Source organism: Leptosomus discolor, chromosome 5 (assembly GCF_034619465.1).
Source record: "Leptosomus discolor isolate bLepDis1 chromosome 5, bLepDis1.hap2, whole genome shotgun sequence".
In the NCBI taxonomy this organism is placed as follows: domain Eukaryota; kingdom Metazoa; phylum Chordata; class Aves; order Leptosomiformes; family Leptosomidae; genus Leptosomus; species Leptosomus discolor.
In genome coordinates, this window is record NC_141395.1 from 47,264,382 (window position 1) to 47,336,470 (window position 72,089).

Here is a 72,089-nt window from a genome sequence, read left to right on the forward strand (position 1 = left end):
GGAGCTGATGTCAACAAAAGCGCCTTTTAAAAAAAGATAAAGTCAAAACTCTTTAAAAATATGCTGGCTAGCAGAAACATTGTTAGGCTTCATCTAATTGCATTCCTCCCCTGAAAATTATAGCACTCCTCCCTAAAAAATATTAAACTTAAGCAAATACGTTCACTTCAGCTTAGAATGGGCACTGAGTGCGATGAGCTATATCCCTGTGTAATTATTAAATTGAGCAAGCCATAATTATCTCTAGTAAGATTCCCCTGGCTTCAGTAGAGATACGCTAAGTCTTTTCTGTCAGAGCAACCCTTCCACTGACACTTCATGGAGCAGCAGGAACGGGTCTCGAGGCTGGCTTGGGTTGGTCCAGAGCCCCTTTTGCTGGCACGTGGCCTCATATAGGCTCCCTGTGCTATTACTGAGCTGCCTCGCCCCGGGATGAAAAGGCTCAGCATGTTGACTTATTCTTCTTTCCCAAGAGCTTGCGGAGCTGGGGGACTGGCAGGGCCAGAGCCCTCATGGTCCTCGAGTCCAGGGGCACAGGAGATGCCCTCACACTGGCCGCTGCCTGGGGTTGATGCTAGTTGGGCGAGGGAGCAGCTCCTAGCTGGAGCAGATGTGCCTTCTCTGCTTCCCCGAGTGGAAAGTGGGAGCTGCCCTTGCCTGGGTGACCGCAGGCATGCAGAAGCTTCTCAGAGCCTCCATGAACGTCACCCTACTGTTTCAGAAAGGGATGCTATGGTTTCTTTGGTGTCAGGCTCTCTGTTCCTTGAACCAGCTTAAACATTGCACAGTGGACATGGGCAACAGCCCTGGCACCTTTCAAGCTTTGGTGCCGATGTGATGCAGGCTTAGGCCTGGGGCCCACCTCTATTTTAGGTACAGAGCCCTCTGAACCTGTCTGTCTGTCTGTGTGCAAGTGGGCTCTGAGAGGAACTCCCACGTGAGCGACCTGTGAAGACTTCATTTTGGTTTGGGCTGCTGTTATTGGAAAATTTTGTAGGGCAGCTCAAGTGAGTGAAAATTATTTGCCTAGGACGAATGTAACCACCAGTGCATTACTTCACATAATCTAAACAGAGTTTCAGGCACACTTCATCTATCATTCCCTGAAAGAGAGAGGCTGAGTTAATGCTCTCTGACAAATATTATGTTTCTCAGGCAGCCCTGGTACTGTCTTCCGTGTTTCCTGACCCACTTTGATTAGATATATAAACAGCACAAGTAAAACACAGATCGGCTTTTGTTGTTAGAAATGCAAGATAAGGGTACCATAAAGGCTCATTAACACCCCAGTGCTCTCTGTGCGAGACACCAAGCACTCAGGAGATCGGAGATTCCTTCTCAGTGCTGTAAGACGAGTCATTTGGCCAATAACTATGATTTATAACAGCGTTTTAATAGCTCCCCAGGCTCTCTGATGAAGGCAGGAGAGGGCAGGGTGTCACACCTTGGGATGGCTGCCTGCAGGGCGGGGGGAGAGAGGGGAGCGGGGCCGACGTCCAGTGGCAGGTGAGCATCACTTAGAGGGCGACCAGAGAAGGGAAGTGAGGTAGGCACACAAGGCAGAGCCACCGACGGGCTCCTGACAGCGATTTTGCTAGTGCTGGCACTCTCCGAATCTGACGTTAATATCAGGGACAGGGCTTGGAGCTGGTAACAAAGAGGGAAAGCTCCATTGCCTCCATGTTGCTTTTGCTACAAAAAGGTGTGTGACTAGCGAGCCCCTTGGTACTACAGCCTCTGTAGGGGATGACTGAGTGGGTTAAATCCGCCTTAAAAACACCCAAAGCCTCAAACGTATTTATTAATTAGCTCTAAGTGGGCCCATAGCCACATCTCTGGGCATGTGTACAAAAAAGTAATGGGAAGAAAATGAGAACACTTCTTTCCAAACACAAAAACCTCCCACATCCGTCAAACTGTGATTCCCCTAAAGTCAGTCCTCGCTGCTCTCTTTCCCAGAAAGGAGCATTACAGAGCAACTTGGAAGTCAGCAAACAACGTACAAGACACACATCTTCACTGTATTGCTCATCCAAAGGGCTCGGAGGTTAACTGAGACCTGGCAGGAAGAACAAAACAGAGTTTTCTCTATCTGGTTTCCCTGATACAATCATTCTGAAACATTGGCTGGAGGAGCAAAGACTTAAGACAGCGCTCCGGAGAGCTGGGCTTGTGCCCTATCTTCAGATCTTCACTCGTTCGTTTGAGCAGGAGAGTACAAACCGAGCAACTCTGCCTTCCCCAGGCTGCCCAGAGAGGCAAGAACAGCTCTGCCCCGTGGAGCTGGGTGGTGGTGTTTGGGTTCTCAGCTCCAGGGGTCTGAGACGCAGTCTGAGACTCATGCTGATGGACAACTTGGGAGCATCCAGATAAGTCTGCAGCTAGAGCTGGGTGGGCACGATATACCTCCCTATGACACATTGTGGGTTTTAGAAATGTATTTCACAGGACAGATTGAGACAACCCATTAAAAATCTCAGTCCAAAATACAACCATGAAGCTGATGGTTAAAAACTTTACAACTAAAACTGTGTTATATTTAATTCTGATAAGTAATTTCAATCATTATGATATTATTTTCAGTATTTGTTTTCTTTTATTTTTTTTTACAAAACCCTCAAATTTCAAAATGAAGATCAATTAAACCTAACAGTTAGTCCCTTCTGACTTCAAACACATAAAAAAATAGGATGTTTTCATGAGCTAGCAATTTTTTTGAAATGCTGATTTTCTTGTGAGTGATTTACATTTTGATGAATCAAGTGTTTTCTCATGAAAAAAATTATTTATGTAAAAAAAAAAAATCCAATAACCATGTGCTGATGTTTCTTTGCTTGTATTAAGCAGTTAAAAGCAGTGACCTCAAGAAGATGCCACAAAGTAGTGTCTACAAAGCTCTCTCAGCTTCCTGGGTGCCAAAAAAATGAAAAGCTGCATTTTTTAAAGCATGTTTTTGTTTTTTTTTTTTTTTTAAAGAAAAAAACCCCATAAGAATGGTGATTGTTATTTAAAAACATCTTTCAGGCTGCTAGGTTGTCACTTGTAATTAAGCTCACAATATGATTAACTATTTTTTGCACTAGGAGGTAAAACGCTATTCCTACAGTCTTCTCTAGCAGGCACCCAAATTACGTTTCTACTGAATATTGAGATGGGGGAGCAAGAGCATCCCAGGGTCAATGGTATTGTCTTACATGGGTTATAGAAGTGAGGGTCTTTTACTGTATTTCATGAAATCCTTATATAAAGAGAGTAATTACTTCTTTTTTAATGCAAAAAGTAGAAAAATAGCAAACAAAAAGACTGTCATTGCTAGGAAATAAAAGATAGCCATGGTTGTGAGCCATGGCAGCAGAGAAATATTCAAGTTGGTTTTAAACTGCCCCTGGAGACTGCCACACCAAAACAGTGTGGATGAGGGAGCTGGGTACGGACAGCTTGGGTTTTGCCCAGTCAGGCACCACCTCAGCAGCCAAATCTGTGGTCAGGATAAATTTCCAAAAGAGAGGGCAATTTATTAAGGGTTGCTTTCTACAGCTAGTGAAGACCCTTCAGCGTGTTACAGGAGCAGGGGTGGGAGGAGAGCTGGCAGTCCAGCCAACGCACCCCAGAATAACTTGGAGTCCACCATCAGCTGGCCGCCTACCCAACCCCGCTGCGCCTGCAGGAAGCGTGAATTGTCTTCCCTGGAGCCTGCTTTCACCTTCTGCAGGTGAACATGAAGCTCTCTGCGAGCACAGCCAGGCTCTGTGTTGGGTATCACTGCTCCGTGCAGAGAAAGAAATCAAGGTGAATCTTAGTCTGCACTGACAACTGAATTTATTTAGGAGGTATGAAGAACAGCCTACTGTTTTCTGTCCTTCTGTCCTTCTCTATTGGGACTTGCTTTCCTTTAGTCTACCCATCGTATTGCCTATGCCTGCATTGTCTTCAAGTTGCTGCCCGCACTGAGCCACACCTGGAAGCTGACTTCAAGCCCTCTGAAGTAAAAATGCATTTTTCCTTTGCTTTCAATGGTCTGTGGGACTTGCTGCCATGGTCATTATAATGCTGTTGCTTCTATGCAGCCATTAATCAGCCTAACAGCAAAATATGAGGGGGGTGTGAAGAGTCACTGGCAGCTTTGAGGGCAGCTACAACGTCCCTCCATTCCTGTGGCTGTGAGCGGTGCTACAAATGCTGCCAAATGTCAACACAGGACATTACAGAAAGGGCATCCACATGGCTCTGAAAGCCTCTCAGGAAGCATCATATGGCTTCGATTTGGGAAAGACCACACACATTACAGTACTTGTACCACCTGCTACACGTTTCTTGCCAGTCATTGTTTTGCTTTGCCTTGCCCATTCTAGTGTAGAAGGTGATGTTGAAAAATCTTCTTATTTTGATAACAAGACCACAGTAATACATACTCTTCTCCTTATAGATATCCCAAGGGTGTATTGCAGGAAAAGCACAGGCCATGGAACCAGCAAAAGCCAAAGAGTTGGTAAAAGTTCAGTTTCTACATCAGGTTAGAATTCTCCCAGCAGATTAGGGCAGCCACTTGGGCCAACACCGCTTTTGGAGGTTATTTTTGTGCTGGAATATATATATGCTGCAGCACCTGTCGTTTGGTTTTCCTGGCTGCTGCTCTGCTGAGCATACCCTGCCAATGGAGCTGGGGAAGCCTGAGGGTCTCACATACACTCTGAAATGTGGCATAATTTGCTGGAAGTTTCTCATTTCCAAAGTTTTACCAGATTGGGAACGCCACACGTGAATTAAGGTGCAACCACCTATGTGTGTCCCCAGACAGGGACCGGGATTGTCACCTGCAGTCGGTAGGCCCTTCAAGCATTTTGTAAACCCCTAGGCAATGTGAAGGGTAAATGTGGCAGGAAAGTAGGGAAGACTCACTGCAAAATTACCCCTAATAGCTAAAAAATGGGGTATCTAAAATAAACTGCCCTAAAGCTATCTTGCCCTATTTCAGTAAACCAGCAGAGCAGCAATGTACCCCCTCAGTGGGGGTGTAGGTGCATGGCTAGGCCTGGAGAGCATGGGACAGGGCTCGGAGAAGGCTGCCTGGGCTGGGTGAGGGCTAGAGACCCATCACAGCCGTGTGGCATTCAGTGCAACCGACCAAGGATTACTGCCTGCCAGGTGATATTCCCAAAGGAATCACCTGAGAGACCACCTGAGAGAAACTGAGATCTCATGGAAATCAAGAGAGGATTTATCACCAGGGCCAGAACTACCAGGAGCATCCATTTCCCTTTTTATCTGCTGTCACCTGATGCAGCACGGTTTAAACACGTACATTCGGGCACACCAGGAGTTGGGATGACACAAAAGGATTGCGGGTGCTGAATTTAAGAACGAGGAACCTTGCTTTTATTTTGCTTTAGTCTCACTGAAGTGTTTCACTATTCACGATCCTAATTAGACGCACTATAAAATAACGCAAATATCCAAGCTTAAGTGATGTTTATTTTTGTCAACCTCTCTTATTTCTCCCTAGGTAGAGGTTTTAACTATTTCTAAAGCCTAAGAGGAAAGAAATCCACAGTCCTAGAAATGTATTATTACTTAATTTCATAACTCGAGGGTAAGCTCTTCACCAATCATTTGGTCTTTATTTAAAGGCTATTTTGTAAGGAGGATTGTAGGCATTAAGAAGCAGACTTTTACATCAGAAAATATGCACGCTGGAGCCAGGATTCTATTGTTTATCTCTAGAGTCATTAATACATGTTTTATGAGTTCCTCAGGAATAATCTGTGCATTGTTGTGTTTATTCAGATAAGTGGATGGTGCTTTTATGACTCTGCTGGAAAACAAAGCAAGCTCTCTGGTGACTCACAGTCCTTGTTGTGGACTATTGGATCAATCCTTAATTCTCCCAGCACCCCTTGCCTTTCCTTTCACCAGTCAAACTTGAGAAGCTTTATAGCATCGATAGCTTTACTGTCCCAAGCCCAGAGATCACAAGTGCCCTGTAAGCTGGCTTCTCTATAGCACCTTTCACGTTGTCTCCCCTCCTTTTAAGTTCAGCCATAATTGCCTCCAGCCCCCAGGTTGCGTCAGACATGCTTTACACTTGCACTCCTCCTCCTCATCTTGCACTCACTACTCCACACTGATCTTAACCTCTCTGTCCGTGTCTATGAATTATACAGTTAAGAAAACAGTTATTTTCACAGCGCAAATTCACTTGCTCGTGCTTTCTGGAGAAACCCATCCACTGGGGGATGTCGCACCTGTGCCTTGGCCAGGAAGGGGTACTGAGGGGTGGCACCCTCTGTGCCACCCTGTGCCTGACCTCTCCCTCCGGTGACATCCGTTATACAACTGATCTCAGGAAGAGAAGACATCATGGATCCACCTCAGCTGCTGTGCAGACAGATGGGAAAGCCACAATTGGGTTTGGTATAAGGCAGGAATAGACACCAGGAGCCACCAGGGCATGGGAGGCTTCCCAACTTCAGGCCACAGCTGATGCTGGAAAGGACCAGTTCTCTACCGATCTGTCCTAATGGCCCCTGTAGCCTGAGAACACGTATCCAACTTGGGATCCTCATATCTATTCAACTACCTATTTGTGTGCAAACTACCCAGTAAACAATGTATATGTGGTAATTTTTCCTTAAATCCAGAGACCTGAAAATATTACAGATCAACTTTAATAACAGCTTTTACTTTATAAAAGTGAAAATAATTCCGTTGATTCTGTGGATGTGTTTACCTTTATAAGTGGTATTACAGCACACCATGGAGTTTGTCAGAAGCGTTTCCATTACCAAAATCACTTCTGTATGACGACGCGCATTGGCACTGTGCCAGTACCGGATTTAGATCCACATTGGACATCCAAGCTGTCGAGTCACTCTGATTTGTGGAAGAGCTGTTGCTAAGAAGTTTACCAGGCTGTGAACCTGCTATGGCTAAGTCACATAAAATAAAAGAAAACAAAACCACTTAGCAATCTGGAAATATCTCAACACCCACCATCAAACGGTCCTCCATGCCGGCAAACTATGCAGTGGCATTAGGGTCAGCTTTGAACGTGTACATGGGAAGGTTGGATATGGTTATCTGTATTTTCCACCATAATGACAGCTGCTAAATGAATGAAAGGAGCAGTCTGAGAAAAAAAAAAAATATCTCAAATTGTAAGTTAAAAGCTCAGAAAAGATTAAATCCCTGACCTGCGAGGCTGCTGTGTATAAATCTCAGAGTTGTTCAAAGAGGCTCGAGCAGCTACAACTTTAAAACTACAAATGATGACTACTTTGCTTCTGCTGTAACCATACTGCTGTTCCTCTTCACTTAAAACTATGCATTCAGGCCCAATTTATTTACTCAAAAATGTTATCACTCACTGCCACCTAGTGTTAATGATACAGACTGTCAGGAATTTAAAATGACTTTCCTGTCTTTAAGAATTAAAAAAAAAAAAAATCTACATTTTTCAAGTTTGGCCTTATCCTGAGGACCTGGACATTCCTGTTTCCACGGACAGAGGGAGCTGCAGATGCACAGTGGCTCAGAAAATCTGAACAGGTTATTAAGATGAACAGTTCAGAGGCCACAATGTAATTTCAATGACTACAGTTACCTTCAACTTTTCTTCCTCGATTCTGACTCTGCTCCCTGGTTCTCTCCCTGTTTCACTGTGTCATGCCAGAGTTGGCCCTGAAGCAGAACCCACAGCTGCTCCTCCCGCAGCCTGCAGGGCAGATACAGCATGCTTTGCAGCACATATTCCTCCTCCCCTCCTTGTCAGGAAAAAACTGGAGACACAGTTACGCTCCACTATATGCACAACGCCATTTCTTTTCACCTGGGTATGTGAGAGTGGTGGTGCACACCGGCTCTCAACAGCACCGTTAGAATGCGATCCAGAGGCAGACTTAAGGATGGGGCGCCTGGGGCACCCAGCAGTATGTCTGTAGCCACCGTCTCACAGCAGAGCGTATGTCTGTGCCCCCAGTTTGACGCTTGGATGCAGTAGCCATGTGCTCATTTTCTGCCTCGAACTATGACTTAACTAAACCATTCCAGTCACACTTCCATGTAAAATGCCTACGCAGATTCCGGGAGGCAAACCCAAAACATAACTTTGGTTTTAACAGCAAACATCTTCAGTTACAAGTGGTGTGGATTTATGCCACAGGATTCAAAGGTAAGAATAAATCTTGCTAGTGAAGAGAAACAAACTCCGAACGCTTCCTGAATCTCTGCAGAGGCCATCCACCATGAGATATTAAGCAACTGTTCACCTGAGTTAGTGTAGTAGAATAGGCAAAACCAGTGATAACCTCCTCCTTTCTCTATTTTACCAGGCAAGGATTTAAAGTCTCTAAGCTGGGATGCAGCAGTTGTGTGAGAAAGCATTTTCCCTACCAAACAGCACGTCATCCGTGGTAATGTTAAGGCACAAGCATTTCTGATTTACAGTGCATCTTCCTGTGTTTTCTGAAGGTTGGACAAGTTCTGTACAGTGTGAATTCCCTTCTGGTGGCTACCTTTTAATTCCTTTTAACAGGAATCATAATTGTGCTTTACATAAAGAATTAACGTATATTAAGTTCTTAAAGAAAATGTCTGTACTCAAAAGCAGACCGCAGACTGTTACAACCACATATAGTCATAATTAGTTTATTAGCACTGGTTTTGAAACAGATATACTCGGGCACTTAAACACAGTTTAATTCATGTTTATTTCCACATTCGATACATTACTGTATATTACATAATTCACTGAATATCCAGTAAATTAATAATGAAACCAAAGTGCAGATTAAAGTAGCAAGGTTGGTATTAGGTTATCAGGAAGGCCAAAAATCACATTAGGAGTATAAGGACAGCAAGTTGTAAATGACTAATATTTAACATGTCATTCTATCACTGCTATATGCATGCTAGTACAAATGATCCCTCCAAGCGCTGCATATAGTTATCTACAAAAGGAAACAGCCCTTCCCTTCCCCTACATTTTCATGATCTTTTTATTTCTTACCTTTCAGGCCTGATCCTGCAGTCCTTACTCAGCAAAACTTCCAATGCAATCTGTCAGGTTAGTTTCTTACTTCTTCTTTAAGCTACATAGAGCCCATTGTCTCTCTCAAAACACTTGAATACTAAATGATTAGTTTGAATTTCTAAAAATTTGGAAATTCTAAAAATATTTGTAACAGAAAATAACGTAATGAAGTGCAGGCCTAAGAGTATTAGGGCCAAATCCAGGATCAGATCTAGGCAGAAGCCTTGGGAACTGTCAGGACAGCAAGGTTGGCATCTGGTGAGTTAGGCACTTTCCTGATTAGGCAGCCACTTTGAGAATCACAGGTTTGGATGTTGTCATCTTCAGTCTCCTTAAATACTGTTTTGAGCACCTGCATCCTTTTTTCGGATCTGGCCTTTTTTTATACTTGAATACATGACGTATCACATGAACATTATGCACAGACAATAAGAGAAGTAACCCTAAAGTGAAACAAAATGGTAACACAACATGATATCATAGACATGTCTAGAAGAAGCTATTGTTCTTTTCTGTGCTTGGGTTAGACACATTTGTTTTAACAGCTTTTAACACTGTATCCCATTTACTATTCTTGTGCTCTAACTGCCTTTTCCTAAACTTGTGCTGAAATAAATCATTGCTGTCTTCATCCTCAGCCTCTGACACTATCTCCATTTTTTGGATAATCAATTTAATGAGGTCATGTTGCTTTTCCAACAGTGTCGATATATCTTTGAGCCTAAAGAAAAAAAAAGCAAAAAAAGCAAACCATCAGGCTTTGTCATTTGGTTTCAAAGGACATCTTCATAATTAAAATTACATATGCAAAACCCCGACAGTCCTCAACTTCACCCTTCTTCTAACAAAGAATATTATCTGGAGTACATTTAATTATTCAAGCTGTGGTACTTCTCCATGTTTCAGGAAGAAGGATTAAAGCTCCTGGTTCTTGAGAAAAGTAACTTACTATCCACCTAAGGTAAGAGCAACTTCACTCTTAAAATAAAAGTTTGAACAGTTCTATCAAAAGTTTTTCCCACTGACTGAAGTAGTTTGGCAAGAAAGGGTGAGATTTGCAATGGCAATCAAGCATCCACAAACATTTAGGGAACTGCCCAACTACTTTACTTTGCAGGTGAGATCCTGATGAGGCACTTCCTGATCTCTTTTAAAGTGCTATCCAAATTGCAATCCATACAAACAAAGACTTAACATCAGTTAGCATCAGGTCTACAGAACACAATAACTGTTATCTTTTAAGAACAACGAAAGAAACAGGAAATGTGTCCAGAAATTGTCTTCATAAAACTACCAAACAGGCTTTTTGAAAATCTACTTTTCAGAATGCCTAGACTTAGAAAATTATGGCATGAAATATACATTGTGACTGAAAAGGTGAAGAACAGTTTGGGGCTTCTTTAGATGTAGTTGCCTTTTTTTAAAAAATTTTTCTTTTTTTTTTTTTTTTTTTACAAAAAAGTAAACACGTTTTAAAATACGTGAAAACCACAAGAATTAGAATAGTGCAGCAATTAGCTAACACTACTACAAAGCAAAAAAAATCCCACCTCAAATCAAAAACCAAACCCATAAACACTCAGCACTGACTGCCACTAGCTTCAGTAGGAACTGAACTCTGTTTTGAACTCTGACCATAAAAACATACTGGCCACACAGTAAAACAAAGTTTTCAGCAATATTTTCAGACCAGCAAATAAAAGTTTCCGTCATGAACTGGTGACAAGTTATTCTAAAAAAAAAAAGTTCTATGTTGGTTCCTGATACATTGATGTAGTATGGATTTGAAGAAAGACTTAAATTCCATGGTTTGCCTACATCCGTAGGGTGTATTCTCACCCCTTCAACTCTTGCCGACTCCTTCATGCAAAAAAGTACTTACTCAGAATCTGTGCAGGGAGACAAAAATTTAGTAGATTAAAGACCAAGGAGAAAGGAGAAAAAAAAAAAAAAAAAAGAGAGAGAGAAAAAAAGAGCAGGGGAGAGTGAGACTGAGAAAGACTAGATCTTCCTAGCCATGCATTTACAGAAGGCTTTTCTGAAACCATCCTTACGGATTTATTGGTAAGATGAGTAAGAGAATTAAGTACAGAGAATTCCTGCCAAGGGTTTAGAAAGCAAATGACTTGTTCAAAGGAGAACCTGAACACCAATCCATTTTTGGGGAAACAATCTGAAGCAGATTTGCTGTCGGATCAGTGGAAAGTAAGTTACAGAGTGTGTGTATTTGCAAACCAATTGGAATTACATCAATTATGAGTTTAAAGTAACCCCTGAAAACCTCCATACACAAACCTCTAATTCTGAAGTGAAAATGCATTTTCCCCATTACTTCAGTTTACTTTAATGAGCAAACAAGCCTGTCCTCTTTCTCTGCCATGGGATAAAAATGTTTCTCTACCACACAAGTATTTTTAAGGTAAACAGATTACAGAACATAAAATATTGAGTTATCATAGTGAGGTGGCTTATTTAAGGACACTAGATACATTGAATTTTATTTTTTAGGTACAGCAAGAAGTCAGAACACTTTAAAATAGGAGTATATTTGTAATATTGGTTCTACTTATTTTTACAGCAATAAAATAACACAACACATACCTGTATTTCTGCTTCAGAACTTCCAGTTCTAATGTGGTATCTGTGCTCTGTGCATCTGTGGTAGAGTCCTCACACCCAAAGCAATACTGGAACACACTCTAAACAAAACATGGAACCAAACTGAAATCAGGTGTTATAGTCTGATGGTAGATTAAAAATAAGTGAATAGTAACAGTCTCCACACAGTGTTAACGTTGAAAAGAGTTTCTGTTATGAAGTTATTTTTTGTCTATTAAACATTCATTTTGCAAAATCTGTTTAATCAGAAAATTCAGTCTACCAACAACAGCTGAAATGAAAAGTAAACAAATAGAAGAAGAAATGCCAAAAGGGAGTAATTCTATTTTCTGTCTAAAAAACACTAAAAGATCACTGAGAATTCAAACACTAATTATATCTGAATAAGTTAGGCTAGGCTGCACTCAAACCGATTTATCATTTTCACTGAAGATAGTCAAGGTCTAACCATGATTCCACTGATGTCAGTTAATGATTGAGTCTTATTAATGCAATGCTCCTAGCAATCTGTGTAGAAAGTAAGTCAACCATATCACATTTTAGAAAGAATTTGCTAGTCTAGATTCACCATCTTACCATAAATCCACAGTATCTCGGCCTGTTGGGATATACAGTGATTGATTCCTGGTCCACCCTACTTAAGAACCAAAATGGCAGCTTCTTCTCCAAGTTGGTGTGAAGATTAACCTAAACATAGTTTTGCATTTAGAATAAGATATATTCTCTTAAAATAAAGACACATTATCATGTGGAAATAACCATCATGACATTATATTAAAATCGTTGTCACTGGATGTCAAGTCTCAGAGGATATCTATGCTGCAGACGATGGTATAACATCTGAACAGTCCAGCCCAGACACCAAAACCATCTAGTCATAGCAGTATTGAGTACCTTAGCGGAATTAGTTATTCCACATAGATGCACACTCTTATAACTAAAACGGTTCCAAAACTGAGTTAGCTCTTGTGTAACAGCTTGAATAGCTCCTTAGGACACCCTGGGTTGCAGTATAGCGTTACAGCTCAGAAATGTTCAAAAGACAGAATACCTGTCATAGCCATGGGTTTTAAGACCAAAATAATAATGGAAAAAAGAGTGATCTTTCTCTCTTTAATTGTGCTATATCCTTTTACTAGATTATGGCAGTACCAGTATAGATTAAGAAGCCAGTGGAACGCCTGTGAGAAAAGAAGTTTTCCTTTGAGTAGAAACCAGTATGTTATACATGAGTACCTTTTCAGGTGATGCTACCTTTCCAGTCATTCTCAAATTACTACAGAAATACTGAGCATATGTATCTAAAACAACAGAATGTTCAGTATAATGTCTGTTGCAGGCACCCATATTCCTGTCAAACAGAAGGTTACGTGCATAATAAAGATTTCATAGTACTGTCTGAAGTTGCAAGACACGATCCTTCCTGAGTATTCTGTTGGCAAAGAAATACCTAAACAGGTGAAAAGCATTAGCTGCTACAAGAACTGCCCTTATATCTCTGGTTTAGTCATTTGTATCTCTAGCAAAAGAAATATCCCTTGGGAGGAAATGTTATTCTAAATGAGAATTCCTCAAATATGCTTGAGCTAAACAAGTGCAGCACACAGTTTAAAGTTATGTGACTACCAGAAGTTATTTCTGAGCTGTTCTTGCGTATTCTGTCTGTGCACACCTCTCTTCTTTAAGCTCAGCTGCCATGCAGGCTCTGAAAATTTTCAGAAAAAGCAGAGCCAGCAGGGAACATAAGCAAAGCCACTCCCTGCATCAATTTTACGAGCGGTCAGTTCCTCTCACAATACAGACTTTGAGCAGAACGTCAGGAAAGCATGCAGACAGACAGCTGCTTCTTCTAGGAACACGTTAGTGAGAAATAATCTTTATTCTTTGACAGGTGTGTATACTTTGTGTATTTCCTCTTGTGAAAGTCAGTCTTGATATAGAGCTCACAAGGAAAAAAAGCTTTTGAAAACTGTATGCCAAATTCATCAATTCTTAAAATGGAAATTTTATAAACCTGTGCTATTGCCCCTGCCCCAGTATATGTGCTGTAAGGATTACATCTGCAAAAGCTACCTTGAAAATACTAAGATGCACATACTTTTCAAAAGCATATAGCTTACTAAACTCTTCTGATTTCAACAGAAATTTTGTAAGGTGACATTGTACCTCTTAAGGTAACTAAAATCATTTAGAAATGTAATGTTAACTTCCTTTGTCATACCTGGTATTGCACAGTATCTCATAAGTACACAGACCAGCATGAGCCTTCATTCATACTGCAATGAATTTGGTGTCCTTTTGATTTCTTCGTACCTTAACCTTCTTTCTGCTGCACTGACTATCTCGTTAAAAGGCAACTCTCCAATTTCAAACATTGCATTTACGCATTTTGAGATTCTGTTGGAATAACTCAGAACTCAAGCTGACTGTTTGAAAGTTCCTCAAAAATGCATTTGCTTATACATTTCCTTGCCAATGACTCACATGACCTACAATGAGATTCAGAATAGGGTGCCCATGTCCACCAAGTTGCTTTACAGAGACGCTAAGACGTTAGTTAGGGATGTTGATGATAAATTAGCTAATTTTCTAAATGGTCTTCTAACAATGATATTTGCTTCCTATAGTTGGTGCTTCTATGGTATGTTACTTACTTGCATGGCAATCCTTTTGAGAGCAGCGTATTTTTGTACTTCAGCTATGTCTCCAACAGCCAAACCGATCTAAAAATTCCAAGAAAGATTTCATTATCTATTTTTTCATAGTCTGTGTTTTCAATTGTATTTCTTTTTCACATTTAAATCCAAAATTACTCTGAAGTTAAATTCGTTTCACCTGAATTTGGAAACATATCCCTTTTGCACATTTTTGGAAAATCCATCTCAATAAATGTAGTAAGCTTTTTAAATGCCAGTTATTTGTCTAAAGAGTTATTTCAAAGATTTGTCAAGAATAATATCCCTTCTCTTTGATTCTTCATTACCGCTGTTATGTTAAAAAACTTGTCGACCTCTTGATTGAATAGGATCATGGCAGCAATAAATAACTTTAAAAAACTGACTTGTTTGATTTTTATCGCTTAGCTCATATAAAAACCTGATTTCCTAAAACACCCTCTGAAGTTCAATGGAACATGGCTGAAGATGTACAACATATTTTCCCCCTGTCTCACCATTACCAGGTTTTCTGATTTTTTTTTTGTTCAGGTGAGGCTCATTAGTTAGTTTTAACATTACTGTTGACTGCTGTTCTGTGTGCAATGAAGATGTCCAGCTTGTCTTTTTTTTTAAAAAAAATATTGTTAGTGCTAGGTTATGACACAGCAAGGGGTTGAACAACTAAGACTATGCCTATTCTAGGAGGCATGCATTTATCAAAGTACTTCTTAAAATCATTGTTGCCCAATTTTCTTTATCAAGACCTCACAATAATAATACATTGCAGCTCCAATTCAAATTTCATCACAGTTACTACCTAAAGAAATACAAGATAACCCTGCAAGAGTTAACTGTGAGAAAATATTCAGAACAGCAACCTGGAGGGAAAAGAAGTCCAGAGAAAGGCGACCTTTTAATGTTACTGAAAATATTGATTTTTAAACAACGAACGAACATCAGCACTAAAGCAATTCTATGTGCTAAAAACAGTGTATAAACCTGTGCTTAACCACTTTGGTATATTAATAAGTAGTTTACTTACCAGCAAGTTCATAAGAAGGATTGGAATAAGCAAGGTAAATATAATGAGAACTGTGTAACTCAGGAATGGATACGGCAATTCATTGCTTAGTAATGGATCAAGGAATGCATCATGGTAATTAATGTCTCCCAGCATCATTGCAAATGTCTTCATTACAGAAAGCAGAGGTGTGCTATATGTTTGCTGAAAAAGAATACCAAAATTAAGAAAACACCCGAACTGACGACATTTGTAAAAAACCTCTTGAGATTCTTTAGTCAAAAATAATATTTATAATGATAAAAAATTAACTATGCCATTCCACTAACCTGTGAACCCAAAAGGACAAAGAAGCTAAGTCCAAAGGCCAATATCAGGAAAAAGAAAACGACAGCAATCCGAATCAAAGTCCGCAAAATTTCCCAGAACATCACTACATAGATGCCATAGTTTTCAAATCTAAGCAATAAGAAAACAGAAGCAATATATAAAATTAAATACTGAAGTTAGAGTTCCTTACAGTTACTTATGTAAGACAATGAGTAATTCTGTTTTTCATGTGTGAAAACAGATATTTTGCCTCTCTGAGATGGTACAAATGTGTTTTACTTTCACATCCAGAAGAATAGCAGTGGTCTTATTTACAACTTTGCTAAACTACATAATCTTGTATTTTAATGCACCAGAGTAGTACTTCTCCAAGATATTATTTTTCATGGACAACTTTTACTCTCTCCTTAGCCACAGACAGTACAGTATTGTACAACTGTTGCACTCAGAACAATAACATTAGGAAATTATCCAATTTTTTGCTGCTTTTTGAATCAAATTAGCAACCAGAACAAAGGACAACTGGCACCACAATCCATCTAGCAGCCACATGCCCAACTGAAAAACGTTTTGCTTTTCATAACACTACAAAGTATGGAAAACAAGCAAAAAAAAAAAGAAACACGTTGCTCAGAAAGAGGAGTAGCATAATTTTAAGACACCTGTTTTCCAACAACAGTCTGTTATCTGGCAAGCTTCTCCCGTTCTTGGCTCACATAAAAACTAGATCTCACAATATGAGCTGTCATAAAGCAGACTAAGCTACTTTTACCCCCAAACCTGAACTTGGGAATTTATGTCCTCTGCCAGATTCAGGGACCAGATGACTGTTTTATGCTACAACAGTAGTAACTCAAAAACTCCCTCCATGAGATTTTCCCCCTGAAATATTATGTGCAAAGCTGAAAAGATCAGGGTGCAAGCAAAGCAACCCTGATTTTCTCCTATTTATTAGGCAATCATTAGGCAAAACTCTGTTGAAGTCAATGGAGCTACAAGTTGCTTTAAGAGATGGCCTGAATGAGTTAGAAAATGATGTCTAGTTTTACTGCTATACAAACAAAAATTATTCAGGCCAGGGAAGCATTTCATCTAGCAGAAGGAGGAAGGTTGGGCAATCATGAATTTACTTTTTACCATTTAGGTTCAACCCGCATTTTGCCCAGAGCACACAGCAGAGGAGAGAGGATGCGCCCATTCATCAGTCATCTAAGGTCAGACACACGTAGGATAAGGTTCGCCAGCAGAGGCAGTACCATAAAGATACTCTCTCTTTATGACATTAGCTCTGTTTACAAACCTTGTCCTTAAACATCTCAAGCACAGTAAAATGACCCTTAAATTAATCAGCAAATGCCATGTTTGTCTGTCTGCCAGACATCATGGGGGTGGTTAGTGCCTATATACAATCAGAATCAGAAGAGCATATATGCACATAGTCACCCTTATTTTCTGAACAGCTCCAAATCACCACTTTTTTGCTGATCAGCCACACCTCATCTCTGTGCAAGGCAGTCCTGCTATGCACAAACATGTTTAATTCATTAGTCTTAAGCACTACACCCACGCTATTTTTCCCTCCAGCCAACTCTTCTGTGGTCCACGACTCTTGGATACTATTGTATCAGTGACAGCATTAAGATCATTAATGGCAATAAATAGACTTAATGCAAACTAAACAAACAATTTTATCCATTATAATTCTTTTCCAGGACACTATGATGTAGAAAAGTGGGGTGTGCCACTTAATCTGTAAAATGATAAAAGAATTTACATTCTCCCATGTATTACTTATAAAATCAGACTTCCTTTTGTCTCTTGTAATTAATATCCTTTTTTTTTTTTAAGTAAAAGTCTATACAGTATAATGAAACACGTTTTTAAAGAGACATATGCAGTGGCTTTGCTTACTTAACGTTAAAATAAATCTCGTTATTTCTTTAGTTGCCAAAACACATGCTGAGAAGCTCTAAATGAAAAACATTGAAAACTACAGTTCATTAGGTTAAAAAATTCCTAATTTGGAAACCTGTACAGCTTGAAAAAAGTAAAAAATAAGGCTATCATACTTGATCATTTACGTTTTAGGATACATAAAATATCTGAAAATAGTAAAAGTATTTTATTGTAAAGCATGTAAATAACTTTTACCGTTGAAGGTAAAGCAAGAAGTTCATCCAAGACAAATATACAGCAATTGCTCCACATTCCCACTGCAAATGAGCTGGTGTATTAATAAATAAAGAAGACACAAAAATTATGCTTGTAGTATAAATTGTCCAGTCCAGCAGATTGGAGTAATCCAATAAATATTTCAATTTCTAGGATTTAAGAGAGACAGACACATGTTTACAAGTCATGCACCATTAAATGACTAAATTCAACACACTATTTAAATACTCTTCTCACCTTTAATCTTGTATAAATAGGTATTTCCCTTTTAATTAGGAAAAATCAGATTAATTTCAATTTCAAGGGTTACCCTCTCCTCTACTCTGCCCTGGTGAGGCCACATCTGGAGTGTTGTGCCCAGTTCTTGGCTCCTCGGTTCAAGAAACTACTGGAGAGATCCCAACGGAGGGCTACGAATATGATGAGGGGACTGGAGTATCTCTTATGAGGAAAGGCTGAGGAGAGACTTGGGTCTGCTTAGCCTGGAGAGGAGAAGACTGAGAGGGGACCTTATCAATGCTATGAATATCTAAAGGGCAGATGTCAAGAGGATGGGGCCAGGCTCTTACTTGGCGCCCAGTGACAGGACAAGGGCAACGGGCACAAACTGGAGCACAGGAAGTTCCACCTTAACATGAGGAAAAACTTCTTTACTCTGAGGGTGGCAGAGCACTGGAACAGGCTGCCCAGGGAGGTTGTGGAGTCTCCTTCTCTGGAGACATTCAAAACCTGCCTGGACTGAGTCTTGTGCAACATGCTCCAGTTGACCCTGCTTTAGCAGGGGGGTTGGACCAGATGATCTTCCCCTTCCAACCCCCGCTGTTCTGTGGTTCTATGATCACACAAACTGCTAAGCAAGCACGCTGTCTGATTGTTTCTCTCTGTATTTACCTGCTGAATCAGCTGAAATATTTCTTTGCAGATTCCCAGTAAACTCATAATTAAAACTAAACACATACACACCCTTGTGAAGTATGAATTCTGAAACAAAAATCAGAGCACAAAACAAATTAGAAATTAGTAAATGAATGTTTATTTCAGCTCTACCCAGTATATACACATTATATTGCCAAGTTAAGAAACTCTGTAGCTTGCTTCATACAAATTTATTACTACCTAAATACTGGTTTACTAATATTTGTTGCAAAATTCATGTCTTGTATATTGTGTTTAAGTAATTCAATCAAAGTATGAAAGGTTGAGCACTCCCATGTTAAACAGTTGCTGTGCAGCTTCCTTATTACTAGTATTCAAGTTTAGGAATTGAAATTGCAGTATCTATCTCACATTTTCAGTATGTTTTGCCACTGGATGAATATAAAGACAAATTCTGTAGTCTGTAACTTCACTGACATATTATCTGGAATGGCAATAGAAGTCTTTGGACAAATTGGAAGTCCTGGCATGCTTATGTGGCTGCTCCCTGTGATAAAGATTACCTTGCTGTGAAAAGCCTTCTATTGGCACAGGTAACAATAGGGAATTTCATCTTTAACAAGTAACTTGCAGAGCTAATTCCCCATCTGAGGGGTTCGTTAACTCATAGGCAGACCACAAATTCATGGCACTCACTTTTCAGTGGCGCTGCAATATGCATCAGCACCTGCCCCATTGCGATGTCCCTCTTCAACCTGGGTTAAGGGTACAGCACCATGTTGCATAACACTGTGCTCCCTACAGAGCTGGCCTTCCCCACTCCGTTCCCATTACTGGGTCATTACGACACTGTCTGCTCCAGTGCGTGACATTTTGTATACAGTGCTGTTGCTGTAGTCTCTCAGGCAGCACCTTCATGGCTCCTGTTCAGTGCACTGCTTCTCCACCAGCTGGCATCATTCCTTGTTGAAGGACAGCATCTCCTTCTTCCAGCTATGCTTCTTCCACTCATCTCTTACGATTCAAGGACCTGGGTCAGTCTGAATTATTCCTCTGTCTCCTGAATGCAGCTGCTGTCATTCTTCTGTCTTCCACCAGGAAGATGAGTGAGTTAGTGGGGCATGAATTCTTCCAGTTCTGTTAGTTCTTCTGGCTTCTGAATCTTTGAGAACCCTTCACGTACTGGGTTGGGCTGAGTATGTGATTCTCCAGACTTTTTCATATATCGGGATATCCTCATGAACCTTTTATATCCCTCGAGTTTATTTTATTTCATTTTTCTACTAGCATATCCTTTTTGCATTCCTATTTCAGTTTTATGTCATTTCTCTCCCAAAAGAACTGTAAAATATTTTCTTGCCTCCTTTTATTTTCCTTGCCAAAATCCTTGGGTTTAGTGATAAAATCACTTACTTGAAATGGATCATTCAAAAAGCTTGCCACACAACAAAATCTTGTCTCCATTAACACCAGTATGTCACTGTTTCAGGACTAATGACACAGGTGTCTCTTCTCAGAATATATGACTCCATATTGTGGAGACAGACCTCTGACTCTCCCGCCCTTCACACAGACACAGGAGTGTAACACTGTGTATGACTTGTACTCACAGGTTCAATAAACAGCAGAACTTGCAGTTCTTTCACTGGAAGTCTAGTACAATGTTCAGCTTAAGGACAACACAGCCTTCTTAAAAGACAGAATAGTGCTTAGTTTTAACTGCAGGAAGGAAACCCTTACAAAAAAGGACATCAACCAGTCACACCAATGTCTTTCTTTTCTAAAGCTTCATTCTCCTGTAGTGGTGGACCTGGCATGTGTAGCTTCTTCAGTTCACTATGGTGTCCTAATTATTCCAGTTCCAGCTTATGAAAAAAAAGTTTGAGCTTTGCCTCTTAACAACCTCAAAGTATCTAGGGAGGACAGGTTTATCTTGAGACATGTTTCATCCTTGCTTGCTTTCCTTATGGCCCCAACTTAAAGCACCATTTCCATCCAATGCATGTCATGAACGAGATCAATATTCCTAAATTACTAGAGTAGCCCCATACCTATCATCATTGTGACTGAGAGACAAATATTTGAAAGTCACTATGATGCAGATGTACTCTACTACCTAACCAAGTTTTTCATTTTGAGATATCATAATTCCAAATTGGGGGTATATCATTCAATCTTGGCACAACACCCTCAACACTTTTTTTTCCTTTTTTTTTTTTTCTTTTAAGTTTATAAAGAGGGATTATAGGAAATAATCAATATACTTAAAAATCTTTCACAAAGTTTTCCATCCACATATGACTGAATTCTGCTGTTACATTTGTCACTACTGTTGTACATGAGGTACCAATACACAGACTGGTAAAAATTGTTCTGCCTTAGCCTCAATAGTTCATGTGCCTAGTGAAGAAATACTGGGCTACAAGGGAAAGTAATACACAATATGGGCAAAGAAAGATGTATTTGAACACCCAAAAGCACTTTATTATTGACTACTCTTTCTATGTCGAATTTTAAATGTGCAATATCCAGTTCTTTGGTTGAAAATTAACAGGTCAGAGAAAGTTAAAGAATCCACTGTTTTCTGTCTTTTCGTAATTAAATACACATTAATCCTTTTTCTTCAACATCAAAGAAATACTTCAGGGAAGAAATTGAAGTAACTACGTACTAGATGTAAAATGTTCAGAAAAGATTAAAACTAAGAAATGGGAACTGAAAACTGTCTACAGAAGTTGTTGCTGAATGTTTAAAAATATTCTATTTAAATATTCTATTTATTATTAAAAATATTCTATACTTCAATTCTATTCCTTAAGAGCTGCTAAATCAGAAATAATTCTAGAAATTATTGAAATAATCATACCTTTTTGCTATAAAAATCCTAACCATATTGTAACTAGTAAGAAAACTCAGTACCTCGTATTCTAATGGTCTTGCTTCATAGATCTCTGTTCCATTCAAAGGTCTTCCTGGCTGTATATGAGTGACCAGAAGAGTCAGTGGGATGAGACCGAGAGAATATATGCCTAAATTCATTAGATGTGCTCGAAACCCATAGGCCATCCTTGAAAGTGAGAACGTTAAAGTTACAACACTAAAGTTACAAATTCAGAGGAGCATGCATTCAAACGTAACAGCAAATAATGTTTTCAAGATGAGGAAGTAAACATTTCTCAGAATGTCCTTTTTTGCTGAAGGTGTTCATCGAGATTTATGTGGCCATTGTGAAACACTGTTCCTTTTCTTTTTAACTCGGCAATACTGTTCTACATTCTTGCAGTAAAGCGGAAACAGAGATAGTGCTTATCTTTGCTGGAAATATCAAAGGTTCATTACTAAATGCTAAGCTACATTTTATATGGTAATCATCAGCATATTCTAAATATGATTATGAGAGGTTATATGGTTTGCTTCAGTCAACACTATAAATATGTACATCTTAGTAAACAACTCTCAGGCACAATAGTCTTCATTCTGACATGCAATATTATATTTTATGTATCTTAAAATACACCTACCATTTCATAAGCAAATATTCTTTACACACGGGATGACTGAGTAGCTCCATGCGATTGTGGCGTACCATGGCCTACAAAACAAGAAAGCGGGAGGATCAAACTTACCTCATCTAGATAAGCAAAGTGCTTACAAAACTGGCTAGGCCACCTTCTTTATTGAATACTAGCCTAATGAAAAGTAAAATGTCTGTAAGATATTGCAAAGTTCTTTTGCTTATGCACTCTGGCCCAAAGCTATTACTATCCTGCCTTCTCTGCCTACTGAGGCATTCAGCTTCTCTCCTGCTGCTCTGTCAGTCTATTTCAAGCTTTAAAAAATTGTACATATTATTGTCACTATACCTGTGAGATGACCAAGCTTTTCTAGTTGTATTTAATGAGAAAATATTTATTTATTATTAGACAGTATACCAAGTCTAATTGCCAACAAGAAGCCCCCAAAGTAATCAAATTAAGCCAGAAAGTTTGTTCTGCAAACATTTTCTGACAAAGAATGAGAGAACAGACTGGCAATGTGAAGGAAGAGCAAAATTTAGTTTAGCACAGAAAGTATTTTGCAATGAGGATATGGAAAAAAAACAGTTTTGCCAGGTTTTTCAATGCCTTACATTCCAGTGCATGGTCACTACAATGACTGAGTATGGTTTTCTTTGATGTACTACCTGCATGTACAGTATGTTCTCTTGAAACATTCATAGCTGTTTAAATGAACTAAGAATTTTTAACTAAACCTAAAAGAAATGTTATTTATTACTTAGACCAGAAGAACTTTGGCCCATACTTCATTCCAGTATACTTTAAATACACAGAGTTACAGGATTTGGAGAAGAAATATGATGAAGAAAACAGTCAAACCTCTTGATTTTGTCTAAAGCAAGACAGCATGGAATGATGTCAGAGTAAAATAAAGAACTTACATTTAAAGTGGTAAGCGGTTCATAGAAAATGTCTTCACCATCCTTCAGTTTTTTGTTAAGTGTGAGGGGACACTGAAGATATCTGAAGTTATATTCAATCTGAATAATAAACATACCCACATTTAAATGCGATCTAAGACTGAGAAAATGTACTTAATTTAAAAAAGGTTATCCTTTAGAGAAAAAAAGGCATATTGTGTCAAAGTAATTAGAACACTAATCTATACTGATTGTTAGTTACTCTGCCAGTGAACACATGCCATCAAGATACACATCTGTGACTGTAAGATGATTAAACAGCCATTTTGAATTGTAAAATAAAAAGTACACATTTCTTCTCAAAATATTACAGTTTAAAAAAGTAATTCTCTGAACTGTAATTTGTTTTAATGTTGACTTTGAAGAAAAGTTTGTATTTAAAAGTTATACAGCTTTGATAACACAATATAAGGAAAATGTATGGTAGCAGAAAATTTGCAAGTTTTTTGTTAATGACATAGACTCAACCCAATGTAAAAATTGATAAGGTGGTTTTCAATACGGTTTCTAAGGTAACATAACTGTAGAACATTCATGCCTCCTTAGCATTGTGAAAGCAACTTACTGCTTAAGATTTGGGACAAGAATTTACAAAAAAGTAACACAACGGACTCTGAATTATTGATGACAATTGTACTACTTAAGATTGGCATGCTTTTGATAAGCATAAATAGATAGTATGTCTTCTATCCCTGTCATTTTGAAGTACCCATAACCTCTGGTACATAGCTTGATTGCAAGAATTAACACAGCAAAGATAAAGTTTATAGATTGCTCAAAGTTAATGTTATACTTATTAAAATGCATAAGCATGAAGATAACAGAAACTGAACTTAAAAGCCGTTTACAGCCCAAAGGATAGCATAAGATCAGTCACCTCTGTTTTCTGCTATGATCTGCTATTCATCTACAAGTGTAATCTTATACATAAAAACTTGACATATATATTAAAGTATACATATCATGTACTTCCCAAACTTTCAAGTCAAAAATGTGTTCATTTCAGTGTCTCAGAGGCAATAAAGAGAATTAAATCAGTGGCTTTGCTGAGGAAAAAAAAAAGATCTAATAGTTGAAGATTGCTAGTATCTGACGAAGTGATTTTAAAAGTCATCCTAATACTGAGTTTTTGCCAAATATATATTAAAAGCACAGATTCAAATAGAGTCATTGGTGAATAACTAGTGAATTATTTGTAAAACAGGTTAAAATATTGGCCGATTTCAATTTACCAACTATAGAATTATAATTGCAACTACAGAAAATATTTAAGAGGTATTAGAGTTCAGTCCAGTACTAGAAGCTAAAAGCCAAGCTGATGATTTTCTAACTTATTATCCAAATAACATATTGCTAACATAGAGCCAGGCATATTGTGACATATTCCATCCTAAGACCATAAACCGTACTGTCTTCATAAATTTTTTCATCCACTTACATAGAAGTCTCGACTTGTCTTTTCCTCTGAAGACTCAATTATGCAGTTGTCCAAAACCAGCTTTGTAGATGAATAGAAAAGTGAATTAAGGTGATATAGATAACGTTCATCAGAAAGAATAAGCTTATACCTGAAGAAAATGACCTTCACTACAGCAGTCATCTAACAGAAGTGACGATTCAGATAGATTTTATGGTGTATGTGTTGAAGACATAGAACTCCAGAGTTTACATGTAGGAGTTAAATAATGAAACTGCGCAGTTTATAAGGCTACATGTTAGTTTACGAGTATAAAAGGTGAAGTGTTTATGAATATATACACACTTGCTATTTTAATAAAAAGCATTTCTGTAGTGTCATTTAACAGCTCAGAAGGTGAAAATATCTCAAATGGTTTTGAACCCAATTCTCTTCTGATTTTCAGCACTTTTACTCTCCTTTTTTATACTACTTTTATAACTCCATTGACCTCAGGAAGCTAAGAACTTTTTCTAATACTAAAGCAATTAAACTGGCCAAACTGAAACTATCACTAAAATACAATTAAATCAATTCGTGAATTCATATTGTTTCTATTTTATAATAATACGTATTAGTGAGGGCAGCATTAGAAAAACAATGATGTAATGTAACTAAGGGGTTTTGTGCAGTCATTTCTTTAATAGGTGCAGAAAACTTACTTTAAATGAATCAGGAAGATACTCAACCATTTCCAGCAAAGGACACTTATTGGCACTAGAATAGTGAGAGAATGTCACAACAGCTTCTTCCCATCTGCAAAAATGAGTTAAGATAATGCTTCTCTTTTAAATTAACTACTTTTATAGTATTTGAGTTTTATTTAAGATATTATCTTGCAAATCACAATATGTAACAAGTTTACATGCCATTAAATGGAAAATCATCTGTTTCAGGGGTAATTGAGTAACATTCCAGATGCTTCTCTAAGAACGACTCATGTTTAATTCTGTTATCAGTTAAACAGAAATGCTATGTTCAACAACTATGCTAAGACCTTCTAAAAAATACGAAACTTGAACTAAAGCTGGAATCTTGAGTTACAAGATTAGGTGAGTAATAATAACTACAGTAAAATACTGGCAGTGTTCCTGCAACACTTATTCCCAAAGTGGGGTTTCACTATATTGTATCACAAAATATTCCAAACTGCAGTTGAACTGCCACATTTTTAAATATTTGTGACGTTTAAACCAATAATTTCAAATTAAATCTCTTGAATGGTATCAGTTGTACTTACATTCTGATTAAAATTCTGTGGCATTGAGGCATTATGTGAAAGGCCAAAATGATGTAAGAAGAGGGAAGGATTACCTATTTCTAATGGCTTCTACATGTTTTTTTTTCAAACAGATCTGAATACTCAACCTAATATGGAAAACAACACGCCACATATCTGATGTCCATTACAACTATGCCAATTTTTATTTGCTCTCACTAGAACACCACATAATCTCTAGAATTTTAAAACATGTACTCAGTCTTACTTATTAAGCTACAGGTTTCCAGAACTTAACCTCAGTTAAAAAAAGCAACAAAACACAACAGAAAATACATTCAAAAAGCATTTTCTGTGTACCTTACCTTTTGTGCAAAATGACAGCAGACACTACATCTTTTCTCCTATTGTGTATTGCTTCATGGAAAAAAGAAGCTACTGCTTTGTTGAACAGAATTTTCGCACCATAGTCAAGAAGTAACCTTACTGCTTTTGCATGTCCTTCTCTTGCAGCCAGGTGCAAAGCTGTGTTCTGTGCAGAAAAGTAGCACAGCAATGCATCCATAAGAATAATTTTTAAAAAAAAAAGAAGTACATATTTCCGTTCTTTCCCACATTGAAAAGGTGGAAAATGCTATTCTCGGTTGCAAGTCCTGAATACTTTTACTAGCAACATTAAAAAGTAGAATATTGTCCCAGAGATTCTGATGGAGATTATAGACAGGTTCTTTATTCTATGTCTACAGCTATAGTACGTCTAAATCTGAAGAGGAAAATTAGCTGTAGGTAAGAAAAGCCAATTCATTAATATCTTTTAGTTTTGTAAGTAACAATCTACAAGTCATAAATAGGTAAAAATGATGGTATCTACAGACACAGAACACTTGCATTTGATAATCAGGAAGAGAAGCATCCAGTTACATCCAGATGTGCTCATACAAACAAATCTGCCAGAAAATCTGTAGGCACAGTTTCATAAACGGAACATTATTTTTCTTTGGTATTTTCATAAAAGTAAGGCAATGAAGGTTTTAGCAATCAAGTCACAATGAAACTGACTTTTGAAAGCCTTCCCAACTCACCCAGATTTTTCTGAGGGAAATTAAGAATGAACCATGGGCTTCTCATTAATTTCCAGGCAAGATTTGTTCCTAATCTAATAAGTCTAAATGTTTTCAACACCAGTTCTCAGAGAAATTAGCAACACATTCTGTGTTAGAAACTGAGTAGTTCTTTAAAAGGACCGCCCTATGTTTTCTGATGGGGAACTGTTAGGCAAGTTCATACAAGAGGTCTCCAACCCAGGAAATGGGTTCTGTCTTGACCCAACAGATACTGCATCTGTCCAAACTTCAGAGCAAGACAGGAGCTGTATCTGTTGGACATTTCTGTGCAGAACATATGAATTTCAAGCAATATGTTAATGAGCTGTAGTTGAAAGTGGGTTTTTTAAAATCTATATAAGCTCCTTAAATTTAAACTACCAATGTTTGTGCCACATCGTTAAAATATTCCTGCATTGTAAAAGGGGCAAAAGGGACATGTCCAACATACTCAGTATTTTATGTTTTCCATTAGGCTATTTGCATTTATTTTTGTCTCCCACTTGTAAGAATTGGATAACAAGTTCAGCAATCATATTAACCTAAGCAATAGACTTTAACACTGGTGAAATAGAAAGGCTTTAAATCTGCCACAGGAAATTAAATATCACACATGTAATGCACACTGGGAAACTACTAATAGCATACTACCGATGTTTGGTCTAGAAGTGACAGCAGACAAGAAACAAATAATGCTTTGTGAACACATACCCCTTCTTCATCCACTCTGTCAGTACACTTCACATTAGTATCCAAAATGATCTGCATTGTGCGAGTGTATCCTCCGAAGGCAGCATGGTGCAGGGCTGTCCAGCCTTTATAATCACTTACATGTAGCAGTATAAAATCAGTAATTATAAACGGATAACTTCTTATAAATTTAAAGTAAATGTAAATGCTTCCTCCTTTGGCTCAAACCTGTCTTTGGCATGACTACTGCGGAAATGTCCATGCCTTCTGTCAACTATTATGTGGTTATCAGTGCATCACTTGGAAGGAAAAGATTCAACTCAATAGTAGTATTCGGATCTCCCTCTCTCTTCTTCTCTGTTTCTGAATATATTTGGATTGTGCCCATTTTCTTACATGTCACTTGAAAATGACACAAATACTTGCAATATTCTGTTACTAATACTTGGCAACAGATGCAACATAGATCACGGCCATGTTACGGAATTTTGCATTTAAAGATAGTGAATATACAAAACATTATAAGCACACAAATCTATTGCTATTAATATTACTTCATCTCAATGTAACAGAAGTCATTAAGACTTTTATCACATAGAAGCTTCCAGGACATTTCTTTATAAAATGCCAGATTTAAGTCTAAATTAAGCCTAAATATACACACACTTATATGTGTACACATAGATATGCATACATACATATATATATTATCTGTGCCAGGTGTAAAAGTACAGCTAAGGACACTGGAAATAAAGGGTTTGACAGTAGTTCATTTAGCGAGTCCTCCACAGTCACAAGCAAGGAACTTTTGACAGGTCTGTTTGCTAAAAGATGTCCTCAGAACGCTTAGGCCCCTAGCTCCAAGGTCACTGCAGTGCACTTGGAAGCACAGGACAGTTAAAGCTCTAGATTGTACCTTGGAAGCAGGACTCTCAACTTTGGCAGCTTTGGATCCTGGCTTTACAGGTGAGAGCCTGGAAGCTTTTGTGGAGCTGCCAATGATCTGAGGATCTTTGGCCTGAAATCAGGGCTTGGTGTGCAAGGCAAGTTGCCTGTGAACCACCAACCCTAAGAATCCCTACTCAAGCCTGTGAGTGAAGCTGACATGATTATAATATTTCCAAAACAGTACTTTTTCCATTCCAGTTGGATTTAGAGAAACCTCAGTTTCCCCAGCTTTAGAAGCCTTGCTTTACAGCTAGCCATGATTCTATGTGTCAGGCTGAAGGAAAGCATGATAAGCTTAGTTTAAAAAATATTTTATAAACATGCTCTTATATTGTATATTTATATTTGTATATCTTAATGTATAAATATTTTACATATTATATTTATATTGTATTAACTTCCCAGTGGATGGATTTAAAGGTAGGGTGATAGATCTTCTTTGCCTTAATGAATGGAAATCTGTATACTTACCAGAGAAAAAGGGCCCCTCTCTTCAGAAGAAACTGAACTACCTTCTCATGACCATTCTGGGCTGCCAAATGAAGGGGAGTCATTCCCTTCTTATCACCTTCATTCAAAAGTCTTGTGTCTTTCATATCTCTTATAAGTCGTTGACATGTATTGATGCGTCCATAGCTTTGAAAGATAAACATAAAAATTAATGTAAAAAAAATACAGAGGGAAAAATGGCATTGATTGCATTGCCTAGACTGCACTACTAACCTGGCAGCAAAGTGTAAGGGTGACTTCTTGTCCCTGCTCTTAGAGTAGATGGAGACATTCAGGCTGAGTAAATTATTTACGGAGAGGGCCACACCTTGTCTGCATGCATAATGCAATGGAGTGCATCCTTCATTATCTTCATCCACTACAAGATTTTTAATATGTTCCATCTGTTACCCCCCAAAAAAAACCCCAAAAGCACAGAATTACATTTGTATCACTAATGCTCCACAGCTTCTAATAGCTTGTAAGAATAGCATGAATACTTCAAAGCAATATTTAAAAATAAGAAAAAAACTTTAGGAAAAGAAATTTTAACAACAATGAGCATTTAATGTCTGCTGATTCGCGGGTCACCATTTTTTCAGACATCTACTCTTCGAAGAACAGAGCAGCTCGCCACTCTGCACCCTTACTGCAATCCATCCACAATACAATACAGGAGATTCTTCTTTGCTGCCATCCAACCACAATACTCATGGCTGTCAGCAGAAGGCTTATACAGAACATAAGCCTAGTCTATAGTCTGTATTCAGAAGCAAAACTTCTGGCTGTCAAGAACAGCAGTTTACAGTGGAATTCTATTTCCCCCATTTCTCTTTCTCATCTTCATTTTCCTGTTGTTCCCCCATACCTTGTCTAACACTATCCTATGTATAGCCTTTCTTAAAGCAACTAAAAATCTCCTCCCCTGGTCTGCTCCACTCCTTTGTCTGAATTATGAGTATGATCAATAATTATGAAGTCAATGCAGACAGCTGAGAATTATCACTGTGGTTTAAAATTGATTCTCTACACCTGCTGAAAAGGGAGGTCAAATCCATTCTGCATTACTGATCAAAGTTGTTTACAGATTTCAGCAGACATTCTAAGATCAGGTATACTTGATTCACATTTAAAAAGTTGTTTCTAGAACTCTGGAGGCTAGCAAATTGAGCTTGGGCCCTAGCAATAAGAGTGCTTCAACTCAGCATAGCCAAATACAAATTCATGTTTGAAACCCTTTTTAAAACTAAATGCAAGACTTCATTACAGTCCAGTCCACAGAAGCTCCTGCAGACTATGCTGTAAGTTATTTAAGTCCTAGAGCTTGACTGAATATGAGCATGTCCCTTAGCTTTACCGCACGCAAGCTGGGAAAATAGAAGTGAAAAGTTCTATATTTTATTGCCTACCTCTTGAACTATTCAATCCCCCAACAGCAAAATAATTTATGGGATTATGTTATTCCTTTGCCTGGCAATAAGAAAACTGTATTATTGGCTTTGAAATGCTTTCATGAGAGATATGTACCTCTTCAAACCATTTTCTGTGACACCGAGCAACTTAACAAGTACCACAAACTTTTACAAGAATTCCAAAACAACGCATTAGCTGCTTTTTTGTTTATATTTTCTAGTAAGCGTAACAGAAAGACATAAATTGATGCTTACTGTACCTGTAGAAATTTCTCATTCAGATGCTGTAATCCTCCAGGCTGCAATACCGTCAAATGCAAGAAATTCCGACCAAGATGATCTTTTAATGATACATTTGCTCCTAGATAAATATGGAAATAAATACCAGCAACTTCAAAACTGCTGGCCCCTGCCACTAACTGATGGTGTTTAAGACAAAGGAACAAATGTTGAACAAATGTGTTTCTAAATCTATAAAATAACAAATCTTGTTTCGAGTGAACGATATATAATTTTACTTACAAAGAACTCCTCCACTGACACTCAGATTTAATTGTTTCCTCCTGCATGTATGCATTTTGTATTTCATTGCAGCACTAAGAATTATGTGGGGCCCTTATATTCAGAGATACTGAGAATCCACAAATCAAGAGGTAACTTAAAGACGCAGCTGATCACCTCTTCTAATCTTTTAACGTGGTAATCTTGCTACAGCTTCAAAACTTATTATAGGCCTTATTAACAAAATGAGTTATATTACTATTAACAAGAGGAAATATAGTAACAATAATCAGCTTGCACCCAAAGTGTAGCAATTGAAAGATATAGCTCAACAAGGTGACTCTGATTATGTAAAATCACAGGTAATGCTTGAAATATGGGCTTTAACATTTAAAGATTGATTGCTGGTACGCAACATGACTCTGTATAAGTGGTGTATTTATTCCACATTCTGCTTACTTTGTGAACTGCTAAGGAATGCAGGGATGGAGTGTCAGTGCCACCTCCACCTTGAGAAGCATGACACATGGCACACACATTTTTCTACAGCCTGTTGACTCTGTATTACAAAGGGTGAAATCATCACACTAATTCTTCCTTTATCACAGGTGATATCAGCATTGTGCAGTTGTTTAGCTCAGCTGCTCCCGGACTGCATGCTGAAGTGCTGAATTGAAACTAAGAGGAAAGTTAGACGCAGAGTTTTAACATGTATGAATCCTGCTCAAAGGAAGTACTATATCACATGTGTATATTCTTTTTTACCTTTTGAGAGCAGTAAATTCACAATTTTCCATGATGCACAGGAAGTGGCCAACAGAAGCGGGGATCGACCTTCTATGTCAACGCTATCAATATTAGCCCCCTGCAATAAAGAATTTCAAGTTTATCATGAGTAACGAATAAATGAATTTTTAAAATGGTATGCCCTTTATAAGCATAGCAGAATCACAGGCATTCTTAGTAACTCCAGGATAAGCAAATTAAATAAACACATTACATCTCTATCTAACACTACTATGTTTTCAAACCATCAGCCACAGCCCAGTCACCTATATATATATATATAAATATCTAGATGTCTACATAACAGTGGCTTACTTCTAGGTATACTGAACTCACAACTCATGAGCTTCTGTTAGGGTACCTTTCCATGCATTTAAATACATAAAATACATAATTCTAACTTGAAAATACTGGGATTGAAGCTCTGGAAAAATATAAAAACTGCAGTCCTTTTGAATGATGTGGTTTTATCTATCAAACAAGTACCAGAACAAGACCCTTCTGAACCTCTGCACTATATGAATGCTGTTCAAGAAGTAATGTACCCAGAGATCAGTATAGTTTGATCTGTATAGCTTGATTTATCTTCAGTTTCTATTCTTCATCATAAGCTGTATAAGCCAAGTTAATTTTGACCCCAAAGTAGCTGTATCAAAAGCAGACACATTTTTATTCTCCAAGCTCAAGGTTTTTGATATGACGTTTCGGGAAAGGACAAGGCCTGGAATGAGATATTCTGGCAAATGCCCAGTTTTGCTGTTCTGCCTATTTTTGCACAGGATGCATATTACCAGGACAGTATGGTCACTACTGTCACATTATCACTATGATCATATTAGCAAAATACTATGAGAATAAACACAGCTATCTAAAAAAAACCCCACCAGCAAGGGAATATGAAGATACAAGTAAAATGAACCAATCAGATGCATGCATATTTTATGATGTTTTAGATATAATTTTTCTAAGCATTGAATTGTAAGTCAAATTGGATAAGTACACAAAAAAATCTATTTTATTTCGGATAATATCCAAAGATCATTGAAAAAAAAAATCAATGCGAGTTTTTCCATTAACTTGAATCATCTTTCGGTCCAGTCCTAATTCGAGACAGAATTAATCATAATCATGAGAATATTTACTTTCCAGGATGGTAAAACCTGTACTGTAGTAATAAGAAACATTTAATAAATGTACAATGATTACTTTACTACAGAGAACAGGAAGCTTCCAGTGTATGTTGATGAAACGTTTGGGAGTAGCTCATGCAGGACCCTTTCCCCAGTTACCTTTCCACAAGGTCAGACAAACTCTTAAAATTGTTCTTATTAATCAAAGAAACACAGACCTTTTTTATCCAAGTGGCTCTTTCATTTCAGTGAATACAGGAGAGCAATTTCCAGTTAATAACACAATCTTTAATCACCTTCCCTCCAGCTAACATCATTGCTCAGCCTTCAGCAAAATGAATTCAGCAGCATTCATCATTATTCATCACAATAAGGAGAAACTTATACATGGCCACATATATTCACCACATTTACCATACAGCTCGATTAAGAGTCTGTAAAATGAGTTTCCAAACTCCTTTTACTTTTGCATTTATACATTCATATATATGAATTTAAAATATATTAATAAAAATAAATATTATGCAAATTTTGTAAATATCCAATAGTATTTATACCAATTTAATCTTCCATTTTTCTTTAGTGAAGACAAAGGAAGAGAAAGGGGAAAAAGGAAGTAAAAAAAAAAAGCAAGGAAATGAGTAAAATTACTGCTTTTTCTTTGCAAAGTTACTTTTTGTAACTTGCAGTTACAAAAAACTGCGAAATTACTTTGAATAAGCATGTTTCAATAAAATTAATGAAGTAAATTCAGGAAGCACCAGACACCTCAATGCTAAATTGTCCAGTACACAAGAAAGAAAAAAACACTGAAAGATGCAGGAAAGTTGCTAGGGTATCAGCTAAGTCACAGAATCACAGAACGGTGGGGGCTGGAAGTGAGCTCTGGAGATCATCTGGTCCAACCCCCTGCTAAAGAAGGGTCAACTGGAGCAGGTTGCAAAGGATCGCGTCCGGGTGGGTTTTGAATATCTCCAGGGAAGGAGACTCCACAACCTCCCTGGGCAGCCTGTTCCAGTGCTCTGCCACCCTCAGAGTAAAGAAGATTTTCCTCATGTTGAGGCGGAACTTCCTGTGCTCCAGTTTGTGCCCGTTGCCCCTTGTCCTGTCACTGGGCACCAACTAAGAGCCTGGCCCCATCCTCTTGACATCTGCCCTTTAGCTACTTATAAGCATTGATAAGGTCCCCTCTCAGTCTTCTCCTCTCCAGGCTAAGCAGACCCAGGTCCCTCCTCAGCCTTTCCTTATAAGAGAGATGCTCCAGTCCCCTCATCATACTCGTAGCCTTCTGCTGGACTCTCTCCAGTAGTTCCCTGTCCCTCTTGAACTGGGGGGCCCAGAACTGGACATAGTACCCCAGATGTGGCCTCATCAGGGCAGAGTAGAGGGGGAGGAGAACCTCCCTTGATCTGCTGGCCACACTCTTCTTAGTGCACCCCAGGATACCATTTGCCTTCTTGGCCACAAGGGCACATTGCTGGCTCATGGTTGACTTGCTGTCCACCAGCACTCCCAGGTCCTTCTCCGCAGAGCTGCTCTCCAGCAGGTCGATCCCCAACCTGTACGGGTGCATGGGGTTATTCCAGCTGCAGGACCCTACACTTGCCCTTGTTGAACCTCATCAGGTTCCTCCCCACCCAGCTCTCCAGCCTGCACAGGTCTCGCTGAATGGCAGCACAGCTTTTTGGTGTGTCAGCCACTCCTCCCAGGTTTGTGTCATCAGCAAACTTGCTGAGGGTGCACTCTGTCCCTTCATCCAGCTCACTGATGAATATACTGAATAAGACCAGACCCAGTACTGACCCCTGGGGAACACTGCTAGTTACAGGCCTCCAGCTGGACTCAGCGCCACTGATCACAACCCTCTGAGCTCTGTCCTTCAGCCAGTTCCCAACCCACCTCACTGTCCACTTGTCTCTCCCACACTTCCCAAGCTTACCTGTGATGATGTGATGGGACACAGTGTCAAAAGCCTTCCTAAAGTCAAGTTAGACAACATCCACTGCTCTCCCCTCATCTACCCAGCCAGTCATGCCATCATAGGCTATTTTGATCCATTCCCATAGACGGCAAATGAAAACTGTCCTAAAACTTCAAAACTGATATACTTTATATGGAAAGCCAAACAAACCTTAGCATAGATTTTATAAAAGAGACCAAACCAGTCAAAATACAGTTAAGGAATAAAAAAGTTTGTTCTTATCAAATGCAGTGTTAAAGATATTTTCTCTAACACTTTGAGCACACAAGCCTCCACATGCAAAAACTTGTGCCTGTATTTATCAGGTAATAACTTCTGGAGACAGGTGGTGTTGTCAGACAAGTTTAAGCAGTCATACCTCGCCATATCACATTTGAATTAAAAATAAGCACAACATCTAGTTCTGACTAAAGCCAATCCCTATAAAAAAGTTTCTGAGAAAAGTAAAACTGTAAGTGGAAGAGAATTCTTCTTACTATAATTGTCACAAAACTAAGTAAAAATCTAAACATATAAAATGGAAAAGAAGTCTGCTGATTTCTGAAAGTTTCCTCATCAGAGTGGGGCATATAATGGTTATATGAGCATTAGTTCAATTGGTACAAATGGACACCTGGAGCATAGCCAGTAGCATCCCCAGTTACATTTCTTCTCTTTCTCTCTCATAATCATTCAGTAAAGAAATATAACCGAACTACACAGAGTAAAAAATATTTGTAGATCATGCACAAACTTCAATACATGGCTATGTGATCCCAGAACAATCGTATGTACATCCTTCATGTATGTACATTCATATGTACATATGAACACATACATACTTCATATGTACATAGCAAATCCAGAAAGGATTTATTTCTGGAAAAATCAGATTAACTTCAATGCATATTTAGCATCTGTTTCAAATTTCATATCCTAATCCTAAAAGTGAGGATGATTGAACCAGTTTGTTATATTTGGTAAAAGGCGTTTATGAAACCTTTTTGAGTAAGTAAAATGGAAATAAAATTGCAAGTTTTCATCCTCTGTAACTGTGGGATACTGTTATGGAGCCATAATTACCCTTGTACTGTAACGTTATGAAACTGTATTACTGTAACTACCCTAGTACTGTTGCATTATGAAATATATATTTATATGTCTAAATAACCTATACCTGAGAAAACATGCTCCTTTATGAATTTGTCTATGCAGACCTGTAGTAATAGATAGCAATAATCTCTATAAACATGTTGCTTGATTAAATATTTACCATTGAAATCAAATACTCCGCCAGTTCATAATGATCAAACAATGCTGTCCTGTGGGGAAAAATGCAAAAATACAGTAGCATTAGAAAGGACAGTGAAATTTCAAGCCAAAGGGTAGCATTTTTCTCCATTTGCTGCATTTTCTAATATTTTCAAATAAATACATTTTTAAAATAAAGAGACAAAAAGATACCTTTATTACATAATTCATTTTAATAAATAGTTTTCAGTTTTGTCATGGAATTTTGTTTTTAAACTAAGTTCAGTTCAATTAATACATTGAAAACTTTCCGTGGGAAACAAAGGCCTCATTGATAGGTCAACAGGCATTTTACCACTGATTTTTAACAGAACCAGCCATTTCATATGTCAGATCTTTTACTGTACCACACAAGGTCAATATCAAATTCCATAAACTTCAGACTCAGTTTGTTCCAGGCGGGCCTAGAGCCTCAAATCCATTTCATTGATCTGATCTTCAAAAATAACTTGTTATATATTTTGTGTAATAATGCAAGAGTGGGGTTAAAATGGCAACGGCTAAACATGTATTCTAACAGCAGCAGGCAAGTCTACACAAAAAAATATGAAAAAATATAATATACTGATATAAGTTACAGTGACATACATTAATTTACTAAAAATATTTTAAAGCTCTCTAAACATACGAAAAATTCTCAGGTTTTATTCTACAATAAGACATTGAATTATGTATTATAGGAAAAAAATGGTCAAAGCAGGAAGCGTAGTTAATATACACTCTCTAAATGCTTTCAGATCCCTAGTCAGACCCCTATTAAATATTCTGACACAATGAGCAACACAGGACAGTTCCAAGGTTGTACTGTATCTCAAAGATAAGAGTTCCCTTAGCATTGTAAGAGGTGGTAACACTGGATGTACTATAGTCAGAACTGATTACTCAAAAGACATATTTTAAAAATCATGTCACGGTTCCAAATAAGTAGAGATGCCTCCATTATCTATAGAAGACCTCTCCAGGCATAAATACTGAATGTTTCACACACACCCAAAATAAATTCCAAGGTGACTGAAGAGAAAGCGAAGTAATTTTATAAAATATTTAGATGGAAACATGACAGTAGGAATGTGAAAGTATCAAGTCCTGCCTATGCTTCACTGATCCTTCACTTCAACAAGTTAACATTCCTATTCAGTTTATTTATATTCTGAGAGATTTGGGTGACTTTCTACCTTTCTGATGATTCTTGACAATATTTTTTCCCTGTTTCAGAGATACAGGGAGTAAAAGAGCAGCATTCTTTTTCCAAGGACAATCATTTTCATGGATATGACAGCCAGTTATCTATTAAGTAGTATGTTGGCTCTGTACAATTGTCTTTGGCATTCTGTCATCACTTTGTCTTAAATCATTTTCTGTCACAGTAGCATTTCCAAGTGTACTCAAACCTTATCTTAACTTTACAACACACTCTCCTTTTAATTTCTTCAAGTATCTTTGAATCATTCCACTTTATACAGTGTCCAGAGAACAATCATCTCCACTGCCTCTGAATTTATACCGATTATTTCATATTGTAAAACTCCTTGTAGAAAAACACTGTAAAATTATGACACTTAAATGCAATGAGACATATCTTTCTTGCAAAAATGTATAGATGGGGAAATATACTATCTTCCACAGAGCTGGTAGCCAGCCCATTTAACTAAGCGTCTTTCTGCTACAGAAGACTGAGGAAATTTCTCCATAGTCTAGTGCTCTGGCTTCAGATGGACTGTGAAAGACAAGAAGTCTAATGGATTATTATATACACAAACGCCGTCTGCAACTTTGTAGTCATAGGGAAGTGTACCAACATCTACTTATAGCTGATGAGGTATAAGATAATTTGGGGGGACATGTTTTTTTAAACTGTTTATATTATTTTCCATTCATTTTCTGGAGAACATAACCCTCTTAGACGAGGGCATTTGTTCCACAACCTCAGAAGCTGTTAACAATTCCATAAACTTGTTAACCTACCACTTTATTTGACTAAAATTTCAATACAATCTGTTAGTGACTATTCCTTGACGTGGTTCCAAAGTAACTGGAACTGTTTTGATTTTGATAGCAGCACCAGAATCTTTAACATTCTGACCAAATTATCACTCTGTACTAAAACCTTTCATACTGTACTAAAACCATCTCTCATCCCATGGAGAAGTTCCAGCCCATGTAGAAGGGTGTTCCAAAATATACTATAGAAAGTATAATTGGATGCTCAGAATAACTAAGAATATCATGGCTCACAATTTATAGTGAAGTCTGGCAGAGCAGCCTCCTACCTGTGAAGCAATGTTTCCTTATTCCCATCTACAGCATCAATAATGGATTCCTCACCAGCATAGGATGACATCATTAACTTTACAATCTCAGTTGCTCCTTGAGTGGCAGCAAAATGAAGTGCTGTGCATTTTTCATTCTGTAAATGGGAAAATAAAACAACTTGTAATATTTAAACCCCAACAACCTAATCTCCAACCTATCCTAGCCCAGGATTCATAACTCCTAAATGCTGAGACTTCTTGCAATGCAAGCAATGAAATTTTAGTCTTTAACTAAAGCAGTGGAACTCTAAAGAGATCTTAAAGACCAGAAAAGACTAAAGAGATAGTTTTAAAGGATCACTACAAAGCTTCTTGCTATTCTATGCCAAGTGCCTTAGATACAAGATAATGCCTCAACAATTTTTGGTATTTGAATTAATAAACAGACACACAGACAATCCTCTAATATGAGAGATGAAGCAAAGGAAAACTACAGGAAACCATTGGTAGACCAGTACAAATGAATAAGCAAATGAATGTGCCTATATAAAACAGAAAATGCATTATTTTAAAATGTTTTTGACTTCCTTAAATGGAATCTTTCTTAGAAGTCATTCTTGAACAAAATTTTCTTCAGGTTAAAAATAACTTGGTCTAATACATTATTAAATTATTCTAAACTAGACAATCATAAAATTATTAAGCAATAAATAAATGCTTAGAACAATATTCACCAAAACAGGATTTCATACAGCTAGATGGGACAAACTAGCTTTGATACACGCCTGAGGGTTTCGACTTTCTCCTTTTTAGAACAGGAACATTTCAGTGAATGCATTGGAATGGGCTTTTCCACAATGCCATAAGCATTCTCAAAACAATCTTACCCGTCACAAAATCAGCAGCTTTAATCACCTCATTCAAAAGCTGCATGTTCGAAGAATTGAACCAATACAAGAAGGCTAAACCATGTTTATCTTTGCTCTCACGAGTTGATTTCAGCCTTGCAAAGTATTTGATTAACAATAGATATTTTCAGAAATGTTCATTCATCACAAAGCCGGGCATAGGCCCTTGCACCAACAGTGCCACAGTAGCAGTAGTAGTATCACAACTTTGTGCTTGCTCACAAAGAAGATACTGTAAAGGCCAGGGCAGTGCTGAGGATAAACAAGGATGATGAGAAAGGGTCAGACTGAAGATCCCATTTCTGGGAAGGGATGATAGCAGTTGCAGAGTAAAGAGTCTGTGAAGGCCATACCATTCTCCAGGGTGCTCTCCCAGACTCCATCTGTTAATGACTCAAGGACTTCCAGAGCCAGAGGGGATGTTGTTGTATTCGGGACTGTTTTTTCTTCTGTGGATCTGCCCAAATGCATCTTGAATCCATGAAAACTTTTCATACTCAAAACATCCTATGTAACTTGTGTAAAGAAACCTGATATTTTGCCTGATTTGAACCAAAGTCTTGTTTTATTTTGCTGCTCCCTAGGTTTTGCATTGGAAGAGACAGTGAGCAATGATTATCTGCTCACTTTTTCCACACCACTCAGAGAGTTAGAGATACCTAGGTTTTATCAACATTATGTTTCCCTCCACTCCGAGTTTTACCTGTTTTAGATCAATTTGGGCTCCAAATTCAATGCACATTTTGATCATTTCGAGGTCCCCACTTTGAACTGCCAAATGAAGTGGACTGCACTTTCCATTATTGGTAAAATTGATGTGGGTTTTAGCAGAGTGACCCAATTCTTCACCTGAGAGATGAAAATAAATGGAATTTATTTAAGCAAGAATGTGATAACAGAAGATATAAAGGCTTTCAAAACAAGTATATTAACTGTGGAATAATATTCTGCCCCACTCAAAGCATGAACTTTTCACATCTATCATTAAACAACGGGCAGACAGTCATTTAGGAAAGCAGTTAAGCTGCTGCTGCAGTCCTGCAAAAGTTACTAGCATGAATTGCCCATAAGAATAATTGCATTAACTTCCTGTGGGTTCAGTTACAGTTGAAGTGCTTGTTTGCACAATTCTACGAGAATTAAAGCCGTAAATCGGTGACATTACTATAAATAGCTGCTTGGGAACAACATATTTACCTTTTTTTAAAAGAATTTCCATACATGTTTTTGCACCTGAAAATGCAGCTGCATGGATAGGCATACATCCCGTTTTGTTCGGTTTACAAATTTTCCCTCCATTTTCAATCTGAAAAATAATGCCTGGTTATAGCCTAATGACAGAGAAAATTATGAACATACTATTACAGATGCAGTCTCCTGAGTAGCTGTCGCCTTTTTTTGTGTTGTATATGCATTGTGAAGTTTATATACAAACGTCTTTTGTATGTTATATCCATACATCTATACATGCATGTGCTTCCCTTCGTGTTCCGATAACCTTCAAAATTAGTTCAAGTTTCTTCTGTTTGGCACTCAGATATATTTATACATGCCTTTAAAAGACTAAAGTTTCAATTCAAGTGACTTTGCATAGGTTACTAAGTCACTTGAATATTAGGTTCGTGATTAACCTTCCTCCATTGAACAAAGACAGAACACAGGAACAGAACAACACTGCATCAAGGTAAACAGAATCACATCAAACGATGATGGATTTATACCTACCAGGAGTGTCAGTGCTTCCGGATTATCCTTGTAACATGCTACAATTATAGGTGTGTTCCCTGCTTCACCTTCCAAATTAACATCTGTACTGCTATGCTGGACTAAAATCTAAACATTTAAGAAAACATTCAGTCAACCATAAGGCAAATACAACAACAAAAGCATATTCCATTACTTGTGTTTTTACTCCCCATAGCACTCTTGCGACTTGTTCTTTTTGCACGCCAGTGATCCACAAAACACAGGCAGAGGATGGAGAAAGTGCAGGAGAATGTAAAAATGTGCAGGTGAAAACAGAGAAAGCAAAATTATTTACAGGAGAAGGCTGGGTAACTAGGATAAACACTGCACATAGCTGCAGATTATCCTAAAGTTGTATTTAACAATTTACCCATCAGGAGAAAATCTTTTCTGTAGCAAATTACAGACAAGGATTTTCAACTGAAGCTTGTTATAATGTCTTGTAGTATTCTGTATTCCTTGGAAAGGGTCAATGTTGTAGACCCTGCTGGATTAGGCGTCTTGGACAGTTATATAAGACCGAGGGAGACGGGATGATGAAAACAGGGACCCTTCCAGTTCTGAATTCCTGCTTTGCTCCCTAAGTTAACAGCTAACACTGAGCTACCGGTAACACCAAGTACTGCCATGACTGCTTCCAGCATTTTTTGAGAAGCAAAGGATCTGGAAATGATAATGACCATGCTGCACTGCATGTTTATTCCTCTGTCTACACATGAACTTAATTGTATTTCTGTAGTTCCAATGCATTTTTCTGAACGGGAGAAACTGGCACATTTTAATCACTTTCGTGCAATTTGACAACAGAAACCAAAGGAGAATTAGCTTGAATGAACAACAGAGTGGGGAAAAAATGAGAGCACATATCTAAGGAACAGCAGAGCTGTAAAATAACCCAAAGCCAGAACTTGATACAAACTCATTCTTAAAAAATTTCAGATTTTGTTGTTCTTAATTCATAGTAAATATGGATTTTGTAAAAGATGTGAGGACAGCGAAATATTTTAGCATTGAAAATCTCTAAAGGATTTTAAGTCTTGAATACAGGAGTATGTTTTGCTTTTTGTTTGAATGAACTAAAAAAAAAGACAACTTAAAGGTGAAAAAGTAAATGATGTGGCGTTAAGGTTGTATTCACCTAGGAAATTCAAAAACTTTGCAAATGCTAAAATTCTATCCAAATGCTGCATATGGAGTGAAAACATTCTCATTGAACTTGGACAAATGATGAAAAAATTACGCTGCTTAAAATCTCAATGCTGTTGTTATTTTACAATGTTCAAAATGGTGCCCTTAGTAATTTCTTCACAACATATTTTTGTGATTTTTAATTGCAGCTTTAGTTCTGCTATTATTAAAATGATTATTAAAATGTCGGTTTTAAGAACTGTGTTTTCTGACTAATTTTAGTCTAATTTTAAGAAAAAAACCACTAGTTTCAAGAAAATTTTGATGCTTCAACGACTCCCTAGACAAATGTACAAAATCAAATCAGAACATAAACATTTGAAATAACACATGCCTACACCCAATTCTATTGTTAAAAAGAACCTTTTAAAATAAAATTCCTTGTGTTTGGAAAATTGAATTGTCTGCGAAACACAACGACTACTATAATAGCACAAATATCAGTATTTATATGAATCAGCAAGTTACATTTTACTTGCTGTGCTAAGAAGACACAAATATTTCTATAAACATAGTATGTTACACATCCTGCCCACTAAACAAAGCATATGAGGAGATACAGCATATATAAAGAAGGTCTTGGTGTTCTGCAGGCAGCCACTGTTGAGCTACTTATCAAGCCTCTGTACTGATGCGACTTCAGACTTACCTTAACAATTTCATTGTGCAGGGACTGCACGGCCATATGCAAAGGTGCCATCATATTGGAGTTGAGAATGTTTGGATTGGCTCCTCTGCTGAGAAGCAAACTAACACTTTCAACCTGGTTTTTCTTTGTGGCCCAGTGCAGTGGAGTATTTCCAGAAGAATCCATCACATTTAATACTAGGTCAAAGGAGAGAAAACAAAACCAAACCAAAATGAAAGCAAAACCATCAAATGTTCTGATTGCACTGATAAACTGTCTTCAGGGGAGGTTTAGGTCTGTGCTACTGCATTTCTTTGAAGAGAAAAAGGGAAAGATTGCATGTTATGCAGTGCATTGTGTCAAATTGATTACATATCATGCTGAATCCACGGTATTGGTTAGAGAGACAGGAGAGGTAAAACACCTGTCTATTTATTGCCCATTATTATATACCTTTTTTCTCTCCACCCAAGAGTTACCTGAATTCCCTCTTGCCTTGTCTCTTCTCTTTCCTATCTTATTTGACTTTGCAGCTATTTCTTTAGGGGCTGCACAGAGCAAGTGAGTGTGAATAATGAAAACAAGAGACAATAAGTGCCTGCAAACTGTAAAAGATTAAAGACCATATTTATTCTGATTCACTTGAGAACACAGAAGTAAATCAGTTCACACCAGTTACAAAACTGGTCTGTTCTACACATACATTTTGAGCTTCAAAATTGCAAATAAACGTCAAGAAATATTCTAAAAAATTAAGACAATAATTATATACTGAAAAGAAAAAGAACAGATTTCAGCCAGAATAATCTAAAATTAGATTTGTCATCATTAGGCGAAAAAATGAGATTTCAGGGCCATTGTATATGTGCTCAGTAGCCCACTGTCTGTCAGTGGAGTCCTATGTAGCTCACAATGTTTATTAATAACTACTAAATAACACCTTTCACACAGAATGTTTTTCTGCCATTTAAGGCCCCATGTTCTCCAACTTACCACTTCTTCCCTAAATATCTTTAGACAGCCCATCTCATCAAATGTTTATTCTTCCCCACTATTAAGTAAGCAAGTTGTGATGACAACTTGAATGACAAGTATAAGAAACCAAATTAATTCTTTTACATTTCCAGTATTAGAAATGTGACAAAAGACAGGTAACATAAATAAAGAAGACAAAGTCAGGCCTACTGTACTTCACTGCAGTTTTCTTTTTCATATCTGAATACTGTAAATCTGAGTTCCAAACAAAATACCGATTCACTGCCTTAGAGAGGAAACAGTCCTAATGTAACAAGGGCAACCCAAACCACACCCAAGACACTGCAAACTGTGTCAGGCGGTTTGACCTATATTTAAATCTATAAACGTAGATGACACATACCGGTTCTGCTTCAGCTGGGTAGCAAACACTTTGATTATTGAACTTTTTCATTCTGTTAAATGAAGTAGTTCATAAAATGTGAGTTACCTTCACAGGAAGAGTCGTCTATGATCAATTGCATTAATTCTATTTGACCTCCTTCTGCAGCATGATGCAGTGGGGTGGCATTTAATTCATCCACTTTGGTAAGCCCAGAACGATTCTTCTTAATGAAGCTCCGTAGCCTACAGGCACTTCCATCTGAAATCACCTATTTTGGACACAAATATTCTCATCTTCTCATTCTCCTAGTAGGCAAGTTTTTAGAAATGCTGTAATGTGTTACTGCGGGCATGTTACCACTCAATAATTCTCTCCCAACTGTTTAGTTGCATACAGAAGTACACAAATCCTGATCAGATTGAGTTGACAGTGAAACTCAGGTTGATTTAATTGATTGCAAAAGCAGATTGAGATGAGAAACAGTGCAAAATTAACAAAAAAGGAAATTATCTTGATTACATTATTTGTCTTCTGTAGTGAGCTCAAGATCCTCCCTCCACCATGGAAAACCTCAAACAAGCAAATTCATCACTTACTGTTGTATATTCTCTCTCCAGCCGTGGCCATGTCAAATGAATTCAACAGAGAGGAAAAATTAATAATCTTGATAAATTCCTTTTCTAGATCTTTCTACAGAGACTGATATTAAGTCCTGGTCTTTCAAGTTCAGTCGTCAGGTTTCTGTGATGTTCTTTACGTCAGAGCAACCAATAAGTTCTTTAATTTCAGCAGTATCCTAAAAGCATCCCGCGGGCTACTACCTCAGTCTGAAACAATCCAGCATCTTCATGGCGTAATACAATAAAACCCCCTCCAACAGCTCAGCCCACTGACAGCTTGATACCTCCCTGTGTGCAACCACAGCCCACTATGGAAACCCTGCTGATTCTTACTTTATGATGTTCTCCAAATATTTTTGTTATGAGTGTTTCAAAACCCATACTTGTATCTGAAGAAAAGTGATCGAAAAAAATGATTGCAGTAGAATGCACAGGAATTTAAAAACAAGTTATTAAAAAATTAACAGGCAAGAAGAAAAACAGTTCAACAAAATTGGGAGACAGAAAAAGAGAAAAATGCATATCAAAAGTAACGCAAACCTTCACAAAGATGTGTAAGCAAGTAAAGCATGAAAAAAGGAAAACACCTAAAACCTCTGTTCTCTCCTCAGCTGCAAAAGAAAAGGAAAACTTTGCTCTCCAGGATACTCAGAGCCACAAAGATTCAACAATTTTTGCTGTCATTAAGCAAATACACATTACCAGGCAGCCCATTCATATGCTTAAACACATGTTTAACTTCCTTCAGCTTAACAGTCCCATTGACCTCAGTGAGGTTACTCACATGAATAATGTTACAAATGTGTTTAAAAATTTAGAAGTCTGGGGCCAAATACATGGGTAGCATCTGCTTCAAAAGTGCAGTCAGAAAAAGCTGACAGAAAACAGGTGATAACTCTTTGGAAAGGGTATTTAAGATGACCTAACTGTCATAAAAATAAGAGGTCAATTACATACACAAATATCTATATGTTCATACACCTTGAAAAGCTATTTAAGACAACGTTATTACAGAGTCCAGTTATCTTCTATTCCTTCCAATAGTCTAACTTAATTTTAATTGTGAATTTCAAATCTTTCTATTGATTTAGACCACATTTTGCCACTCTTTACTTTGGAATTTTCGTCAATGTAAGACAAAAAGTGGCTGAAGTGTGACATGATGCTAATTTCTATCAACAACAATAAGATTTTTCAGCCAATACTGCAGGGTTTCATTAACAAAATAGGAAAGGAAACTATCAGCTAGGTCTTCTCAGTATTTTGGTTGGTTCAACACAGCAAAGCAAGCTATTTTAAACAACAGCAATTCCGTTGCCTGAACAGCTCTGCAGTGGCAGATCACCCACCAGAGTGCCCAGCTGTGTTATGCTGAAGAGGTGTTCCTCAGGACTATAGCTAGCATACAGAAAACAAGTCTGGAAATGATCTCAAGAGGTCTTTAAACCCATGCACGTAATTTGTCAAATTTGTTTAGCCTCCTCCAAAGTTACCCAAGTCATATGTCCCATAGGCAACCTCTTCTTTCACTTAATTATTCTTACCCTTAAAAAGAGCTTCCCTAACGTTTGGTCTAGGTCTCCCTAGCTGCAATATAAATACATCACTTCTTGTCCTACTATTTATGGAAAAGGGAAGAGGTTATATCCTCCCTGGCAGCAATTTCACATTTATAGGTGGTGCTGCTGGTTCCCTTTCCCTTCGTTAATAGTGCTTCTAAACTTTCCTCTTGGGACATTTTGTTAGATATCTCCTCATTCCCATCATGACTTCTGGACCTCCCTCAAGGAGAGGGACTCTTTCTGGGGAGCCGTGCCCAGGGGCATGTGAGCCCCTCAGCAGTCACCTGCCACCTACCACCTGCCCCGGTCTGGACTGGGCCACACAGCACCACAACCTTCTGTGCCTTCATGCCCCATGGCCGGGGCAGCCCCCAGCCTGTCTCCCAGCCCTCACAGCTCTTCCCTCACAGCTCCACTGACGACTGAGGGGAAAGGGTCTCCTGGAGAAAAGGGTCTCTGGGACGTAACCAACTCCAACCCGCAAAGCTGCCCCCAGAGCCCCACCTCACCCTCGCCCACCTCACCCTCCACCTTCATCCCTCCTCGTCCCAACGCCCTCACACGAGCCCCGGTCTTGGGCACCACCTTGTCCTGCACCGTCCTGGGTGCCTCAGGCAGCTCGGCTGCCCCAAGGCCGTTCCTCACACCCACCATCCAGCCCTGCGACCGCTAGCCCCTCCGCGCCCCTCCGCACGCACCTTGAAGACGTCCTGCGAGGCGACGGAGGCGGCATCCGCCTCGCAGACGACGCCCTGGTAGGAGCTGGAGACGGTCGCCTTCTCCCGCGACTGGCAGAGCCGCAGCAGAGAGCGCTTCATGGCGCCCGCCCGCCCGGTTCCGAGCAGCGCCCGCCCCTCCCGCTCCGGGGACCTGCGAGGCGAGAGAGCGAGTGACGGCCGGCTCCGAGGCCGCGCCCGGCCACCCCGCCGAAGCGGCGGCAGGAGGCGGGGAAGGTGGGCGGGGGTGCTTCCAGCGTTCACCGCTGGGGCGGGCACCCCGCCGAAAGGCAGGTCCTGGGCGGCCCCCGGGGGCGCGAAAACCCGGGCCCGTGAGGGTCACCGCCTAAACTAGCGCCGGGTGGGGGGCCGGGCGGGCGGGCGGCTGTCCCCGCAGCCGGTGGGGGAGCGGCGGCGGCCAGAGGCGTTTCAAGGGGTTAAATACTGAAGGGAGTTGAACTGAGTCATTCTTGCCGCGTCTTTAAGGAAAAGGTTTGTAAGAGCCAAGAGTTTACTTACTGTGATAGGAACAGCCCTGCCAAAGGTCAGGTAGCGGCCGGGGCAGGCACTTAGGAAAAGCAATAGGAGGCGTACGGATGACACCTCTGTGTTCGTGGTTTATGGCCATCGGCAGTTTAAGGACTGCCCAAACCAGGTGTTGCATCCAGTCCAGTCTGTTTAATAGCCGTTAACTGGCAATTCTCCATTATTTTGCTCATGCCCTTTCTGAACCCATTTTATACTGGCTGTGCCACAACATCTTGTGGCACTAAGTGCCATAATTTCATTATGTGTTTCTGAAAAAATGCGCTTTTTTTCTTACCACTACCTTCACTTAGTGCTCCCTAGTGTTTTTGTTTTGAGAAATGGAGAGCGGTTCCTCACTTTTTTATTCTTGTTAGTTCTCATAATTTCACAAAGTTCTTCCAGCTCCTTGCTTGCGGATGGGGCTTGGTTCATATGGTTTTCCTTCTTAGGGATGCCATTTTGTATCTCTGAACATCCTCATCCTGCTACTCTGTGTCTTTTCCATGTTTCTTTTGAAATGGGATGGCAAGATCTACATGCTGAAGTCAAGGTATGTTCAAGAATAGTACTAATTGTTCAATTTTTTCTTCATTCCTCTTCTAAATGCTCACAAAGGTATCTGTTTGTTTTTTTTTTTTTGAATGCCACTGAGCTGTTTCCTGAGAATTTTTGCTGCTCCACCACAGTCAATCCTTTTTCTGAGCAGTGATAGTATAAATAAATAGCACTCACATGCTGTACTGACTCATACAAGGGTAGTTAGGGTTATGTTTCCTCTGTGTACCCACCTAGCATTTATCAACATTGAATTTCACTTGACATTTCATAGGATCATAGAATCATTAGGTTGGAAAAGACCTCTAAGGTCATCAAGTCCAACTGTCAACCCAACACCACCATGCCAACTAAACCGTGTCCAGAAGTGCTACATCAACATGTTTTTTGAATGCCTCCAGGGATGGTGACTCTGCCACTTCCCTGGGCAGCCTGTTCTGATGTTTGACCACTCTTTTAGTAAAGAAATTTTTCCTAATGTCCAATCTAAACCTCGCCTGGCGCAACTTGAGGACGTTTCCTATCATCCTATCGCTTGTTGCTTGGGAGAAGAGACTGACCCCCACCTCGCTACAACCTCCTTTCAGGTAGTTGTAGAAAGCGATAAGGTCTCCCCTCAGCCTCCTCTTCTCCACGCTGAACAACCCCGGTTCCCTCAGCTGCTCCTCACAAGACCTGTTCTCCAGGCCCTTCACCAGCTTCGTTGCCCTTCTCTGGACATGCTCCAGCACCTCAATGTCCTTCTTGTAGTGAGGGGCCCAAAACTGAACACAGTGTTTGAGGTGCAGCCTCACCAGTGCTGAGTACAGGGGCATGATCACTCCCCTACTCCTGCTGGCCACACTATTTCTGATACAGGCCAGGATGCTGTTGGCCGCCTTGGCCGCCTGGGTGCACTGCTGGCTCGTGTTCAGCCGGCTGTTGACCAGCACCCCCAGGTTCTTTTCTGCCTGGCTGCTTTCCAGCCACTCTTCCCTGTATTACCAAATCTTGTGGGGATCTCCTATGATCATCTGCATTTTTGGTCATTCTGAAAAAATATGACAGTGCCTTCCAGATCACCAGAATATCTTTGTACCATTGATCCCAACACTGACTGGTCCTGAGGAACCTCCCTGCTTTGCGAAGACGTATTCCTATTCCATATTTTTTAACTCTTAACCAGATTCAGGAAATCCTTCCTGCCTGTCCTAGGGCAGTTTAGCTTCATTAAAAGACTATGAGGAAGGACTTTGTTGAAGAACTTTTCCAAATCCACTTATCACTGGCATCATTTGTATCTTTATGCTTGCCAGTTCTTTCAGAGAGTTTCACTGGCACATGCAATGCCAGACTTCTCTCTACAAACGCTGTGTTTGTTGTTTTGATACTAGAGCCTCTATCTCTGGAATCATTTGTAGTAAGTTGCTTAAGTTACACAATCTTAACTAAGTAGTCTTAAGATTATTCTAAGAATAACTGGGTGGTTTTAAGTGCTTGTGGTGTAGATCTTTTACACTATAGCTTGTCAGGTAACATTAAAAAGTTGAACCAAAAAAGTTTCTTCAGCCCACATTCTGCCATAGCTGTAGCTATTACATACATTCAACAGCAGTGCATGAAGGTACATTGCTAGGTACTTTGCTATTGTTAGGCCATCATTAATGGTGACCAAAAGAAACAGTGTAATTTATGCTACAGCAAGAAAGCTATACTCAAGAAAACCAGCCATTAGTGCCTGCAGAGATTCTAATTATGTGACTTGGGAGTAAGTCACTGGAGGAGCTCTTATTTCGAAACCCTTTTCCTGGTACTTTGATTAGAAGCAGCCCCAGTTGGTGACATTGTTCACCTTCCCATGGTGAGGTCACTTTGAATTCCCTGTCTGGCCTTGACCTTTCTGTTGCCCATAGTCCTCTTTATGAGAAACTAAACTCAACAAATAACAGTCTAGATATCATGTAAAGAAAATAAATGCTATTTTCTTCAAGACTTATTACCTGCAAATAGAAGTATCACTGAAACATTGGTAAGCATTAGTAAATCTATCATCCATTTTTTCTTAAGGTCCGTTAAATTGCAGTCAGAGTAATGCTGTGGAACAATAGAGGTCATGATCCCTGAACAACCCTAGTTTTACTTATTTTCTTGAATCTGATAATATTGCCCCTTCTTTTAAAATTACTGTTAGTTTTCGGTCTTCTAGTAAATATTCAGAAGAATGTCCAGAGCAAGAAAAATAATACAAAGGTTTTCCATTCCCAGGAGGAATCAAATGGAAATTTAAGTGGGCTGACCACAGCTTTTATTTCTGCATAATGATTTGACATAGGGAACTAATTCATGTAAGCAGTCAAAGAGTAACCTTTGTTACAGCTGTTTTCCCAAGAGTGGATTAAAATACATTTACACCATTTTATTTCAAACATGATCTTGCTAATGGTAGAATAGTGGATCCATTAGTACCAGCAAAATTCACTGAAGGTAATCATAGAGCAGCATTTCATTATAAATATGATTGTTTAATAATTAAATAGTATATACAGTAAATATGCACCATTCCAGTCCTGTAGCCTTATAATACAGCACTGCAATTTTGTTAATTTTGCAGGCCTAGGAACTGTAAATTTAAGCAAATATCAATAATGAAAAGGATGTACTGTATGGCTTTTTGCTTTGGAAGTAATTTATTTGGCAACAGGGACATACAAATTATGATGTGTAAAATGATATTTAGGATTTTGTGTTGTCAGATTAATTTAGTAAGCCAAATGAATTCATGCTACTGCTTCAGATACTGATAGCAGTCATCTGGAAATCAATCTAAGCTACTGCCTAAGCAAGAATGCATTGTCTCCTACAAGTTTTCAGAAACATGCTTGTACTTACGATGGAGAAAAATGCTGCTGTCTTTTTAAACCAGCAAGGTGAATTTAACTCACATTTTACACCTGCGTCTAATGGATTTTCCTTTGCATTTATTCTTCTTGAGATTTTGCTGTAGTAAGGAACATGCTACTACGCTCAGCAGAAGGATTTAAGTTATTGATGGGTTTATTACATGTCTCATTAAAAAAAAAAAAAGAGGAGTTAGAAAACAGTAATTCATTCCGCTACACCATAGAGAAGTTTGGGTTTTTTTCTTCTAATGATAATCAGACATGAAATAATATCTTACACATTTTGAGTCCTACTCTTAATGCTTTGAACAAGAAGAAATTTAAATAGAGGCTCATAGACTACAATCAATGCTTTGAAAGCAAGTATAAATTGATCTTATTGTTAATATCAATTGTAATAAGTGAGGGAGGTGACACTCCATGAGAACATTCTTCGTAAACACACTTCCCAAGGTGTCCAGTACAGCCCAGCAATTAATTGCAGTGACTAGTGGTCGAGTCACCATCCCTGAAGGTGTTCAAAAGACTTATAGATGTGGTGCTTAGGGACATGGTTTAGTAGTGGGCTTGGTAGTTAGGATAGTGGTTGGACTTGATTATCTTAAAGGTCTTTTCCAACAAAAATTATTCTGTGATTCTATTCCATGACTATTGGGACTTGATTATCTTAAAGGTCTTTTCCAACAAAAATTATTCTGTGATTCTATTCCATGACTATTGGCTTCAAGATAACTCCTAGACAAGAGTTTTCGAGTATATAAGCTGGATCTGGGAAAGGTTTAGGTGTATGGCAGCAAAAGTGAATGCAATCCTTGCCCCTGTGAGAGCTGGATGCTTCAGAGTGGAGTGTGTACAGATGAAGGGTGACTTAGGTACCAATTTCAGACAGTAATCCTCCTGTGAAGCTGGGAACTAAGCCATCTCTTGAAAACTATCTTTCAAACAAGTGGAGTGCCTCTTACATGCCAGGCATCATATCTCAAACCAGGCAAATCTCATGCCAGACATCCAAAACTAAAGAGATTAAAACATACTCTGTCTCCTTCTTAATAAAAGCAATCATGACCACCACATGGCAGCTTGCTTTCCGGTAGTGATGAGCTCTCCTTCTGTTGAAGCTGTGCCAATGCACAGCCAGAGACTGTCAGGGTCAAAGTGCTGAAGTCTGGTTCCCTACCACACTGGAAAGCTTACCTTCTTGTTCCTGCCTCCAGGACTGGTTTTGTGGTTTTACATTCAGCTGCCATAGGCCAAACCCAGCAACCATCTGTGAAGGAGGGACCCCAATCATGGGCTTCCCCTAACTATGGAATTTAGGAAAAGCTGAATTATCAGGCTTCAGAAACTTTCAGGTCCATGAAGTCCAATCAGACTGAGGCATGGTATATATGCATTACGCTGCTTATTATAGACAAGTTTATTTCAGTTCTGGATATTGTGAAGATATACTTCCAGTTGTACTAACTCTAAAAAAACAGAGTTTCTTAGTAATGAAATACGTAGAATCATAGAATAGTTTGGGTTGGAAGGGAACTTTGAAGGTCATCTAGTCCAACCCTCCCCTGCAATGAGCAGGGACGTCTTCAACTAGATCAGGTTGAAGATGCAGGTACCTCAGGATATTTATACATGTAAGGGTAGGCAAGGGTTTGTTTTAGGCAAGACTCTCCTAGGTTTCAGAGGTCTAAATTCTACCTGCAATTTAGTTTAGGCACTTTCTTTCTGACCAATAATACATTTAGAAAGCATAATTTCTTAGTGCTACTTGGTCTTTCCTCACCAGCTCTGTATTTTACACCACCATTGCTGTCCTAACTTGCATCCACAGATTTCTTCTACACAGTATATATGCTGCCATGCCTGTCAGGGAACAAGCACCCTCATTGCAGTGGTGCTTTTCATTCATTAGTCTGCCCACTTAGAAACCCTCTTCTCTTCCGGACATCCTGCAAAATCTGTCCTCTATGAAGATTTCTTACTCACACAACTCCTGCTCTCTCTTCTTCTGTAAGCTGGAAAGAGCCTTCAATTACTTTTGTTCTTTCAGAGCTACAGTCTAGTCTCACTGGTGATTATTGATATTGACGTGTTGTTGATAAAGGTCTTTAAAGATGGAAGCTCTATAAAATGACTGTATAAAGGGAAATCTATTAGAATATGTCCTAGTAATTCATAACACTCTTTAGGAATATAATTGAGTTTGCCATATGCAGTAACAGAAAGGCAAATTAAGTAGGAATAATTCCTTATCACAACTATATTAACTCTTTTATTTATCATTCTGTTAAATGTTTCCATGCATTCATTATTTCCTAATGAAAACACACAGTAAGTTTTAAGTTCACTGTCTTGCAGTTTCCCTATTGCGTAGCATGTCTGGTACACATTTCTTTACATGTAAAGTAAGATGCTTTCCAAAAGAAATGTCATTATTAAAGGATTAAAATAGTGATGCCAATATGTTACAAATTACTAGGTGAGTGTGAATCTCCCCACACTTACTCATGTTTGTAGAAAGTATCTATTGTATCAAAGATTATTTGTGCGAGAAAGAGCTTGAAATAAGAATGAAATACAAAAGTCTCAACTTGGAGGTGAAGTGGGGCAGAGAACCCAAATAAACAGAGAAAATTTAAGTATTTTCCTTGAAAAGTGCGGTGTGCATGTCACCGTTAAACAAGAATGGTCAAACCTTTTCGTGCTCATAGCTGTTCTGGGGAAACACTGGTGGAAAATCTCATGGGTGTTTCCCCTGCCACCAGTTTGCAAGCACAGAAAATGAAGGGTGGCAACCTCAGGCACGGAAAAGTAGCATTAGTAAAACAATAGTGGACATGATTTCCAGCTGTCTTCATGTTGGCATTTGAAACTTATTTTTATGACCGTATCTCTAGTACAGAATAGCAGAATCACAGAACGGTGGGGGTTGGAAGAGACCTCTGGAGATCAGCTAGTCCAACCCCCTGCTAAAGCAGGGTCACCTGGAGCAGGTTGCACAGGATCGCATCTGGGTGGCTTTTGAATATCTCCAGGGAAGGAGACTCCACAACCTCCCTGGGCAGCCTGTTCCAGTGCTCTGTCACCCTCACAGTGAAAAAGTTTTTCCTCATGTTGAGGCAGAACTTCCTGTGCTCCAGTTTGTGCCCATTGCCCCTTGTCCTGTCACTGGGCACCACTGAGAAGAGCCTGGCCCCATCCTCTTGACACCCACCCTTTAGATATTTATAAGCATTGATAAGGTCCCATCTCAGTCTTCTCCTCTCCAGGCTAAACAGACCCAGGTCTCTCAGTATTTCCTCATAGGAGAGATGCTCCAGTTCCCTCATCATCTTTGTAGCCCTCCGCTGGACTCTCTCCAGTAGTTCCCTGTCCCTCTTGAACTGGAGGCCCCTGAACCGGACACAGCACCCCAGATGTGGCCTCACCAGGGCAGAGTAGAAGGGGAGGAGAACCTCCCTCAACCTGCTGGCCACACTGTTCTTAGTGCACCCCAGGATATCATTGGCCTTCTTGGCCACAAGGGCACATTGCTGGCTCATGGCTGACTTGCTGTCCACTGGGACTCCCAGGTCCTTCTCCACAGAGCCACTTTATCTAAGGATATATAAGTGTATCTATCTATCTATCTATCTATCTACCTATCTATCTCTATACAAGAACGTCTCTATCCTTCCTTCTGTCGCTTCTCTTGCCTGTTCTCCCTTGGCTTCTCTGTCTATATTTCAAGGCTGCTTTCTTCTCTTTCCCTGACATTATTTTCTTTCTGTATATATTATCCAGACAAAGTCTGTCTTCCCCTTAGCTTCTGCTGACTATACTTTTTGGTTTTGGACTAAGAGGATTTTCACTTAATTCTCTAACTCTTATGTACAATCATTTTCTGAAAGCACTTACATAATTTCTAATATGTAAGAGAGATGTGGATCTTACCTTTCCAGTGGTTAACCTGAACCTCTTGTATAAGTAACTGGGAATAACAAATTGAATCTATATAACAGAAGCAGCCAACACTGGAAGTCTTCAATATATGCTTTCTATGGAACATCACAGACTATTATTACTGCAATGAAATATCAATTTTTCAAAACAGAACACAGTTCATATTATCTATGTTAGATTATGCCTCAGGTTTTCAGTTCTTTCAAATGCCAATAATTTATTTTGCAAGATGTCTATGTTGCTTTTATTTGTTCTCCATGAATTGCCCATGCAATTACACTGAAATCATGAAGCAGAACTTTTGGTATATTAAATTATATTTCTATTAAGTTAGGGGAAAAAAAAGTTTTTTAAAAACTAGAATTATTAAAATGTATATTACATAGTGCAAATACACTATATATATGTATTATTTCAAAATGAAAGAAAAAAGTATCTTGAAAAGTTACATGTATAATTGTGTGAAAAAGATGCTAATATACCTGAATTTGTGAAATATGGAAATATATAGTTTCTTTTTAAATTAGTCAGTTTAAACAATACAGTTCAGGAAAGAAAAAAAGGTCAAAATATCTTAATGAAATTACTCTAAGTACAATATTGCATATTTTAGCTAGTCTTTAAGACTTGGGGAATCTTGACTTGATTTCCCCAAGTCCTGGACATTCCTGTCCTAACTGAAGGATGGTAACCGTACCAAAGTCATTCAGGCATTGTGTTTCACTGACTAAAGTTAGGTTCTGTATGCTTATCAGGTGGAATAGATAGGGGTATCTGTTTGAAATATATTTTCTATTTCATATTTAGTAGATATGAAACTATGACCAGACCCTCAGTAATAATAGTCTATTTTAGTCTAAGCAAATATAACTAAATATTGAATTTTTACAAACATTACTTAGAAACAAGAGTTAATAGCTACCAGTAAGGAATGCCCAATACCCAGATTTTTTTTTTTTTTATATAGATCTGCTGGGAAAAATAAACAATGTCTGGCGGCCAAAAGAAAAACTAGATTGTGAAAAATTTTGCCAATAAAAAAAAATGTAAAGTCATATTGAACATGAAAGAATATAATATTATTTTTATATTACTTGCATTTTCCTGATTGGAAAAAGTAGATTTTATTAAAATTCATTAAGATACGTATCATAGAGTTCTTCAATTAACTGAAATTATGCCAAATTTACATTTAAATATGAATTCCAAATATTCTGCCTTGTATTTTTAACACAGGAAGCTCCCTAAAACCAAAAGAAAAACAGGCCCAGCAAAAATTTGAGCAACAAAATCTGAGCTACAGGAAAACTGTATTACGCTTACCATTCAAGAAGCTTGCAGGTGATTTCTCTCTGAAGCAAATATATATAAAGAACACAAAGATATGACTATTTGAATCCTTATCTGATGCTTATATCAGTAAGTTCTTGTGACGTGTGAAGCCACCAGTTGTGTCATCTGGTGGCTGGCTCTGTGTAGGCAGACGCTTATTTAAAAGAGACAGGTATGCATTGCTCGGCGTGGGAGGAGCGTCCATACTCATCAAGTGATCCTTGCAGCTTTCTTTTTTTAATACATCTGATCCAACCCCATCCATTTTCATTTCTGGCTGCAAATGTACCTTCTGTACCAGAAAGTTTTTTTCAAATGCAATATCTTGAAGTAGTTTCAGTTTTGTTAGGTAGTCACTGGAGGGTACTTGTTTACCTATTTGCAGCGAACTAATTGCTTTTAATGGAAAATCTAAACATCATCGAAGAGGAATACTGTCTACAAGATTCACTTTACTAATAAATGTTTCAAAAATTAGAATTGCCATCTAAAAAGTAGTGGACTGTGATCACTACCTAATGCAATATGGGCAGCATAAGACGCGCATGTGCTTTCTTCTTGAAGTATCAATCATACTTTGTTTTCTGCACTTTATTTGCAAAGTGCCACAAAACTGCTTGGTTCATTTGAACTAAGTCTCAAGTGACTCCTTGGCCCCACCTGCATTAGACTGAAAGTCGGACTACATGGTTCTCTGTTGCTGGAGCACTGTGGCCAGCATTTTGATACAGAACAATGTTTCCTTGTGCTAGCATAGTATCAGTCACATTGTCTTACTGAAATATAATTGTACAATCTGGGGAACATAGCTCATATAGTCCAAGCAGTATCACAAATTTAAGTTCTGTGTGATTTCATCTTCTTGCTTCAGAATCTATGACCCTTACTGATTTTCAAACAAGGGATTCAATTTGTGGTTCAGAGAGGCACATTTTTAAGGTTTTCTATCATTTTGATCGCTTGCAACACCAAAATATTTAGAATAAAATGCTTATTCTAAATTTAGATAAATTTTTATCTAAATTTATTTTTAGATAAAGAAATTTAGATAAAGTCTCCCAAATTGACATTTGACAAGGCTGGAGCTTCTGATGCTATGCCTCATCTTTCCCCAGCCTGCTGAAACCCACTGAGCATTGTAACTCAGCCATGCTAGCTCTGTTCATGACCAGATAGATTAATGACTCAAGGAGACAGACGAAGAACAGCTTTCTAACCCTGCAACAATCAACCAACATAGACATTTCTCCCTACCAAAGTTGTCTGGCATCATTACATAATTCTACTTATCTGTCTCTTTGGATATGGAGTCTCTGTCTCAGTGAATAGAAAGTAGATGCATACACAAAAATAGTCTAAGTGATAGCTGAAGCTTTGCAGCACAACATGATTATCTTTAAAAAATATGGAACCTGAGAAAGAGTGGTCTTGATAGACTTTGTGGACTTACCAGTGTAGTTTGAGTTATTTTCCAGGGCTGCCATACAGTGCTTGAAGCATGAAATATGTTGTGTTCACAGATTCTTGTTACAGCAGGTAACTAGACAATACAGTCCACCGGTTGGAGGTGGTTGGAATTTTGTGGATATTGAAGAATGGTTCTCAGTCAGAAAACATAATTTCCTCAGAATCAAAACCTCAAATCACCATGACATTTTCTATGGGGAAACTTCAAAATGAATGGTTTTTCAAAAGGGATTTTCACTAAATTCAGTCATCTGATAACCCGAGCAGTCACACCATGTCATTCATCAGGTGAACAAATTCTACCTTAAAGCCTGTTATATTTCTTGCCCCTATTGCTCCTGCTAAAAGGTTTCCCCAATACCATACTGCTTTCATAGTTAGCAATGTTTCTGTAATTTCCAAACAAAATTTATTCATGATCTAGGGATGATCATTTCCTCTTGGTTAACACTATCTTCTGTTTTAAGCTATTATTCCCTCACCCTGGTATCTATTCTTCTGATTTACTTTGAAGAGGACAATGGTAGCCCTTTGTAGCCTTGATTTTGTCAGACTCAGCAAACCAAGTTATTCTTTCATCTTCTTCCCAAAAATCCTTACAGCCTCTTGGGACCTGTTCCTGTTTGCTATTGCTGTTTCCAAATTAGCAATTTGTAGGTTTTCTCTTCTGTGAATATTAAAACAAACAGCTACTCAAGTAACGGCACTTTCAAGAACTCCAGTTGTACATTAGGACCTAATTTCAGAACATTTAACAGGACTAATGAACCCATCATAACCCTTTCTGTTGCCCTGAAAGTGAAGTCATACTTTTTTCTACTCAGACATAGGCTAACAGTGTTCCAAAGACATCTGCCTCTCTCTTTTCCTAGTGGTTAGATGGCATTTTTTTCCTCATATCCCTCCTGGGGGAGGGATTTACAAATCAAGCATGAAGGCTGAGAACCACTGGGACCCGTGCTTCAGGGATATTTAGGTCCCTAATTCCTAGATACCCCTCTTAAGGAAAAAGCAAGGAAGAGAGAGTATAATATGATGAAGGAAGACCTCCAGGATGCATTTGTGTCAGCTAGAGGACTACCTAGAGTGCATCCAGTGTGGAAATAAACTTTGTAGTGTCTTTTATAGATCTTGTCACCTAAGTATTGTAAGCATTCTTTAATATTTTGAAGTCATTAAGTGCTGCATTAAAAACAGGCCCCGATCAAATGAATGGGAGTTAGGTGCTTAAATACCATGAACGTGAATAATGTATCCTTTTTTAAGAATTCAGTCTTTAAGACTGACACTGAAGGATTGGGAACACTACCCGTTAAAAGTTTATTCTTCTGTTGCAGGAGTGATGCAAGTCAGAGAGAGTTTGAGGAGGAAACAGCAGTGCTCCATAAGGCATGTGGCAGCCGCTAATAATATATACAGAGAAAAGCAGAAAAACACAGCAAAGTACATTGTATCAGAAAAAGAGGAGATGGTATTACAGAATCAAAAGCAGCAGAGAAAACAAAGAGAATGACAGTTTAAAAAAAAAAAAAGAAGATAAACGCAAAGATATTTTAGCAAAAATATCTTCCATAGAGTGGAGAAAGTGTGAAGGACTAGCAATCCTTCACAGTAAAGTCAAAGTAATGATTTCAGGTATCTCATATTGTGAATCCAGAGCTGAGATTAATTGAGGGGTGGGGGATGTAAAAAAGGGACAAATGGAGAGGGAGAAGGGCCTTCTAAAGGGGATTTTCATGTGGTGGGTACTGAAAGGAAGGGAGAGCGAAGAGTGGTTGAGAAACTAGTAAAATGCTATCCAAATGTTTTCCTTCTTGAAAGCAAGTTGTGCTTTAATGAGATTCATTATAAACTGAAGATGAGAAAACATATGCATAGTTTGTGCATAACGTCAAAACACACCAGGTACTCAGCACAGTAAAAGGTGAAACCATTTGGCAGGTTCACAAAAGAAGATTTTAGTCAGAAATATAGTCCGAACACATCCAGTTGAATATACCCTGGATAATTTGTTGATTTTTCTTCAACATTTTCTCTTCCTAATCACTCTATTTCTGTTCTCTGGAACAGACATACTGCACTACTTTTAAAAGCAAGAAGCAAGATTAATGTTGCTAAAATAATGTAGAATTTATATCTAAAGATAAAACCTGTATTACATTCAAGCCTAGTGTTTGCACTGTACTATCTCTTCAATGAATGTGGGGCCTTCAAACAAAGACAGATTTTTTTTTATCATTTCATTATCACTTCATTTAATTAAAATATTAATGTCGCATTGCAAACTGCATTACACCTTTGCTTCTTGGATAGATATTTATTTTTTCTTAGTGAAAATTCTGATAACTATGGGTACAGCTGACTTCAATGGGATGACAATGTCAAGTAAATTATCCAGTGTATTTAAGGCATTAGTATGTAATTTAAAGAATTTTAACACTTTGATAGAACTAATTCAATACAAATCGTTGTGAATCACCTCATCTGTTCTTGCCAAACCAGAAGATACTTTTCAAACAGATTGCATATCCTCCATTTCTTCTCGACTGTGATTTCTGATATATATTAGAAGAACATCAAAATTGTTCCAGTAATACACTGGCTGTACCAGTCTTTGAGTTACTGGTTCAGCACCAAGAACACTAACACACTTAGCAACTGCCCTGGGAAAGAAGGATGGCATCAAGCCACTCTTTTCCTAGCAGAGGATTCTCAAATGCTGGGTACATAAAAGCTATGTCTGCTGTATTTTTGCAGTTTCACCAACCCAGAAAGGCATAATGGAATGCCTTCTATGGAAAATGTGTCTCTTTGATTTCAAGACTGAAGAGACTAAAGCAACTCAGACTTAGTCCTCAATTCTGTAGCTGTTTTAGTACTTGACAAATAATTGATTTTTTCCTAATATCCTATATTCAGTGCTAAACAAGTGGGAGTTGTTATGAATTTCTTCTCCTCCCAAGTCTAAACAACTCATATGATTTCCCTGAGTATATTATATTGAGTCTCAGACAGATTCTGTATTTATACTCAGGAATTAAAAATAGCAATCAACGTATTTTATCTGCTCTTCTATACAAATGTGCTTAGTTTGATGTAAGAACATAGAGAAACTTGTATGTCAAAATACATGTATGCATTAATCTGGATGAAATATGGTGTGAAAATAGAACTTCAGAAAAGCTTCAGTTATATTTTATCTTAAGACAAAAAGGGAGGTGCTGTTTCCAATATTATTAGCCATCATATTTGCTATTCTTGAACCCTGTAGATTTTATGGGAATGTTTGTAATGGAAAAAGCATGTATAAATATTAAGTAATTATTTAATAAATAATTATTAAAAATCTGCAGATTTTGCCAACAGTCACTGTTTAGTTGCTGGAAAAACTAGTAGGTCCTGTTATAGCAAATCCTGGTAGTCATTGTGACTGAAATGACACTGGATTTTTAGATAAAATAGTTTGCTGGAATAGCTGTGAATAATTTTTTTCATTTTATCAGAAACTCCATGGAATGACATGTAAATTACACAAAACTAGTACAGAGTTAAGTTTCTATCTTTCACAAATTCATAGAGAACCTGAGTTTATATGTATAATTCCAGATATTTCTACAATGAGAAGAAAAAACTGCCCAAATCTTGGCAGAGAAGAAAAGGAGGGAAGAAAGTGAGGCAAGAAGGACTGGAAGGCCAATGGAGAGGGTGGCAGGCAGAAGGCAGGATGGAGAAGGAGGGAGGCAGAGGAGAAGAAAAAGAGAATTCTTGGCCATTACTGCTTCTATGCTGTCTCTTCCTCTTTGGCAATAAACAAATAAATTTGTATGTACATATAATTTTTTATAAGTAGTCCAACTGGATTGACCTTTTGTGGTATTTTTACATCCATGACAGTAGCCAATTTACATTATTTCCTATTAGGACGTTTCAAAGATCTCTACAGCAGTAAATAATCCATTAAAATGTGATTTGTAACTCCTTTGGACTATCTGAAATGATTTACCCATTCACAACATATGCCAGCTTTGCCCACTGCATTAAACTTCCAAATGTGTGTTTGGAGTGGTCACGGAGTGGTCATAGTGATTGCATTACTTTAACAGAGCAACAAGTAGGATGACAGCCATATGCCAGTTGGTTAGTTTGCATAGGAAGTCACAAGACAACAGTATGCTTACATCTGGTTACAGGCAATACTACATCTGTTACTATGACTCATTCTGTTTATTGAGCATCATATGACATTTGAAAAATAATTGTTTCCCTAAAAGTGTTGTTAAAACTAGACCAAGATATTCAGTCACTCCAGCTGAAAATATCTTGCCATGAAAAATGAAAATACAACGGAGAGCTGCCAAAAAATAGGAATTTGTTAGAAAGATTTGTAAAGATGTTTGTGTTTAAAAGAGTCTCAGATATACAAACTGAAAGTCTGAAAATGCTGTGAGCCTTTCAACAGGCTCATATAATAACTGAGACACCAGATGATGGAAAAGTGGGCTGTAAGACTTCTCCATCAGAGCTAGGTAATGCCATGCCTGTGTTAGATGCTGGCTAAAAGACTTGAAATGCTGTCTGCAGCTGCCACCTCCATATACCCTAGCCTAGGCTGTATAAGGATCTCTGTGAGTTAAATATTTACACCGGATCCCTTTTTTGTGTTTATAATGTAAGTAGAAACTTTATTACTTGGGTTGTGTTAGGACTGTAAATATTAGCTTGGATATTAATAGTGTTCTTGCAAACACAGTAAACTGTGACTTTGTTTACTTCCCTATTCAGTCTGAATTAAAAAATATATTGTTGGAAACAACACAAGAAAGCAGGTCACAGCTGACGAAGCATTCAGTATATACACACAGTTTGTTTCTGAACTTCTTTAATGACAGAAGAGAAAACCTGAGGTGTCGTTGCACAAAGCCACCAGACTGCTTGTGCCACTTACATTGAACTGATCTAAACCAATTATCAATTTTGGGGCAATAAAGCTGATGAACCTACATTCAGTGGAATGGTTTATTAGTCAGTGAAAGCAGCATTGTCATTATAGATGACGCTTATGGGTTCAACAAACTGAAGGAAAAGGGGAAATAGAGCGAGGTAGTTAGAAAGTAATAGAAGAAAATAACCTCAGTTATGCAGTCCAGTTTCAAGAGTAAAGCCTTAGTTGTCATGAAATAACCACTTAGAAAGAGCAATATAACATGATAGTGTCCTCACAGAATTCCTTAAAAATAGGTCCAGACAGCCAATCTAGCAAGTGTTTCTAATAAATTCTCTCTCAGTACCATTTGCCTGAGTAAACAGGCTCAGTCTTTCAATTTTAAATCCACTTTAAACCTCTTGATTTTGTGCAATATGATGTCAATACATGCATTCTGTGGCTGTACTTGTTCAGAAGAGAACAAAGGCAGATCTGTCAGAATCGGAGGCCGAAGATCTCACCAGATAACTAGAACTATATTCATTATAGTTGGTTAACAAAATGTATTGACATATGTGTGCTGACCAGAGATCAAAATGGCTGAAGATTTAGTGTCCAAAGCAAAATATTTATACATATGCATTTAGAAGTTTGTATATACCTACACAGTTCTGCTTTAAAAAATAGAGCTGAGATGTATAGTACATTATACAGTTGTATATACCTGGCAGTGCTCAGCTCCAAACTCTGAGATAAGGTCTTCTAAGAAAATAAAAAAGGATATTCTTAAAGTTCTCCAGAAAGGCAGAAGAAGAAAACCTCAAGAAGAGAAGGGAAATATACAATCCGGATGGAAGAGGTTTTAAATTTGTAAGAAGAAAGCAGCAGAAAATTGTAGCTGAAACAGTGCTCTGATCTGATAGCCCAACAGCTGCCCAAAGCCTGTGGCTACAAAAAGGGCTGGGTTGAGAAGCTTCACCGTCAATTGTGTTGCTGCATGTTAGATAAGGTGACGGCACGCTATGTCAGAAAATAAATCAAGATAAGGTGAGATAATTCTATGCTGAGTTGTGAATTGGTTGGCTCAGGCTGCTGCTGAGTAGATGCTTGAGCACAGGGGGACCTGGCACCAGACAATGCAAGTACAATATGCGATTCATTGTAGGCAATACTCAATTCTAGTGTAAACAGATTCAACAAGCAATTGCTTTTTGTTCAGAGGTAGCATCCAGATGTTTCAATCATGGCTCCCTGGCCCTATGTACCATGCAGACCTATAGGTCTCGCTTTACCTGCCTTACAATCCAGGTCACAGTAGGATGTAACAGATAGTACGAGCAAAGGGAGAATACAGCAAACCTGAGTCTTTGTGGGTACTGCCAAATCCATTTCAAGGCTAGTGATTTTTGCTGTCCTGTGCCATAGCAGTATCCTCAGTTTCCAGTTTAGAAATATATTTTAAAAGTATATAATTACATGTATTTTTAATATAAATTTTTTTAAGGGACTAACTAAAGATCTCAGCAGTAATCTGAGATCTTTATACAGTTCATTCAGTGTGTGTGGCATAGCAGTGGCAAATAGGCAAGGTTTTACTGGCTTATGCTATCTAAAACAGTTTCTTCTATCTAAAACTGTTACACTTTTGTTTTTAAGCTAAAACCATAGTACATTTTCCCACAGTGCATTACATACCCATGGCTGGTTTAGGTTTATGAAACTCAAAGTCTTGTGCAGGTTTACAGCTTCTACATGGGTTCAAATCATCACTGCATCCTGGACAGCACATTAAAACCTGAACTCTTTTAAGCATCAGAGCTTTAAACAGGCAACTTAAGATAGGAAAACTGACCTGTTGATTTGGACACATGCCTGTCATTGACAGGATCTGAGTTCAGTTATCTGCTCTTCCAGAGACTCCCTAAGGCGATAAACACAAGTCATTCAGTGTCTCTGAGCTATGAAGGCTTTAAGATTGTCATTGTTTTCTCTGGCTAATCCTACAGTATGACATTGGCATATCACAAGAGCCCCAGGACACCTGGATTTGAAATATTTAACCCCAGGGGAGTTTTAAACCTCTCTCACCTATGATTGATGTCCCCAGCTTGCTGATCTTTCTGCGTACTTCTTCAAGTATGTATGTTGTGACTCCTGACTACACAGTGATTTTGGTAGGAACAGGAATATTGTCTCCCTCAGACACATAAGTCCATCAAATAGCCAGAGAGCTAGTTTTGCAAAAAATAACTGGTTTCAGAAGATTCTGCAAATGCTTCTTTCACTCCCCACTCTTTTAACTGTGCCATGGTGGCCTGACAGTCAACTACCATTGCCTGCATGAGAAACTCATAGAGATCCATTAAAATCCATGGCCTCTCCTGAGAGACTTATTCAGCTTCTGTATGTTCCCATCTCCTAACTTAAATGTACAACAACGATATGTTGTAGCCTTAGGTATGTATTGTTGTCAGATAATCTAATGCAAATTGTGGTTATGTGTAGAACTAGCAGCACTCTAGCCACTTGAAAACGGCACGTAGCATGTCATGGAGCCCAGAGCGGTGGCTGCTGCCATTGCTGGTGGTGCTTGTTACTGCCACCACAGACAGTGATGTCCAGCAAAAAGATTAGGAAACCTTGGTGTAACTGAGTTTGAGGCCAGAAAGGACACTTAGAGATATCACACGTGTTTGTGTACATAAAAATAGAATGATACCAGCTCTATATTTAGGCCATTCTGCCCATGACAGTGGTGATTAGAATTACCTAGCCGTGCAAATGAAGGGTGTAATACAGATATGATAAGGAGATCCTCGGGTGATGAAAATAGTCATAGATTGACTGAAATAGGATCAGGGTGCTTGCCTGTGGTATTGTCATAATATATTGTCTTTTTATTCTTTTTCAGAGGCCTTTGTGCCCTTTGTGCCCTTAAACGTATTAGTGGAATCACAGAATGGTTTGGGCTGGAAGGGACCTTTAGAGATCATCTAGTCCAACCCCACTTTCATGGTCAGGGACACCTTCCACTAGACCAGGTTGCTCCAAGCCGCATCCAGCCTGGCCTTGAACACTGCCAGAGAGGGGGCAGCCACAGCTTCTCTGGGCAGCCTGTGCCAGTGCCTCACCACCCTCATTGTAAAAAAATTTCCTCCTTATATCAAATCTAAATCTCCCCTCTGTCAGTTTAAAACCATTTCACCTTGTCCTGTCACCACAGGCCTTCATAAAAAGTCTCTCTCCGTCTTTCTTATAAGGTCCTTTTTAAGTTTGTATCAAAGATCTTACAGAAGTCTGGATAGATGACATCCGTAGTGCTTCACTTTCCACTGATGCAGTCACTCCACTGTAGAAGGCCACTAGATTAGTCAAGCATGATTTGCCTTTGGTGAAGCTGTACTGGCTGTCTCTAATCCACATGTTTTGACATGTCTTCCAGGAGGATCTGTTCCATGATCTTACCAGGCTCTGAGGTAAGGCTGACTAGTGGGTAGTTCCCAGGGTCCTCTCTTTTATCTCTTTAAAGATGGGCATGATGTTTCCCTTTTCCCGCTCACTGGGAACATTGCCTGACTGCTATGACTTTTCAAATATGATTGAGAGTGGCTTGGCAACTACATCAACTGATTGCCTTAGGATTCTGGGATGCATCTCATCAGGTCCCATGGATTTATGTATGTTCAGGTTCACCAGGCAGTCTCAAACCTGATCTTCTTCTACAATGGAAGGTACTTCATTGTCCCTAATCCTGCCGTGAGGTTCAGGGGCTTCAAAGATATAGGAAGAGAGATTACCATTGAAAACTGAGGCAAAAAAAATGTTGAGTTCCTCAGCCTTCTCCATGTTGGTTGTCACCAGTTCTGTCTTATTTATCATTTTCTTTGATCTTAATTTTCTGGCCAATGTACCTGTAGAAGCCTTTATTATTCTTCACATCCCTTGCCAAACTCAGCTCATGACTCACAAATGGCAAAAAGGTCAAAGCACAAATCCATGAAGACTCTTTGCACCTAGCGTAACACTATCTTCAAAGTGCAGTGACAGGAGTTAGGAATGAACTTAGGTTCCTAGTATTTGGTAGGGCTAGATCTTTGTCTCATACATTATTCAGCCAACATAATAAAGAATAAACCACAGAACTTTAGCTATTAACTTTTTTTATCGCTGTTATGTATTGGCTGGAAAAACATCTGAAGATTCAGCATTAGTAGATTCAAAACACATTCTTACTGCCTTTTCTTCCAGGTTTTTCATTCTGCATTTCAAAGTAGTTGAGAATTTAGTTTTATGTTACAGTGGTTTTCCCACTAGGTAGTCTAAGTAATTTTAGCAATTTAAATGCTGATTCTGAGGTATTGATATAGGCAAAGGTAACATTTGTTACACTTTCTGCAGTAACTTGAAAGTAGCTCTGGCCATTAAATCCTGTTTTACTGAAAATTTGAATACAACCTAGGACTCAATGGATTGTCATCTTTTGTGCATGTTCTATGATTTAGAAGAGAATGTCCTCTTCCAGTGCTATCAAGCCTGCATTGCTGAGACCAAGCTCATGCATACTTTGGATGGAAAAATACCACACATGACTTGTAACTAGGATGAACAGGTAACTGTGATTGGTGTGTTTAGATAATGGTCCTGAACAACTGATTATTAATGCAACTGAAAATGTTTTAGCTGCAGTGACTATGAAATCATGAAGTTCCCCACTATCACTGACTGCCCACTTACCCACCATCACAAAACTGGTCTCTTATGATTTGAGTAGAAAATGCTTACATGCATTCTTATGGGGTTGTATAAGAAATATCATGTAAGTTATCTAAGTGCTACTTTTTCTCCATACATTCTGAAAAGGCAGTTTGGTTGGGGTTTTTTTTCACTCAATTTGACTTTCTAATGTAAACCAGGAAGTAGCAAATCTATCTGATATTGGTTTGGTGTTAACACTACGACCGAGGTTCAACGAAGTGCAAAACTAAACACAAAGTTAGGCAACTTGCAGGACTGGGGTAAAAAGAACAATTAAAATTAATGAAAAATATGTATTCAGCTAGTAACATGTAAGTACTCAATATACAGCACTAGCAATATTTAAGTACATTCATAATGTGAAAACAAAATGGTCTGCCACTGGTACAGACTCTTTCCAGTGCTGTTAGAATTTCCTGGATGACTGGTTTGGTTATGGTCACGCACGGATCCTTCTTTTTGGCCAGAACCTCTGGCGATGCTGACATGCCACCCCTTACCATTACAAGGTGTGATGTACCCAGCTAACAGATAAGCTTTCTGTCTGATACACTCCACAGCATCTGACACAGGCCAGATTGTTTCCCGTGTTTTGCTATCCCTGCAACACTGTTAGTAGCGCAGAAGCCCCGTTATGCAGATAACCAACTGATTGTGAATTCCATAGGTATGAGGAGCTCTAAACTGTTACACCTTGACCTTCATCTCCTCTGTGGGAAAGGCACTATGTTATTAGAGTTTCAGGCACTTGAGCAGCCTGCAGGTGACTTATAGTCACTGGTTTTCTAGCAACTGCCCTCCAAAGATAAGCATCAGTCTGATACAACTACTTGTTCTATGATCGTAAGACTTCATGTTTTCAAAAGTCAGAAAATTTCCACTGGGAAACCAAAATGCAGTAAGGAAAAGGTAGAACACTTTGGTCCTGCAGTTTTCTTTCAGTGAGTAAAACACACCTCAGATACTCCAGTTTCTTGAATCTCCATCTTGTCAGCGTTGAAATATGGGAAATAAACAATCAGAATGTAGGAAGCATTCCCACTTTAAAACAGAAAAGATCCTGTTTTGATCTTAAAAAAAAAAAAAAAATTGTAATTATAAACAAAGTTTTCTGAATTTCTTATTGTTTAAAAAAATTAACAAATGTAGAGGGCAAAACTGAAAAAAATGCTTTCTATTGTAAGATTAAAAGTTGGGTTTGAATTACCTGTTTGCAAAACCAGTTATTACTGGTTTTCTCCCTTGAAATTGAAAAAAAAATCTACTTAAATACTTATTGAACTGGAAAAACACTTCTGAAGTAGCTGAATTCACCATTCCGTTGTAGATGAGATGCAGAAGAACTTAGGAAATGTCAGAGTTCCCAAATCAGAGAGACCAGGAGTGATCAAACGAAAAGAGAAAATGACTCTGTTATAAGCACGAGTGGAAGCAGGACACAGATTCATGCCAGAAATTACAGCAGTGGAAGGCTACTATCCTCTGCCCTTGATGGGGGGTTACAGCCATGCTTGATTGATCTCTAATTTAAAGTAATCTACAAACATCAAGTATTTCAAATATCACAGTGAAGGAGGGAGTTGTTTTTCTCCCTGTAGGCCTTCCAGGTTGCCTGTCAGAGGTCAGAGAGGTCAAACAAGTTGCATAAGGCCATGGAAGAAAAAAGAGGAGGTTTCACCTCAGTATTATCTCTCAGTCCAGTGCTCAGGCAACTGAGTCATTCTTTTATCAACTTTGTTTACATTTTTTAACATCTATAAAAAACAATCAAGAGAAAACACCTATTTTTTGAGATTCGGCCTCAAAATGAGAAAAATAATTCACTGCTCTACACATCTGGTTGCATATTTTCTGTTGTCTCATATTTATACTTCAAAATGTCTGTTTAAATACAGCAAGACTGTAATATTTATATTAGTGCCAGGTGTGATGCACTAATAGGTTATGGTGCAATAAGAAAGGCACTAAATGTTCTTCTGTTCCTTCTACTGCATGTTGTTTTGACATTGACCATTTGCAGGAGGCTGACCAACTGCTTTGTACACATTTGAGTGGAAGTGAGGCAAAGCATGCATTAGTAGAGGTAGGAAGACAGTGAAAAGATGCTACCCTTTAATCCATCTTTCTATCTCATTGTTAAATCTCTTTCCATGTTTTCATCTCCATAGGCCCACCCTCTGAACACTCTTTATCTTTTTACAAACCTATGTATGCATTCCAGCACAGCAAAATGTCCATACTAAGTGCACAGGTAGTAAAGTGCAAGTATGGAACAACGTTTCCATCCAAATGGAACATCCATACGAGACCCGTCAAACCTTTAGACACAATTTATACTGTTGTCAGTGAAAACGGAAAAGCAGAAATACATCTCCTGTGGTTCATTTCTTGTGATACTCAAGGAATGGAGCTGCTATGGCACAGCAAATCTGAGTTCATAGTATCCATACTTCCCTTTGCCTCCTCCTCCCTATTGTAGAGATGAAGACTGAGCACTTTCAAACTGAAGAGAGGTAGGGTGGAAAACAAAGTGTCAAGAAAGTCATCATAAAATATTACTAAGGAGAAAAGTTCTGAGGTAAAAGGAGCTACCTATACAAAATCTGTTTCACCGATTCACAGGGTGGGGGTGCAGTCAATAAGGTGCCTGCTCCACCCACACTATGGTAGCCAGAGGCAAGCCATCAGCTCCCTGTGAACCTGCGTGAGTGGGATGTACTGGTCTAGGTAAGAAAATCCACCAGAAGACCAGTATGCTAGTGTGGATCTGGGTGCATGCCTCAGTATCTGGCCGCATGCCTCAGTATCTGGCCCTCACTGTTCCACTCAGCCCTAAGCTGATGCAATTACTGCTTTCTTCTTTCTTCCTGGAGAATCTTTCTCAGAAATGCAGATTAAACCTCAGACCTTTTATTTGTGTCCACACCTTCTCTTACCTCCACAGGCTCCACAAAACTGCAGTACAGTTTTATTGCCTGACAGACTGGTTTTATGAAATGTGCAGAGCAAGAAAATATGTTTTGAACCACAAATTTGGTCTACAGTTGTATCTAGATAAAAACAGATAATACTTCCAACCTACTTCAACATCTCTAATGTTTTAGTTTTTATAATGTACACCTTTTTAAACATGGCTGACTTTCAACATGCTTAAGCAGAATGACTTCCTGTAAATTGATGTCAATGGATTAGCCACAATAGGATTGGATCACAGCAAGGTTTACAACGTACCAAATGCACAAAGGCAAGGAGATGCCAAAACTGAAGACCAGTAGATGAAGTAAAGTTCCCCAGTGCAGATACATTTTCTAGTTGAAAGACTTCTCTGTGCTTCCTTAGGGACTGAGAAGAACAGTTACTTCTGACTAACTTCCAATTTCTTTTGACCTTGGTGACTACACTATAAAATCATTCTTTCATGATTTTTTTTGTTATTGTTATTTTCAGATATAGAAAGTGCCTTAAGCTTTGAGTTCCTTTGGTCTCAAGAGTGTCACACTTCCCAGGAAAATTTACCTCCTGTCACTTGTTTAGGATGCAGCATAAAAGTTAACTAGAAGTATCTTAGACTTTCTGAAGAGATCAGCTTCTTGTTAATTCATACATCCCTATTACTACTTCTAATCTGTACTGAATAACATGAGAGGAAAATCGTTCTACAGAGTAAAAGTCTAAAAGGGCAATATCTACATTCCCGGTACCTTCCCACTGGACTTACAAAACAAATTTTCCATATTATACAGGTGGGGATTAAGCCCTGTTACTAGCATTTCTCCTGACTGAGACGAGGCAAGGCTGTTGTGAAAATTTGCTAATGGTTTAAGTACCATTTGACATTGGATTATTTCCAGCATATCCTGTAGCCTACAAGTTGAGATCCTCCTAGAGAATTAGTAGGAACTGGTTCAGATCCACTCAAGATGAGGAATACTGCAGGTTTAGAACTCTCATAGTCTGGGTAAAAACCCTGATAAACAGGTCACAGAAAAAAGGGACACAGCTGCTGCAGCTGCCAACTTTTTGTGCAGGTCTGGCATTGTTAAACATGCTCTAAGGACACATACCAGATGGAGCCTACATAGCAAAAGCTAGGTGGATAAAGCTTAGCTTAAAGAGTCTTTTGCGGTGTCTCGGCTCTTTTTCTACCACTGTAATTTTTGACTATAGGCCCTAGGCTCTTCTGGAATTAGCTAACAGGTTTTTAGGATATAAATTTTGGGCTGAAGCACTGAAACATCTTAGCACTTAGCCCTTTAGTGGATTGACACACTTCGGGCTTAAAACTTCAGAATGAAATTGAATGTGGATGAAACATAAAATATATATATTGCACATCAATCCCTTTTAAAATATCTTTGAAGTGCTTCAGCTGCACGGCCAGAAGAATTTGCATGCTCCTCTGGAAGGGCTTCAACCAAGAGTCCAGAAAATACTTGCAATATAACTGCCCTCTGGTTTGGAAGGTTGACACACTCATGAAGTGTGAAATATGGATTTGGATGTCTTCTGCACTAAGAGAGAACCAAACGCAAGCTTCTTACTTGC

The 72,089-nt window shown here is 38.5% G+C and overlaps 1 protein-coding gene across 1 annotated transcript; it reads right to left on the minus strand.

Moving 5' to 3' along the window:
* Window positions 1-9,517: 9,517 nt before the first annotated feature.
* Window positions 9,518-47,267, minus strand: TRPA1 (transient receptor potential cation channel subfamily A member 1). The gene is made up of 27 exons (XM_009953523.2): window positions 47,148-47,267; window positions 44,373-44,535; window positions 42,929-43,104; window positions 41,071-41,178; window positions 40,543-40,651; window positions 40,049-40,194; window positions 38,456-38,592; window positions 36,148-36,196; window positions 31,764-31,863; window positions 30,758-30,858; window positions 29,320-29,489; window positions 29,068-29,232; window positions 27,670-27,784; window positions 26,221-26,387; window positions 25,299-25,392; window positions 24,619-24,678; window positions 23,142-23,240; window positions 22,225-22,295; window positions 21,623-21,770; window positions 18,719-18,808; window positions 17,807-17,976; window positions 15,655-15,784; window positions 15,347-15,529; window positions 14,302-14,370; window positions 12,224-12,334; window positions 11,630-11,727; window positions 9,518-9,749 (listed from the first exon to the last, which is right to left on the minus strand). Exons 1-27 carry the CDS (start codon window positions 47,265-47,267, stop codon window positions 9,518-9,520), a joined length of 3,381 nt encoding a protein of 1,126 aa, XP_009951825.1.
* Window positions 47,268-72,089: the final 24,822 nt, after the last annotated feature.

What these genes read in the sequence shown, in the direction of transcription:
- TRPA1 (XM_009953523.2), bottom strand. Translation starts at nt 47,267, where the DNA reads ATGAAGCGCTCTCTGCTGCGGCTCTGCCAGTCGCGGGAGAAGGCGACC. An exon ending in CGGAAGCACTGACACTCCTG is followed by an intron (nt 40,652 to 41,070) that starts GTAGGTATAAAT and finishes ATTATTTTTCAG; the next exon opens with ATTGAAAATGGAGGGAAAAT. An exon ending in TCCTTCTTATGAACTTGCTG is followed by an intron (nt 14,371 to 15,346) that starts GTAAGTAAACTA and finishes TGGAATTTTTAG; the next exon opens with ATCGGTTTGGCTGTTGGAGA.